This window comes from Ruditapes philippinarum, unplaced genomic scaffold (genome assembly GCF_026571515.1).
Source record: "Ruditapes philippinarum isolate M1 unplaced genomic scaffold, ASM2657151v2 ctg963_1_1_1_1, whole genome shotgun sequence".
In the NCBI taxonomy this organism is placed as follows: Eukaryota; Metazoa; Mollusca; class Bivalvia; order Venerida; family Veneridae; genus Ruditapes; species Ruditapes philippinarum.
In genome coordinates, this window is record NW_026866535.1 from 109,999 (window position 1) to 182,087 (window position 72,089).

General features: G+C 31.3%; 3 protein-coding genes and 1 long non-coding RNA gene across 4 annotated transcripts in view; 1 reads left to right on the top strand and 3 right to left on the bottom strand.

Annotated features, from left to right (window-relative positions):
• The first annotated feature begins 16,415 nt into the window (after positions 1–16,415).
• LOC132732794 (uncharacterized) lies at positions 16,416–33,111 on the top strand. Its single transcript, XM_060719305.1, has 5 exons — positions 16,416–16,724; positions 23,146–23,436; positions 25,179–25,391; positions 30,327–31,292; positions 31,619–33,111. The coding sequence occupies exons 2-5, from the start codon at positions 23,175–23,177 to the stop codon at positions 32,143–32,145; spliced, it is 1,968 nt and encodes a 655-aa protein (XP_060575288.1). The 5' UTR covers positions 16,416–16,724; positions 23,146–23,174; the 3' UTR covers positions 32,146–33,111.
• A 7,775-nt stretch (positions 33,112–40,886) lies between these two features.
• LOC132732791 (uncharacterized) lies at positions 40,887–44,948 on the bottom strand. The gene is made up of 6 exons (XM_060719302.1): positions 44,905–44,948; positions 43,763–43,913; positions 43,490–43,556; positions 43,073–43,231; positions 42,424–42,560; positions 40,887–41,359 (listed from the first exon to the last, which is right to left on the bottom strand). The coding sequence occupies exons 1-6, from the start codon at positions 44,946–44,948 to the stop codon at positions 41,279–41,281; spliced, it is 639 nt and encodes a 212-aa protein (XP_060575285.1). The 3' UTR covers positions 40,887–41,278.
• A 2,236-nt stretch (positions 44,949–47,184) lies between these two features.
• Positions 47,185–50,446, bottom strand: LOC132732797 (uncharacterized). The gene is made up of 3 exons (XR_009626097.1): positions 50,357–50,446; positions 49,736–49,861; positions 47,185–47,300 (listed from the first exon to the last, which is right to left on the bottom strand). It is a non-coding gene; the product is annotated as an uncharacterized LOC132732797 (long non-coding RNA).
• An 11,964-nt stretch (positions 50,447–62,410) lies between these two features.
• Positions 62,411–72,089, bottom strand: part of LOC132732798 (uncharacterized) — a 9,938-nt gene continuing 259 nt past the window's right edge. The window contains exons 2-10 of the mRNA XM_060719306.1: positions 70,816–70,911; positions 69,851–69,976; positions 67,804–67,924; positions 67,008–67,200; positions 65,273–65,423; positions 65,009–65,075; positions 64,606–64,764; positions 63,944–64,080; positions 62,411–62,805 (exon numbers count right to left, since the gene is read on the bottom strand). Of these exons, the coding sequence (XP_060575289.1) occupies positions 62,725–62,805; positions 63,944–64,080; positions 64,606–64,764; positions 65,009–65,075; positions 65,273–65,423; positions 67,008–67,200; positions 67,804–67,924; positions 69,851–69,976; positions 70,816–70,911 (1,131 nt within the window). The 3' untranslated portion in view covers positions 62,411–62,724. The remainder of the gene's footprint in view (positions 62,806–63,943; positions 64,081–64,605; positions 64,765–65,008; positions 65,076–65,272; positions 65,424–67,007; positions 67,201–67,803; positions 67,925–69,850; positions 69,977–70,815; positions 70,912–72,089) is intronic.

Below are 72,089 nucleotides of genomic sequence, written 5' to 3' on the forward strand. Positions count from 1 at the left end.
CTTGATTGAACATAATATTAGTATGGATAATTTTAAATATTGAAAGTTTAGTTATTCCTTGTGTAATTGTCTATTACTTCAGATTAAATAAATCACCAAGAAGTAAAGACTTAGACCTTTTCATTCTAATTAAGAAGACATATAAGCTTGATGTTATATTTACAGCATAATTAAAGGTACATATGTTAATAAACAAAGCACTTTTATTACAATTAAATTATGACTTTTCAGGAGAAGGCCATGATGACAACTTATTAACATATCATAAAGTTGAAAACATTAATTTATGTTTTATTTCACTCAAGTTCCTCATATTTGTTAAAATGATTGTATTATTTTTCACAATTCGACTAACCATTACAAATAAATATGTTCAGTTAGGTGTGAAAATCATACAATTTACAAAAATCAAACTACGAAGTTTCACTACAAACACTAGTTCAGTTCATGTGTTTGTTTGTTTTGTAATAATCTTGGTCAGAATTTAATTTCTTGGTTCTTATGTATAGTCTTAACGACGTGATTCACCATGATGAAGTAATTCTGTGCAGTTTTATTTACACCTCTTTAGGTTTTTTTTTTACAAATTTTTTAATTTACTCTCTCTCAATCGATACATTATTTAAGCAAAACAGCGTTCTTCGGATCAATATATCAATATTGAAGTTTTACTGTTGTATGAGAAGTACTTTCTGATAATTCAAGTCTCATTTGAAATTGCAAAATTTATGTGCATGACAAAAACTCAATTGGGAATAAAGAAGACCGTTTTATTGATAAAAAGACACAATGTCGCTGTCGCTGATAGGGGGCACTTTGACGTCATGTTATCCCTCTCTATTTACAAAATAATGCAATGAAAGTAACACTGATATAATTTTAATTGATCTTAATGTTTGCATAGCTTAAATAATCAAGATCTGAGATGTTTTCAAGTTTCGATCGGAGAGTAGCACGCTACCTTAAGTTCATTTTTTCATTAAATTGATGATTTTAAAACGCGATATCGATGAAATAACGGTGAGGATTAGCTGTAATTGATAGTCGATCAAATTGCACGCGCCGTCTACTAGGCATGCATTTGTCCGTATAGCAATGGGGAAAATTTTAGACTTAATTTTGTGCATTCTTTTTTGTTTTAACAAAATCACATTGTTTTAAATTTTCTAAAAAATAGCTTTTCTGTTGTACATCATGTCACAGAGCATAAATGGATTAAAATAAACGTTTAACTGAAGTGATAGTGCCATGTTTGAACATCATTTTCTTTTTATAATAATTATTATCTAATTTTATCTACCTAATAAATAACCGGCCAATTAGCCAGTCTATAGTCGATCGTTTTGAGAGAGGTAATGACATTTCAGTTTCCAATTATGGTTCCCTTGGCATATCTTGATGATATATATCTATCAATTTATTCATATTTTTAACTATTTCTTATTATTTGATATTACAGACATATTTTTGCTATTTTTAAAATAACAGACAGTTTGTCCTCAAACTCATTCGAACATTATGCAATTCGCACCAATATCTACATGGACATATTCTCGGCACATATTGTCTAGTACTTATTTTTTAAGTTTACCACTCATTTTAATTTTACTTGTTATCCAATTTATTTTGCTTCGACCAGACGTTTCAAACGTTGTCTTAACAGGCAAACATTTCAGAATTTCAGACACATACCATGATATCAAGAACAAGGAAAAAAAATATTAGTGCTTTGGATTTTGAACTGTGATAGAGAACGATTTTCAATTTTGATTTAGTACATCACCTGTGACTGTTTGCATCATTTTGGGGTGTCTTTGATGTGCAGCATCAACATTTAACTTGTTTAACCTAAAATGAATTTGGTATCGTTTTAACTATATTGTAATCGTTTCAGCAATATTTTAACTTTTTAAATTTATATTATAAAATGGCATGACATATAAGGATGAAACGCTATGACTGGCTTATGTGATCAGTGTGTTAGCTATTTTGTGAAAAGATGATATTATTTTGTCGTTTGAGTATGTGAACATGTGCAATTAACATCAAGTCGTGTTCAATTATCATGATGACATGTGCTGACAACATGTTACCTTGTCAAAATATCGTAATGACTTGTGCAAACAACATGTTAACTTGTCAAAGTACAATGATGACTTTTGCAAATGACATGTTAACTTGTTAAAGTAAAATGATGACTTTTGCAAGCGCCATGTTAACTTGTCAAAAGTTCATGATGACTTTTGTAAGCTCCATGTTAACTTGTCAAGGAATTGTGATGACTTGTGCAAATTTCAGGTTATCTTATATTGTGCTGACTTGTAAAAACGTACAATTTACTTGTTAAAGTGTTATAATAACTTGTGCAAACACCATGCTAACACATCATATTATCATGATGACATGTGCAGACAACATGTTAAATTGTGAAAGTATTGTTATGACTTTTACAAACAATATGTTAACTTGTCAACGTATTGTTATGACTTTTGCAAACAATATGTTAACTTGTCAAAGTATCATGATGACTTGTGCAAACGACATGTTAACTTGTCAAAGTATTGTGTTGACATGTACAAAGGACATGATAACTTGTCAACATTTCATGATGACATGTGCAAACAGCATGTAAGCTTGTCAAATCATTGTGATGTTTTGTGCAAACAACACGAAAACTTGTCAAAATATCGTGATGTCATGTGCACACAACATGTTAATTTGTCAAAGTATCATGATAATTTGCGCATAACATTTTAAATTGTCAAAATATCATACACATGCCATCATGATAATTCGACAAGTTAACATGATGTCTGTCTGCACATTCCATCATGGAATTTTAACAAATTAACATATCGTCTGCACATGTCCTCATGATAATTTGACAAGTAAACATTTTGTTTAAACAAGTCAGCATAATCCCTGGACAAGACATAGTGTAAATTGCAACTGTTAAAATGCTTAAACGTTTAGATCATATCATCATTTCAAAAACCAGGCCTCTCAAATGATAATGAATACTGATAGAATGTATATAATTTACCTTTCAAATTGACAAAAAATACTTACATAAATGTACAATGGTTCCAAATTAGACTTATTCATAGGATTTTGGGTACAAATAATCTTTTGTTCAAAATGAAATATGTTAACAGTCCCTTATGTAGCCTTTGCAACCTTCATGATGAAACTATAGAACATATCTTTTGGGAATGCATTTACAAACTTTGTATAGATAAACTAATCATGCCAAACTTGAATAAAGAAACTAATAAATGCTTTTTGGTAACATTAAAGGGAACAATACAATGTTAATAATTTAGTTCTTTTATATGTCAAAATGTATATTTTTAAATGTAAAACTAATAAAACAATGCTATCTTTTGCTGGTGCTTTAAAGTATATTTCATACGTTCTAAAGGTTAATGAAGAAAGAGCTATGCAATGTGGAAATCATGACCAATTTAAAAAAGACTTGTATATTATTTTAAATATATGTCATTAATCATAATTCAATAGAGTCCTATCCATTTTTTTTTGTTTTTGTTCCAATCTCATAACGATCAATGTGAATCATCTAAAATGTTTTTCGTAATTTGATATTAGGAGCGACCTTTGTCTTTTCAGTTTTCATACCAAGCTTTGTTTGAGCATACATGGAAAATGAATAAATGTTTGTAGTATTTTTAAACGTGCCCTGACCGCAAAATATCTGTCTTTATGTTTTTTCGTAAATAATCACCCTTTCCGTCTGTTTATTTATTCTATCGTGAAGCATCATAGCTAACCCCATTATTATCATTTGTTTGTGTATTTCTCATTTATATAGAAAAAAGGAATTATGCTTTTGTTTAAGGCATATTGTAGATGTAGTTACCTTTATATATTCAATTTTTCAAATAGATGTTTTCCGTAATTTAAAAAAAACTCATTCCAAAAGTTAGAAAAAATTATTGCTCACATTAGACAGTCTCGGCGTTCAATATTTCTATTAGCGACATAGCCAATTATTGAAACTTTAAGGTTGGCTTGTTGTCTTCATGTATTTTTGTTGTTATTTTTGAAAAAAACATAAAACCATGAAAAGGGAAAGAAAATGATACAAACATACAGAACTGAAATTTTATTAAAGACTTAAGCATACAGCTCAAACATAGTGGCAAATAAACGTACAAAAAAAATATAATGACAATAAACAGACTGAAATTAAAGCAAGTGTAACCAAACTTACAAATAAGGCTACTTATAGCTTTATTGCCATTTTAAAATTCATACGTACACAAATACTGCCAACGCCTGGCGTAAGGGTTTTTTACGAGGGGTAAAGTGTTACTGTTATTCACAAAGCTATGTGTTATCTGTTTATTACCGGAACAAAATCTGTAATGATAATAAATTAACAACGGAATCTAACAAAAATATAATAATCGAATCAAAAGTAACAATAAATATCCTTATCTGGCAAGTTGTTTGTGTACACGAGTAGCTAGTTTGCTTTTATTTTCTGTGAAAATGTCAAACAATTAAAATTCAGTTTTGTTTTATTAAAAAATCGAAACGCAAACCCTTTTTATATGGTTATTTTATGGATACAGTACAAGTGTTTCTTCAAATATGTCTTCGTAAAGACGAAAGAAGACAGTTGGCTCGGACAAAAGACACATTGTCTGAGGCGAAGCCTTTCAAAGTATTTTTTTTTTTCAATTATGACTGCCTTGAATTTTATTCCCGTGTTCAGCATAACCAATTTCACAACCTAAGCCCATTTACTTTTCCAGTTATTGAAATAATTAAAAAGCATTTCAATTTGAAAAATATTGTTAATTTTGCTGATATTTTAAAAATAATTGTCGTCTTATTAAGAAATAATAAATCCCAATCTGTGATTTAATTGCTCAATAACATCACTGTTTGGAGTTCGGCTGCGGGGAATCATAACTCGAGGGCGTAGCCCGAGTGATATAATGATGCGCATTCGAACGACAAACAGTGATGTTACCAGGCAATAAAATCACCGATTTGAGTATACTATTTCGATTGTAACACGACATCAACAAATAAATGCTGCCCGTCCATTAAAATTAGCTGAATGCGTCTGATATGTGTCCGTACTTATTGTCAGCGCGTAACATTTTAGAGGTTACGTCTCTTGTATAATAATTACGTCACGTGTCTAAAAAAAGAACGTCAAACAGTGATTTTATAGCATAAAAACACATACTTTCGTTCTTCTATGTTCAATAGAGAAACATGCGGTCGTGTTAGAATATTATTTAAATAATAATATAACAGAAAAATAAACGTAATGAAATGGTACACTATGCCTTATAAAGTGCACGGATATTTTGGACTCGGGAAAAGAAAGAAATTGTAGATTCCATTTGTGATTATTATTGGAACATCAGAAATTGCAAATTTTAAAAGTTCGTTAAATGAATAGAAATACACGTACTAAAGGATTATATATAATGGAAATAAAGTGAGGTCATGTGAGCTTCAATTAAGAGATTTATATGTAGCAACAATCAATTTAATGCCTTTCCTTGCTTACTTGGGGAATGCAAAGAAATTTACATTGACTTGAATGTTGCTGAAGAAACAAAAATTAACAATTTTAATAGACATGAAGGCTTTGTTGATAAAATGAATAGTTTTTGCCAACACTTTATATAATGGTATGCACAGCTCATCGCATTGTAAAAACTATTTTTTAAATATTCTTATAGGTTATTTGAAAAGTAAAGTATTGATTTAAAAGTATTGCTCGAATTTGAGAGTATTTGCTTGATTTTTACACAGTAACCAACATACATATCATTTGTTAATCGAAGAAACTTTTTTTTATTTTCGGATTTGTTCTTACCTCGAAGAAGAACAAAACTATATTTATTTATTGATTATTGTAACATAAACGCTAAACGTTGTATTTCAATGATTGATAGTACTAGCTAGTTTGACAAGTATTGTTCCTAAACTGATGTAATATCTCTCTCAAAACTCAAATAGTTTCTGTTGTACCGATTTGACATTTAAACATGTATACAGAGTTTAATATACGCATATCAACAGGTTAACATTGAAATTTGATATGTTTCAGTGTCTCGCTATAGGATAATATTAACTCTTTGTAAAAAAATATCTATAGTGAAACTGTATGATTATTCTGACATACTGACATTGTTTGTATTAGCACTAACATGAACAATTATTTTTTACGAAAATTGAATAGTCTCAATATCTTTTGGTTTTGCTTGGCTGCATATCATATGACTGAGTGTACAAAATAATGAAATAATTGACAAATGAATTTTGGCTTTAAATCCATGTCTTTACAATATATCAATAATGTATTCAATAATGTATTCATTGCGTACCGGTATTGACATAGTGGTGCCATGTTCTTTAGTTAAAAATTGACAACCGTAAAGTTTCCGAATAGATTCTAGTATTTCATTTGCGCGGGTTACATGGATTAAAATCATAAAACAATCGATTTTAAAAAAAATATTTGATATGTGTTTTGGGGAGAACTAGTTTCGACGGTAAGTTTAAAATAATATTTTTAAGTGTTATTATCTTTTGTTTATATTGACTGTCCTTTTATGTTATTAATTAAGGATTGTAATTTAATAATTGTCTTTTCTAGAAACGTCTTAAATTGTCACTATATAATAAAAATCTCCCCAATTCATGATGATTAAGTAAGTCTTATACGGACCAGAGTAACATGTTGATACTGACGAAAAGGATGTTTAAAAAGTATAATTCATGTCATCGAATCTAAAAAAGACTGGTTATCGTTGGTATTTTAACATTGACAATGCAATAATGTTGTTTTTTTAAATTATCGTGTCAAATCTGCTTTTCGTTTCATGTTATTTTTATATATTTCTATGCCCCCGCTAAAAACATTTTCTTAAACATAAATAAAGTTAATATCACATTTTAAAAAGACATTTGGCATGCATCACTTGATATATTAAATAGCGAACCTATTATCATAGAAGTACACTTGTCATCATAATTGAGGTGCGCGAACATAATTGCCATAATTGCATACTTCAATATTCGCTATTCAAACAATTACTTGGTTATGTTAGAAATGAGTTTTTATAAAAAAAAAAGAAATTGGACGAGGTAAATCCGCCTGTACTAGCAAAAGTTATTTAGATTTTTTTTGTATTCATCATGATAGGTTATCTTTTCCTATTCAAGTTTATGCAGGGCGCTCAGTAGGGTTAGTCCAACAAATACATTTTGATATTTTGTGCTATTCTATATAAAGTTAATATCTCCCCTCTGAGATATAAAAGTAAAAGCGATGTTTCGACCAGAAGAAACTAGAACTGCCACTGTCTTGGCGTGAATACTCCCGCATACCACTTTGTCAGAATCAACAGTGGCCATTTAGAGCTCAAGGACAACGTCCCTGCCAAATCTGACATTACTAAGCCAGTGTTATGTATTCTACATGCTTCAAATCTGAAAATGTCAAAATCAATACACTGCGGACAGGCATTCTTAACCTTGACCTTGACCTTTGACACGGTGACCTCAAATCAATAGGGGTCATCTACTTGTTATGACTAATCTCAATGCCAAATATGAAGACTGTAGGTCAAAGGAATGTTAAGTTTTTGGTCGGACAAGCTTTTTGAATGCAAGGCCCCTGTGTCCTTGACATTTGACCTGGTGAACTCAAAATCAATAGGGGTCATTTACTCGCCATGACTTACTTCCATGCAAAATATGAAGACTGTGGGTCAAAGGAATTTTAAGTTATTTGGCGAACTGAATGCCCCTGTGACCAAGACCTTTGATCTGGTGACCTCAAAATCAATAGGGGCCATCTACTAATCATGTCTATTCTTCATGCCAAATATGAGGACTGTGGGTCAAAGAAATCTTAAGTTATTCGGCGGACAATAATAAACCGACGGATGCCCGACAGCCGGACGGCCGGACGGACAGGACAAGCTGATTCCAGTATACCACACCCCTCCCTTACAACTTTGTTGTGCGGGGGTATAACAACAGAATCTAGCTTTTATTCTTACAATCAGAAGGCTTTGAATGACATTAGTCAATTTCTCTTCAAAATGCATGCATCTTTATGATGACCTTTTTAATTGTTTTTGCCTTATGATTCAACGTCATTTTATTCTTTTAAAATAAAATATAATTGTTAAGAATATTAATTATCAAAAATATTATCCATAAGATATTTTGTATTTATATACGCCCTGATCGGGCGGTCGTGCTGACGGGTGGCATCCATTTATGTCCAGAGTATCTCCTACATCTAGAGGGACTTGAATGAAACTTCAAAGAAATGTTTGCCATGATTATATTAAGAAGGCGTGTAGCGCATATGTACCAGGTCTCTAAGTCAAATGTCAAGGTCACTCTTAGTTGTCATTCAAAAATGCTTGTCTCGACCAAAACTTTCACATGCATAAAGGGATTTCAAGTTAACTTGGCACAAGTGTTAATCATTCTGAGACGCAGAGTCGCGCGCTCAATTCAGGTTCCTGCGAGCAAGATCAAGGTTATACATAGAGGTCAAATTTCAGATAAAATATGAAAATGTGTAAAAGAACTATTTATTCATCATTTATTCAGGGATTGTAATACAAATGGGAACTTTCGTGACTACAGGTGTGACACATTTAATAAAGGTAAATAATTGCACGGCCAAGGTCACGAGAGATGATTAAATATTCAAATTTTGTCTAAAGCATATTTCCGACATTACAGAACTGTTCGCCGTCATGAGACGTAAAGTCCTGCACATGAACAATGTATCTAGGTCAAATGTCAAGGCTAAACTTAGATCTTGTCAGGAGCAAATCTTTAACATGCATTTAGAGGTTTGAAAATAACGTGACACACATTTATATAATTGTGATGGTGACTACTGCGCATAACATTCAGGTTCTTGCAACGAAGGTCAAGGTCATACATAGATAGTCCTGCAGTCTTGGTCCTCAGTTCTTATGCCCAACCTAAAATTTGTGACAAGGCCTTATTTTCAAACCTTGTATATCCAGAAAGTTTCCATAAAAGGTTTATCGATAATCCCATACTGATCCTCTATTTAATCCATTACCAAAGACAGAAGATGTAATCAAGTATCAAATATAATTAGGTACACTGAACTAAAATGTATTTGTACCCAACATTTTCGCTTCACTTAATTTTTACCCTCATGTTTGTCGCATTATAGATTACAAGTGTTGGTTTAGACTTACACAGATTTTTTTAAGCAATATTTGTAATTCTAAATGTCATTTTATGCGCATGATACATGTATTACGGGATTGTCAACGTTATTGGTGGTCTTATTGCTCCGAACAAAATTTATGACTCAATAATGGGATTTTAAAAGCATTGTAAATACTTTAAGGGAACTTGCGTGATAAAAAAGAACTTAGATTTCGAGCAACTTTACTAGAAATTGAATGAAAAAAATCTGAGAAACGTAATACGAAATTTAACATTTGGAACTCTTTTAAATTAGTTTAAAATTTGAACGTCAAACCATTTCATTAAACGCTTTTATATTGTTTTACTTATTTAAGATTGAGTCCAAATCAAGTCCAAAATTATCTTTCCCAATGAAAATTCTGCTTATATTCAAGTCTTAATATTACATTTTACAGAAAGTCAAAGTGATTTTCGGTGGTCTTCGGTCGAAAAAAACCACCTTGATTGAACATAATATTAGTATGGATGACTTGAAATATTGTAAGTTTTCAGGAGAAGGCCATGGTGACAACAATTTCATTATTCTTATGCATAGTCTTAACGACACGATTCACCATGATGAAGTAATTCTGTGCAGTTTTCTTTACACCTCTTAAGGTTTTTTTTTTACAAAATTTTTAATTTATTCTCTCTCAATCTATACATTATTTAAGCAAAACAGCGTTCTTCGGATCAATATATCAATATTGAAGTTTTACTGTTGTATCAGAAATACTTTCTGAGTATTCAAGTCATATTTGAAATTGCAAATGTGCATGACAAAAACTCAATTGAGAATAAAGAAGACCGTTTTATTGATAAAAAGACCCAATGTCGCTGGCGCTGATAGGGGGCCCTTTGACGTCATGTTATCACTCTCTATTTACAAAATAATGCAACGAAAGTAAAGCTGATATAATTTTAATTGATCTTAATGTTTGCATACCTTAAATAATCAAGATCCGAGATGTTTTTAAGTTTCGATCGGAAAGTAGCAACTACCTTAAGTTCATTTTTTTTATTCAATTGATGATTATAAAACGCGTTTTATCGATGAAATAACGGTGAGGATCAGCTGTTATTGATAGTCGATCAATTTATTAGACGGCGCGTGCACATGGTCTAGTAGATATGCATTTGTCCGTAAAACAATGGGGAAAATTTTAGACTTGATTTTGTGCATTCTTTTCTGTTTGAACAAAATCACATTGTTTTCAAATTTTCGATAAAAAAAAAACTTTTCTGATGTACATCATGTCACAGAGCTTTAATGGATTAAAATAAACGTTTAACTGAAGTGATAGTGCCATGTTTAAACATCATTTTCTATTTATAATTATCTAATTTTATCTACCTAATAAATAACGTGCCAATGAGCCAGTCTATAGTCGATCGTTCTAAAACTTAACCGTTGAGAGAGGTAATGACATTGCAGTTTCCAATTATGGTACCCCTGGCTTATCTTGATGATATATATCTATCAATGTATTCATATTTTTAACTATTTTTTTTATTAATTGATATTACAGACATATTTTTGCTATTTGCAAAATAACAGACAGTTCGTCTTCAAACTCATTCGAAAATTTTGCAAATCGCACCAATATCTAAATAGACATATTCTTGGCATATATTGTCTTGAACCCCTTTTTTAAGTTTACCACTCATTTTAATTTTACTTGTTATCCAATTTATTTTGCTTCGACCAGACGTTTCAATCGTTGTCGCAACAGGCAAACATTGCAGAATTTCAGACACATACCATGATACCAAGAACATGGGAAAACATTATTAGTGCTTCAGATATTCAACTGTAATAGAGAACGATTTTCAATTCTAATTTAGTACATCACCTGTGACTGTTTACATCATTTTGGGTTTTCTTTGATGTGCAGCATCAACATTAAACTTGTGTCTACCTAAAAGGTATTTGGTATCGTTTTAACTATATTGTAATCGTTTTAGCAATATTTAAACTTTTTAAATTTATATTATAAAATGGCATGACATATAAACATGAAACGCCATGACTAGATTATGTGATCAATGTGTTCGCTATCTTGTGAAACGATATCATTTTGTCGTTTGAGTATGTGAACATGTGCAATTAACATCATGTCGTGTACAATTACAAGATGACATTTGCAGACAACATGTTACCTTGTCAAAATATCGTAATGACTTGTGCACACAACATGTTAACTTGTCAAAGTACAATGATGACTTGTGCAAATGACATGTTATCTTGTCAAAGTATAATGATGACTATTGCAAACGACATGTTTACTTGTCAAAGTATTGTGGTGACATTTGCAAAAAACATGTTAACTTGTCAAAGTTCAATAATGATATGTGCAGACAACATGTTTATATGCCGAATTATTTTGATGGCTTGTGGAAACAGCATTTTTAATTGTCAAAGTATCTTCAAGTTGCTGACTTGTACAAGCGCCATGTTAACTTGTCAAAGAATCGTGATGACTTGTGCAAGCGCCTTGTTAACTTGACAAAGTATCATGATGTCTTGTGCAAGCGTCATGTTAACTTGTCAAGGAATCGTGATGACTTGTGCAAATGACAGGTTATCTTATATTGTGCTGACTTGTAAAAACGTATCATTTACTTGTTAAAGTATTATGATAACTTGTGAATGTGCAAACACCATGCTAACATATCATATTATCATGATGACATGTGCAGAAAACATGTTAACTTGTCAAAGTATTGTTATGACTTTTGCAAACAATATGTTAACTTGTCAAAGTATTGTTATGACTTTTGCAAGCAATATGTTAACTTTTCAAAGTATCATGATGACTTGTGCAAACGACATGTTAACTTGTCAAAGTATTGTGTTGACATGTGCAAAGGACATGATAACTTGTTAACTTTTTATGATGACATGTGTAAACAGCATGTAAACTTGTCAAATTATTGTGATGTCTTGTGCAAACAGCACGAAATCTTGTCAAAGTATGTGCACAACATGTTAACTTGTCAAAGTAACATGATAATTTGCACAAAAAAACATTTTAAATTGTCAAAATATCATGCACATGCCATCATGGTAATTCGACAAGTTACCATGATGTCTGTCTGCACATGTCATCATGGAACTTTGACTAATTAACATATCGTCTGCACATGTTCTCATGATAATTTGACAAGTTAACATGTTGTTTAAACAAGCCAGCATGATCCATTAGCTACCTCATGTTATTAAATTTCTTTTTATCTTGCCTAGAAAGCGTCTTATTATGTTAAATATAAGCGTTGTAATGCTTGTAATTTGTCGACTTGTCTAAACATTGCCTTATTATCCCTTAAATTAGTCTTATCTCTTTATAATGTAATGTTGACTTGTGTTAAATTGTTTAATTATTACTAACAGTAGTGTTATCATGTTAAAAATGTAATTTTGGCTTGTCTGAAATATGTCATATTATGTCAACTAGTCGCGCTATTTGGTCAAATTGTGGAGCTGTTTTTTTTTCAAAACACTGTCTGATCATTTGAAACAGTAGTGTTCTCTTGTCGGAATTTGGTGTTGACTTGTAAAATCACAGCTTTAATTTATCAAACTGCCATGATATGTTGTCAAAATACGGTGTTTAAATGCCTAAACATGGTCTGATTGTGTCAAACAACTGTGTTATTTTGCCAACGTACACTGCTGAATTGTCTTTTTATATCAAATTTTTGAATTATCTTCGCCATTAAAGGGTGATGTTTAGTAAAAATAACACCGTACCATGGCAAAATAGAATGACACTTTGACAAAAAGATAGTAATTTTTGACAAGTCATCACCACATTTCGACAAGATGAAATGACTATTTTACATAATAAGTCGAAGATAGACAAGTTGAATCTGCATTTGGACATAATAGCATGACATTTTGACAAATTAAAATAGCGTTTAAACAGTTCATAACCATAATTTTTAAAGATACCACCATTATTTCACATAATAAGACGGTGTTTAGGCCGGTTAACATAATATTGGATAAAATAGCATGGCGATCTGAGAAAATAAGGCCGAGTTTAGACATGTCAATTCCATCTTTCGACAAGTCAACAATACTGTTTGACATAATAAAATAACGTTCACTCGAACAACAAAATTTATTGGCAAGTCAACATAAGTATTTCAAATAGTAAGTATATTTTAAGACAGGATAATAACAGTTTTAGACAAGACAGCATGATGTTTTGGCACAATAAGACAGAGTAACACCACCTCATGCAAAGCAACAAAACAGTTTGACAAAACAGGACAGCACTCAGACTCAGCCAGGTCAATATAACGGTTGAACAAGATATCACTACTAGCCGACATAATAAGACGTGAGTTTGACAAGTTGACACCAAGTTCCGACAAGATAACACTACAGTTTCACATAATAAGACAATTTCTAGACAAATTACCACCACAGTTGGACAAGACAGCATGCTCTTTCCACATAAAATAAATTCCTTAAGCAACACCGAATTCGAACACAATGACTTGGCAGTATGTCAAAATGTGACTGTGTTTAGATAAGTCAATATCACATTTGGACAAGACAAAACGACTTATTTGGACAAGACAAAACGACAGTATAACATAATACGACAGTGTCATAACATACCAGGATCACATTTGGACAAGATGGAACCAACTTCCGACAAGATAACACTACTTTTTCACCTGATAAGACAATTAAACCCAACATTTAAACAAGTCTTTGTTCAGACATAATGAAATCTTAATTTGAAAAGATTGCGTGCATGTTAGACATATCAAGACTTCCATTCGGCATGTTAACACCGGATTTGAACATGATAACATTACGCTTTGAAATAATAAGACAGTGTTTAGCCAAGTCAGCACAACGTTTTGTCAAGATAAAATATATATTTGACTTAATAAGACTTCGTTAAGACAGGTTCCCATAAAATGTTGGCAAGCCAACACTTCTATTATACATAATAACATGTTTTTAGGGATAAATAAAACGAAATATGGCGTTCCATAATTTTGGGTTCAAGTAATCTTTTGTTCAAAATGAAATATGTTAAAAGTCCCTTATATAGCCTTCGCAACCTTCATGATGAAACTATAGAACATATCTTTTGGGAATTCATTCACAAACTTTGTATAGATAAACTAAACATGCCAAACTTAAATAAAGAAACTAATAAATGCTTTTTGGTTTAATTAAAGGAAACAATGCAATGTAAACAATTTAATTCTTTTATATGTCAAAATGAATATTTTTAAATGTAAAACTAATAAAACAATGCTATAATTTGCTGGTGCTATAAAGTATATTTCATACGTTCTAAAGGTTAATGAAGAAAGAGCTATGCAATGTGGAAATCATGACCAATTTAAAAAAGACTTGTATATTATTTTGAATATATATCAATTATCATAATACAATAGAGTCCTATCCAATTTGTTTTGTTCCAATCTGATAACGATCAATGTGAATCATCAAAATACTTTTTCGTAATTTGATATTAGGAGCGACCTTTGTCTTTTCAGTTTTCATACCTAGCTTATGGAAGAATGAATAAATGTTTGTAGTATTTTTAAACGTGCCCTGGCTGCAAATATTTTCTTTGATGTTTTTGTTGGGTTATATTGTTGTTTCTTTTGAATTTAATCACCCTTTTTTCGTCTGTTTATTTATTTTATCGTCAAGCCTTATAGCTAACCCCATTATTATCATTTGTTTGTGTATTACTCATTAATATAGAAAAAAGTAATAATGCTTTTGTTTAAGGCATATTGTACATGTAGTTACATTTTTCTATTTTCTATGTCTTGAACTAATGACATTTACATATTCAATTTTTCAAATAAATGTTTTCCGTAATTAGAAAAAAATAAAAATAAAATAAAACTCATTAAAAAAGTTTGAAAAAAAACATTGCTCACTTTAGACAGTCTCGGCGTTCAATATATGTATTAGCGACATTGCCAAATATGAAGAGAAAAATGAACACTCAGTTTTGTTTTATTAAAAAATCGAAACGCAAACCCTTTTATATGGTTATGTTATGGATACGGTACAAGTGGTTCTTCAAATATGTCTACGTACAGACGTTAGAAGACAGTTTGCTTGGATAAACGACACATTGTCCGAGGCGAAGCCTTTCCAAGTATTTTTTTCAATTATGACTGCCTTGAATTTTATTTCAGTGTTCAGCATAACCAATTTCACAACCTAAGCACATTTACTTTTCCAGTTATTGAAATAATTTAAAAGCATTTCAATTTGAAAGGTATAATTAAATTTGCTTATATTTTAAAAATAATTGTCGTCTAATATTATTGAAATAATAATATAATAGAAAAATAAACGTAATGAAATGGAACACTATGCTTTATAGAGAGCACGGATATTTTGGACTCGGGAAATGAAAGAAATGGTAGATTCCATTTGTGATTATCATTGGAATATCAGAAAGTGCAAATGTTGAAAGTTCGCCCGCTACATTTACTCAGGTTAAATGAAAAGAAATACACGTACTAAAGGATTCTATATACTGGAAAGTAAGTGAGGTCATGTGAGCTTCAATTAAGAGATTTATATGTAGCAACAAGTGATTTAATGCCTTTACTTGCAACTTGGGGAATGCATAGAAATTTACATTTACTTGAATTTTGCTGAGAAAACGGAAATTAACAGTTTTAATAGACATGAAGGCTTTGTTGATAAAATAAATAGTTTTTGCAAACACTATTATATAATGGTATGCACAGCTAATTGCATTGTAAAAACTCTTTCTTTTTTAAAATTTTCTAATGAGTTATTTTAAATGTAAAGTATCAATTTAAAAAGTAGTGCTCGAATTTGAAAGTATTTGCTTGAATTTTACACAGTTTACCAACATACATATCTTTTTTTAAATCGAAAAAACTTGTTTTATTTTCGGATTTGTTCTTACCTCGAAGAAGAACAAAGCTATATTATTGATTATTGTAACATAAACGCTGAATGTTGTATTTCAATTATTGATAGTACTAGCTAGGTTGACAGGTATTGTATTGATTAAATTTATATTTCATAAAACAAATTGATATACTGTCACCATCAATTGGTTGCTATTTGGAATAACGATATAATCAATTATGTCCTTTTCTTTGATTTCTAGGCGCCGTTCATCTGGAAATTACGTATTTACAACTAAATAAATTGTCTTCATACTAGGTTGAATTATTTGAAGTGTTTGAGATAAATTAATTTGACTATAGAAAATTTCATTATATTTAGGGCATGAATACAGATATTTGATAATGTAAAGGATATATCACATTACCGAGGGCCTACCAGCATATAGTGACTGATCAGTCAGCCACCAACAAACATTTAACAGATCGAAGCATATATTCATGTAAATGTTCTGATGGATACAAACACCGAGCATGACAACAATTGACATCAGTACAGCAATACAAGTGGGACAGAAAGCTAAAAGTATTGTCAAGTACGTTTACCTTTTTTACTAAATATTTCATGTCAGTAAGTAATTTCAGACAGTGAATTTCAAAACTTGTGAAATAAAAATGTGAAAATTACTATAGCATGTCTTTTTTCTTCATGGTTACGCATCTATCATAATAATTACACTATAGATATTTAACAAATTAACGGAAAAATTTGTAGAAAAATGTTAAATTACTTCAGATCTATTTAAACAAATATTTTAGAAAAGACAATTTTGAAAACGTTCATAAAGTTGTTCGTGCCTAATTATTATACAAAAGTACAAGCTGAGAGCAAACTTAACAATAAATTAATTTCATTTAAAAATATATAATTTGCAGTTGATGCTGATAACTGGGATAACATTTTTTTGAAAAAATATTAAACATGCAGTTTGAAATTTTACAAATAACAACAATTGACACGTGTTGCTTGATTTATTTCGGAGACATGTACACAGTGATTGAACTGACGGATCAAATGCTCCCTGTAAACATATGTTCCTGAGTGTCGTGTTCCATTTACAAAAATGCGTAATAAACCAGAGCGGCAATAACAACGGCGAGCTAATTGTTTTTTAAATAACACACACGCCTCTGTCACTCTGAGTTTATATAGAAACATCTCCGATTATAGTTCTAAAATTATTAACAGACACGCAATTAATCGATTTACGCAGATGGAATAGCGTCTGTTTCAATGCCAAAGTATAGCTTATGTAGGTGATAACCCATTAAATTGAAAAGAAACTTTCAAGAGTCAAAATGTATATAATTACAGTGTTACCGTGACAAAGTACCTTCACAGAATTTTGCGAATCAAGATTGAAACAGTAATAAAAGTCGTTCCTTACTTAAGTTTAACTAACCTGCAATATCCAAAATATTAAGAAGCAATTTATGTCACAATGATCTGTTTACTTACGAATGTAAACGGGTAACGGGTTGATATGCCTGTTTAAATGATATACATGTATCAGCTATTGCGAAAGCTTGGCAAGAAATAAGATTTCAGAACATTTTTAGAAGCCGTTTTATATAGTTTATAGGCCTAATAAGTTTCGATGTCCATGCATCTGCGTCAAAATATTGATTGAAGCAAATCAATAAAATGAACTTTAAAAAAATATATAAAGCTTACTTTGTCTTTGATGCCGTTTTATAGCAAAATTAAAAGAACAAATTTGTGGGAGTTTTCAGGAAAATACAACAACATTCGTTATAATTGTTTTCAGACGGTGCATATAAATCCATATACACTTTGTAAACAGTAATTGTACAAGACAAAAAAATTCTTAAAAGCTAAGCAAATATTTTCGAAAACGAAGACCCGCAACAGTTTTGCCAATGCCAGATTGATGGCATATGAAAAGGCATCCTTTGTATTTATTTGACATTGCTACTTGCGACATATTTTGGTAAACAAAGCTAAAGAATGCCTTTCCTGAAGCAGATTTGTTCAGCGCAAACACGGCAGTTTTGCAATATTTCAATGTTTTCATAATACAATGTATAACTAAAACGACTATGAAATTGCCTTTAAAGATTGGGTCGGAGCCTAAAACTTTGTGTGTCTGGTGGAAGTGAATACTTTGAGGAAATTTATATAAAATAAGTTTGATCTATTTAGAATCGATATTTGTACGTGTTTAGGTGCATTCAAACAAGGATTAATAAAAAAAGTTATTGGCCCACTGTACTTTTGATAGTCAGATAACCCACGGGGGAGAATCACGCCTTCGTTGCCCAAACAAACAAAAATGGCGGATGCGGTCGAAAAGTAGGTATTTCACTTTTTTTCTCTGAAGTTGAGGTGTTATAATGTAAAAGTACAAATAATAACCCTCTCCACACTTTATTTCATGATTTTTTGTCCCGCACTTCATCTGAAATGTGTGTCACCAGATTCGAAGCGAGAGAATTTTCCACCGGTTTCATCATAGTAACGTACGACTTCTTCTCTAAAATGCACTGTTTCTTTTACATATATATATTATAATTAAATCCACTGACTTTAAAAAGTTGTAATATGCCGTCATCTAAGCATATTTGCCCATTCTGGCATTTTCCGGAGATGATAACGTATAACGCACACGATATCAGTGATAACGTACGGCGCATTTTTCTACTTGTTGGATGTCCATTTGTCCGGTCAGCTAATAATGAATTAATTGTATGAAGGAAATGGTAGATATCTAAAAAAAACGTTTGTCAGTTCAGAAAAAAATAACAATGCTTCACAATTTGGTATAAATATCTTTCTAGCTGGTGGCGTAATAGATAGGCGTTGTTAATAAACTCACCTTTATCTACGAATTAAAACACACATGTACAGTTCGAAAATATGTTTGTTTAAAATGGAGAATGGAAAGAAAAGCCTCCACTTTCAAGAAACATTGTGTATTGTTGTCTTCAATTTAATTTTCGCAATTATGGTGCTATCCCTTAAACAGAACGAAGAAGCGCATTCAGCAGAGCAGAAATGTTAAAAGGGTACGGACGACTAGACATATTTTCTATTCAAAAGAAAAAGTCTAGAAAAATCATCTCTAACAAATTTAAGGTCATCTTAATGTTTGAACCACGTCAAACATAAACAAAACAAAATGTGATTGCGGCTAGCTGATATTCAAATGAGATGACCCTGTGTTTATTTAATATAGTCGCTCATTGAAAGAAAAATACATAATGGAGAATAATGAATGAGTGTATGTTCTATATTGAATTCATTGAATGAGTGAGAAAATAATGTTATGCGAAAAAACTCAATACATTTACTATATAAGAAATGTCCTGTTTATTTGACGGGCGGAAAATATTAAACACTATCATTTAGCGTAACGTCGGTCCCTATGACGTCAGATATATTTGCACGACATAGCTACACAGTTATTTTGTTGTTTTTATCAATCAAAGGAACGTTATAATTTGATCAACACAATTACATGCAGTTCATGAACCTTCTTATCGTATTCTTGCGTTTTTTTTACAAAAACGCCATAGCAAAAAAAAATCTTATGAACAATCTTTATTTGTCATTTAATAAAAACGCTGTATTTCTGTATATTTATTTTCATAGAATAACAAAATTTGATACTACATCAAAGTCCGTTCACATTAGCCTTCTATTTTTCATAGTGCTTCATAGAACCATGTTCGTAAAAATAGTTATAGTGACGAAATAAAGTGAATATTAGTGAAGTCAAAAAGTTTGACACTAAGTATGTTAGTATTCATCCATGGCTGTTCTACAGAGATAAGAAATATTCTCCTGTCAATATCGCTCCCGTCAAAGTTTCTTATTTCTGTAGAATAACACGGATGAACACTAACGTGTACATAGATATTTGAAATTTTAGATCAAGTTTAACTTTTGATGACAATTTATTTATGCTAGTGTTCATCCCTGCTGTTTCACAGAAATTTGAAACTTTGACGGAAACAATATCGACAGGATAATGTTTCTAATTTCTGGAGAACAGCTTCGAATGAATACTAATATACTTAGTGTCAATCTTTTTTTGGCTTCATAATCACTTACTTTATTACGTTACTTTGCGGTTCGATAAAGTACCAGGACTATGAACGGAATTCGATATAGTACGACTTTTGTTCTTCATTATTTTCAAGAAATACAGTGTTTTCATGGGTACAGCTTAATGCGAAAGTGCCCCCAGGTCGGATATTTCTATCCGATACAAAAACAAAACACATGACAGATATTATTATGCAAACACTAAATAATATATATTTTCTTTAATGGTTTTACACATCCTCTTATGTCTGATAAACATAACTTTTCTATTATATAAGAAATCCATTATAGCAGAAAAAATGCGCCGTACTTTATTACTGATATTTTGTAAGCCATACGTTATAATTTCCAAAACATGGACCGGTATTAAAGCAGTTATTCTAGCCAGAATGGGCATGGATGCTTAGATGAGAACATATTACAACTTTTTAAAGTCATTGGTTTCAATTAATATACATATATGTAAAAGCAACAGTGAATTTTAGAGAAGAAGCCGTACGTTAAACCACGATCAAACTGGTGGAAAATTCTCTCGCTTCGTATCTGGTGACACCCATTTCGGATGACGTACGGAACAAAACATCATGAAATAAAATCATGTGTGCCCAGAAAATTGTGGAGAAGGTTTTTATATGTGCACTAGAACACCACGAACTTCAGAGAAAAAAAGGTAAAACCTACTTTTCGACCACACCCGTCATATTGTTTGTTTGGTTAACGAACGGCGTGATTCTCCCCCGTGTAACAAAACTAATGGTCATACTTTTCAATATTATCGCCCTCTACATCAATACTCTTTGCCCAACTGTGCTCAAACTTGTTCAAGATAGTCAAACATGATTAACCCCTAAATTTGCAAAAAAATTGAAGTCATCATCTTCCCTGCTGATGGCACCCACTTGAATTTCTTCGAAAGGGATGAACCAGGGTGCTCCAACTGCACGCTCTGGTTTTTTATTCTTGATCGAAGTGATGGACCAATGTTTCATCCTTAGTTACGATCCGATGGGAAAAAAATAAAGGTTCACCCTCGAAACAGGAAAAAGTTTGTCGTGAAATCCCAAGCTTTGGCCCCGGGGTTTCTGGTCCGTCGGGTCAACTGTCGGGGGTTCCCAAACCCTGGCGGAAACCTTTGACTGACATTAGGCCCGAAGTGCCAGTACTGAACCTTGCTTATCCCCATTTCCCCCCTAGAAAATGTTTTAAACGGGTTTTAGCCTTGTGTCGCACATGGCCCGATCGTTCAAAAAATTCGGCAGTTTTTAAACCCATGGTTTGGGCCCATTTTGACCTTTTTACGGCCCAGGCCCCTCATCATCTCCAAAGCCCCTCCCTGTCCCTCCAAATTTTAGCAAACCCCTTTTTTTACAAATATTTTGGGATGGGGGCTCCTACCCAAGGGGTATCCCTGAAGTCTTTATGAAAAATTTCTTTGGGGGGGGCAATCCCTTTTTGAACAGAGGTATTTAATGATGGATCTGATTTCACTTTACTTCATTTGGTCTAAATGACACACATTTCTGATTCAAGTGTGTTTTATGTTACTTAATGAGTGTTAAACCGCGTGTAACTCGGTCAGTAATCTTCAATTATCGGCGTATTGTGTGTGAATGTCAGTGTAGTGACTAGAAGCATAAGGGGCCGAGAACTGTTTGATTATACCTGATATTTGCACAATCATCGTGCAGGAACATACTTTATAATTATTAAATTAAGATTGCCTTGTGGTGTAGAGGTAAAAAAACGTGCCTTGTCCGTAAGCAACATTTGGTTCGAATCTCAGGCGTACTGCTGTTCTTGTTACATTATTTAGCAGCAGATAATACAATACTAAAGTAGATCAAATGAAATATTAAATTTAAGTTTGAACTGTTTTTTTACAAATGGGTTTAACATTATAATATTAGCGTTTCCGTTATATAGCGTCGGACAGTTACTGCCACTTTCCCATGCATCATAGGTTAAGTAAAAATATTACATATACTACCAAATTTCTTTTCAAAGGCGTAGACAAACTAATGACAAACGTGTAATTCGCCCAATCCACGCACCTTTACAATTATCAAAATAAACGGGAAGGCTTAACTTTCTATAAGTGTTTAATATGGAATAAGGTAAAGGAACAACATTTTTACTGATACAATTTCACTAATGTATAGGTTACATATAAACCGTAGCAAGTGTATATACAAAATATAATAATTCCGCTAGCGTGGCTCGAACCAGTAACGTGCGCCCGAACGGTAATTTCAAAATTACTCCAAGACGGCATCTACAATATAAAGTGCCAAAATATCTCTATAAGACTTAATACATACCATGCTCTCCCTTATTTTAGGATAAGTCCTTGTTTTGTAACATATACACCGACAAATATGCTAATTAGCAAATTACATTAACTTTCCTTTCGAAAACAAGCTACAGGCAACAAATAATGTCATAAATCAGGTTCCATCGACTTTAACTTTAAAAATTGAACATATTTTTAAAGTAATGTTGCTGATTAATATATTCCATATAATAGTGTATAGTGTGTTCTCGCATAAAATTTTACATCTTGTGATATCTGTTATCATATTGTTTTCAAGTATTATCACTTTAATCATTGTTCTATTTTATTTTTTGTTTTAATAAAAACGTTTAAACAATCAAATAATATTATTGCTAACTGCTTCTAAAGATTAGTAGTGTATATAAAGTGTGAAAAATTTCGTTAGTACGAAAGGATTTCTTTTATAACTTTTAGTTTTTATTCTCCTACCATATCAAATTGGCACCAGGTACAACTTTAAAAATTATAACTGTTAGACTTTAAATAAAAATTCAAGAAATATTAATCTGATCATAAATGAAAAAAAGGAATAATTTTAACTTTTTGATACTTTCAGGGGTTTGATGTAACATCTGCGCAACAATAATGAATTGTATAAACGCATGTTTATTTTGTGGCAACCACAAACGCCAAGATGACCATAAAATGAAAAACATTGTTTCAAAATGTAAAAAAATACATCCATATTTTGGTGAAAATCAAGCATCTTCATTAAGCAGAAGGAAACTAAGTTTAAGATGTCATTCACCGGAACATATGTGTTCCATGCGTTTGGATCATCTTCTTTACTTCATAGCATATCATATTGACAACGACGAGTTCAAACGATTAAAACTGATACTAACAGGTAATATGATTTTTTAAAGATGTTATGATACAATTATTGACTAGTCAGCCATTGAATATGATGTGATATTCACCGGCAAATGACATATTGACTGAGGCGGTTTTTAATCATCATTGCGGTGTAGTCTTAAGTATAATTGTAAATTCATGATATTTTAATCGAGAAATATGTCATAAAGAACAAAAAGCAACAATTATTTATTTAATTAACATGCATTATCAACAGTCTAATGTGTATGATCATTGATCATATAATAAAGTATATTGTACTTACTATGCGCTAAAATCTAAACAAAAATAAGACATTTAGGCACATTTTGAACACGGTCTCCCATATTGGTACATTTTAGGGATATTTTGAAAGCCTCTGTAAGTACGTTTATGCTCAAGTGTTTAAAGTAATTTAAAAAGGGACAGATTAACATTTTAAACGTACATGTATTTCAAACATTTTGTGTAGAAACAATCCTTTTGATGTGATTTGCTAGCTGAATGCTATTCAGAACTGCTCAAAATGGTCAATAAAAAACAATTTTCGATATGTTGATAATGTTTATTTGTTTGTTTCATTTTACGCCTTTTCCCAACAGTATATCAGTCATATTAGCGGGTAGTTTCTTAACCATCGTTCCTGGAGAGTTACACCAGTACTAGACTACCTTTCTTCGCGCTAAACTACCAAAGCATCTCCCGGGGATCGAACCCACGCCAGAGAGGTAACTGGATAAGAAGTTATCGACTCTAGCCCCTCGACCTCGCAGGCGGTATATGTAGCTAATGAAGAGCCTTTCTTATAGCCAAGCTTAAGTTCGAAAATTGTCCATAACTCGTAAACCGTAAGGTAAATGTTGTTACAATTTCGCAAACATGTGACTGAAAAGGCATTTAAGCGGATTAAACCAAGTTAAACTGTAACCATTTTTAAAGTTCCTGATCATATTTATTGGTGTGGGTAATACCTTAAGTACAATACAATTTAATAAGATATCACATAGTGATACGGACCAAATACATGACTGTATATTGTTGTGATCGTGTCATCCTCAAACATCGACCAGACCCTAAGACTCCAACTTCAGTCTGTTCAATCTTTACAGGCTATCTGATTGGGCACTATAATGCCAGGAGGTCCTTTTCACTATGAGGTATTATTCCTTAAAAATAGCACAATCCTTTATAATGTACTTCGTCATAATTTAATTTTAATAAAAGACACGTTTTAGTTTAAGAAAACTTGTTTTCAGTGTAAAAGTGTCTAAACTTATTTATTTTGGATTGCAAAAGTATTGTGTCTAACAAGTTTTAAAAAGCTAAGCTACACAATAATTACAATAAATTCAATTTGTAAATATGTTCCATCAAAATTGAGTGGATCATGCGCCAAAAAATCGCTGGGCTAACTAGAAATACTAAGGGATAATTTTGTTCCAGAACGTTTTAATTTGATTTTCATACAACAGTCACGTGACAGTGTCTTAAATAACATACATATTTAATATTATTACCAAAGCGTATTTTGTACACATTTTTTAATGTTTACATTTTCATCAGATGTAGCTTAATACCTTCATACTTGAAACATCGTATTCAAATACTTAGACTATTTATGCAGACTTTAAATATGATATCAATTCCCTGTCTTGAAAATAAATTAATACTGCATATGTAAGCAGTCTCCTCCATTGTATTTAGTTGTAATATCTTCATATTGAAGAAATTGAAACGTTTTTTCTTTTGTAACAGGTCCCGAAGGAATAAGTGGAAATATTCTGGAGAAATGCAACACGTGTTCTGCTTTGTTTACTGTACTTAAACAAAGCGGGTATATCTCGGGAGATAATGTTTCGATACTGCTTAAAGTTCTCCATATTTTGAGAAAAGAAGAATTAAAGCAACTCATAGAACAATATTGTGTTGATGAAGGAATGGACTTTCACAATTACAAATCTGGCCTAGGTAAGTTCATGTTCAAATTTTAGTGTTTAATTAAGTGTTTGAAATTCTAGAATGTATACGATGCGCGCAACTAAAACGTTTTAAAGTGGATTTGATTCATGATTGACCGTTATTTTAAAGAAAAACAATACATGTAAACGAACCAAAAATGCATTAATTTACTTGTTTATGTTGTTTCAAAGACGCGGCACTTTCTTTGAGTTTTTAATTTGCCAGAATTTCGCATTGAACACGACTTGGATTATGGATACTTCGTCCTATTGCTGAATGTTTTGTTTTTGTTTGGTTTTACGGCACATAAACACAGTTTTAAAAAAAACTATGCTCAAATTTGATTTAAGAAAAAGATAATGAACATTGCTACACAGTCTCTTTGTAACGCTTTGTAAATATAAAACAAATCATTTAAAACATCACTATAAGTACATGTATCATATTACCAAATCCTATACACTATAGTCGGTCACAGTATGCATATGAAAAATCATTGAAAAAAACTGGCAGTTGTTATAAGAAAGCACTGATTTTACTTGTCCGGTAATAGAAACGCAGCTTCCAGTACAAAGATTATTCATTATTTTATTTAAATTGCCCATTTTCAGTAAGAATTTTTTGTATTTCAATTATTTTACTTGGTTTAAAATGATTTACTGAAGCATGAGCATAGTATATTTTTAAGCCTCATGGCGCCGGAACATGAACTGTGATTTTTTTCTTACCTCGGAGTTACAACCCTAATGCAACACAGGGTGTCAAAATCAATAAGCTTGAAGATGCACAGACTTTGGTAATTCGAACCCGCTTAGTCGGCTCTTTCGATCGCGCAGGGGAAAACGATGGCCACATTTCTTATGTCTCAACCCGTAAAGGGAACCCCTCGCTACATTGGGCACTGAAATGTCAAAAAAATGCAAATTTATACTGATTGGGTTGACAATTTCGACCTTCTTGAAATTACTTTCTTATAAACTATGTTTCAAAAATATATAATAATCCTTTAAATCTCATTTGTACGAGGAACATGCACCATTTTTCAGGAATAAGAAATTATAACACATTGTAGCGCAAATGGACGGTTAAACACAAAAGGGCGTATCTACATTTTGAAAAAAAATATACAAATCTTTTTTTCTTGTTTACTTGTATTCTCTTTTCATAACTTTTCAGTATACAGATATACATTTTGTATTAAACATCTTACATAAGAATAAATATGTAATGACCAGCGTATTTGTTATTTTGCTACCTACGCCTCTGCTGCTTGAACGTTAATGTATTGAAACATTTTTGCCATTCTTTATTGGTTAAAATTTATCTAAAAAGGCACCTCGTGATGAATAAAACTGTATGGTATTTTCGTTTTCTAAAATGTGTTGATTTTTTTTTTCGAACGTTTTAGCGGTGCAGAAAAAGGGAGATAGCTCTGTAACTCGTTGGATCAATCCTCATTTTATGACATCCTTTGGACTGTACAGTGATTACAACTTTGTCATACCTGTAGGTGTGTGCGAAAATTCAAATATTTGATTGATTACTTTTTACGTTACATTCTATTAAAAATTCTCCACATATAGAACGTTGTCATAAAATAGTTTGTCATGACCCAAGGTTTTTCGTTTCTTGCAATATTTAAACGCTGATTTTCAATGTCGCCTGTAATCAAATATGATGCGTGTTGCTTACTTCTGCAGTTACTTTTGATATTATCAAGTTCCTTTTCAACATAAGATTTGTATTTTTGTATCAGTATAATAATTGTTTAAGTTTGTTTATACTCGGCGCCGGAAAAATAGTATATCCAAGATGATAGCTTCCTTGCCGGTCCACTTTTGTAGTCACATCGGGAACGTCTATTCGTGCAGAATCTTTGCATGCGTTTTGCGTAAAAAAACTACTATAGCCGCTTCCGATTTAATGAACGCAATTTTTCGCATGTTATCCATAACGTGTAACTGAGGGTTTAAAATTGTTTTCCGTTTTTGTTTTGTTTTTTTTTTTTGTTTTTTTTTTCTGGTACGAATACTCTTGACATTCTCCCTATTACATGTTGTACGACAGTTATTTTCTGATACCCTTGTTGGAAGGAAGTTTTGGTCTTTGGAAAACAAACGTGCATTTTCGCCATTATTGAAAAACAATTGTACGTTTGTAACTTTAGGATTTCTAGAAATTAAAAAGGCAATAAATGACGCAGTTGAGAAAACTTTCTGTTCCAAGGCAGGAACTAGAACACGTTGACTCTGAGCTGGGATCTGCCTCTACAACTAATGGACTAGACTTTTTAGCTCACCTGTCACAAAGTGACAGGGTGAGCTTTTGTGATCGCTTTTCGTCCGTCGTCCGTCCGTCGTCCGTCCGTCGTCCGTAAACTTTTACTTTAAATGACATCTCCTAATAAACCACTAGGCCAATTTCATCCAAACTTCACAGGAATGTTCCTTTGGTGGTCACCTTTAAAAATTGTTTAAAGAATTTAATTCCATGCAGAACTCTGGTTGCCATGGCAACCGAAAGAAAAAACTTTAAATATCTTCTTTTAAAAAACCCTAAGAGCTAGAGCTTAGATATTTGGCATGAAACATCTTCTAGTAAGTGTCTACCAAGTTTGTTCAAATAAAAGCCCTGGGGTCAAAATTGGCCCCGCCCCAGGGGGTCATTGATTTTTCCCTATATGCATATAGTAAAAACTTAAAAAATCTTCTTTTAAAGAACTCACAGAGCTAGAGCTAAGATATTTAGCATGAAACATGTTGTAATAAGTGTCTACCAAGTTTGTTCAAATAAAAGCCCTTGGGTCAAAATTGGCCCCGCCCCAGGGGGTCATTGATTTTCCCTATATGCATATAGTAAAAACTTAAAAAATCTTCTTTTAAAGAACTCAAAGAGCTAGAGCTAAGATATTTAGCATCAAACATGTTCTAATAGGTGTCTACCAAGTTTGTTAAAATAAAAGCCCTTGGGTCAAAATTGGCCCCGCCCCAGGGGGTCATTGATTTTCCCTATATGCATATAGTAAAAAACTTAAAAAATCTTCTTTGAAAAAACCCAAATAGCTAGAGTTTAGATATTAAGCATGTAACATCTTCTAGTAAGTGTCTACAAAGTTTGTTCAAATAAAAGCCCTGGGATCAAAACTGGCCCGCCCCAGGGGTGTCATTGTTTTTAACTATTTGTGTATAGTAAAAACTTTAAAAAAATCTTCTTTTAAAAAGCCCACTGAGCTAGAGCTTAGATGTTTAGCATGAAACATCTTCTTATGGGTGTCTACCAAGTTTGTTCAAATAAAAGCCCTGGGGTCAAAATTGGCCCCGCCCCGGTGGTCATTGATTTTCCCTATATGCATATAGTAAAAACTTTAAAAAAACTTCCTTTTAAGAACTCAAAGAGCTACAGCTAAGATATTTAGCATCAAACATGTTCTAATAGGTGTCTACCAAGTTTGTTCAAATAAAAGCCCTTGGGTCAAAATTGGCCCCGCCCTGGGGGTCATTGATTTTCCTTATATGTGTATAGTAAAAACTTAAAAAATCTTCTTTGAAAAATCCAAATAGCTAGAGTTTAGATATTAAACATGATACTTCTTCTAGTAAGTGTCTTCAAAGTTTGTTCAAATTAAAGCCCTGGGGTCAAAACTGGTCCCGCCCCAGGGGTGTCATTGTATTTAACTACATGTGTATAGTAAAAACTTAAAAAAAATCTTCTTTCAAAAAACCCAATGAGCTAGAGCTTATATGTTCAGCATGAAACATCTTCTTATGGGTGTCTACCAAGTTTGTTCAAATAAAAGCCTTTGGATTAAAATTGGCCCTGCCGGGGGGGGGGTGGGGAGTGGGAAGGTCATTGTTTTTCAATATATGTGTGTAGTAAAAACTTAACATCATGAAACATCTTCTAATAGGTGTCTACCAAGTTTGTTCAAATAAAAGCCCTGGGGTTTAAACTGGCCCCACTCCAGGGGCCTATATACAGGTGAGCGACCTCAGGGCCATCATGGCCCTCTTGTTTTCATAACTATATTTCATGCACGAACTGACATTGACGTAGCTCAGGGGAAATGGTTAGTTACCGATCACTGAGATATGACCTTTTCTCCTGATTGTGGTGTATTCACATTTAACATGCGTGTATATCATTTACGATTTTTGACTATGTGCCACTTAGACGCTTGTTGGCATCATTTGCCTTTGCATTGTTATGTTTACTACTAATAATTTATGACACCTCTTTTGCATGTTAAAAGCCACATTAGTTGATGACATTTTATTTAATGAGCACAATATCAGCTTGACATTTGGCGATATTTGTCTTCATTTTATTAACCCTACCCGACATTGGCTGTGGTCTGTACCTCCTAGGATTTATAGGATGATTCATTTGGATTTCCAGCGCTAGGAGAGATTTTGCTTGTGGACATTTTTTAGTTTTGTTAGAATTATTGACCTTGACTAAGTATAAATTTGCAATTTTTTAACCTGTAGGCCTGAAAGTTTAAAGGAATGTTGGTCAGCATGTGTACCAATTTACCTTGCGTTTTTCTTGTGGATTTATTCAGTATTAGTAAAGTTCTTGCCCTTTACTTAGTAAAAACATTTAAGTTTTCACCTGCAACTCAGAAAATATTTGACCTAGAGTCGTAAGAGTCATAAGATTGACAAAAAGTGAAGTGTAGGGCCACCCGTGCCCGATGGACACATTTCTAGTTTATATTGTTATGCTATATCCTGTTGCAATATGTTGGTGTTCCGGCAAAGATTGACGATTGTGAAACTTAATAAAACATGTTCTTATCGAAAGTGTTTTTAGCGCACAAACTATGAAATGTATAGAATGAAAATGATAGTATTCACAGTCCCATCAAGTTAAACAAAAGGCATTTCCTAAGCAGAAATGTAGATTTTTGTTTCGGTATATCACTTTTATCATTATTTTCTACAGCACAACCATATGTGTCTCACAATCAAAAACTCAATGAGATGTGGAAGAAAACTGGTCGAAATGAAACAATATATGAGGAATGTGAGAAGATATGCAAACTTATTGAAAATATGTCTTACTCCATTTTTCACGTTTGGCCAGCATACGACACAAAGGCAAATGATGATATCGTGTTTGTTGTTCTGACTAAGAGCATTGGGGACAAATTGCAGGTTGAAGAGGAACTTGGAAATATTGGTTATAATATCTTTGTGACAAATGTTGATTCGAACAGCAATGAATCAGAACAAGTTATAAAAAAACAAACTAAACTAAAATCAAATGTGTGTCAATTTCAAATCGAATCTATGAAAAACGTTATCAATAAACATTCTGATCGACTTCTACAAAATCACCAATATCTATCTGCCATTTCCGGCAGTACGGTTAGATCTAAAAACTTTAGTTTAGGAAAATCAAAGCATTGCGTCTCGGTCCAGTCGTGTATCGTCCTATATGTTATAGCAAAAGGTAAAGTTCCATTGCACGAAAATACATTTGAAAGCCAAATTGATGGTATTCCAGTTGATGTCAGAGAGGGGACGTTTGAAACAACAAATTTGCCATCTCAAAAGTATTTCAGACCTGTGAAAATGGGCTGTCAGATTACTTCAAATAAAACATCTCCCTCATATGGAACATTGGGAGGGTTCTATTACCATACAGATCTTGGACTCTGTGGTATCACATGTGCTCATGTTGTTTTAGATGAGGCAGAAATGCATGATCTAAGAGGTGAAAAAAAAATTTGGAACACGGATCCGCCCATGGTTTTTCAGCCAGACATATCAAGACTGAAATATCAACTTGGCCCTGTGAAAGAAGTAGTGTACAAAGCTGGAAATGATAGCTCAAGTGGCATAGATATGGCTATTTTCAAATTAGAAGGCAGGGCTCCCAACTCAGGTCACTTCCCAGCAGGACCAGGTATTGTGCAAACTCTTTACTTGCAATACATGTCCTTATTAAATCTTAAAGAATTTGGTTTGTTTCACTTTATAGTAGGCACATTTGATATCATTTTATATTTAACATGTACTTTTCCAGGTAAAGCACGTTAAATCTATTATAATATGTAAAAACGTTCTTTATATCAATTTAAATTACATACTTATATAACACAATATCCTTTATAATTCAAAATTAGATAAGAGCGGTACAGCATTTACTATCGAGTGTGTACGTTAAAAAATATGATAATTATGTCATTTAATGTTATATATTTGACTAATTGCTTAATGTTGTATTGTCAGGGCTGTGTTTCGAAACTGGACGAACGCTTGGAACATCTGGCTTAAAGCACAATACTCAGGTTTTGAAGTATGGCCGGACGACTGAACTTACTAGAGGATATATTGAGTTTGAAAATGTCACTGTCCGAGCGATAAGATATGAACGCAGGTACACAGTTAACAATTGTGAATATACTTATTTTCTGAAAAATCAGATTCAAATCAGACCTGACATTTCGGACTTTCGGCCGTTCAATGATGATGGTGATTCGGGAGCTTTCGTTTTCGCTAAGGACACCGACAATCAGTTAGCGTGTATCGGAATGTGTGTTGGGAAAATAGATTTAAGTGCTGTTGTAATCCCAATATCTGTTATTAAAGAGGAATTAGGCGTTTCACAGTTGTATGACTTTCGATGGAATCACATAAGTGAAAAGTTGAAGGAAATAGACAGGGAAATGAAGATAAGGAACAATCAACAGAATAAAATGGACAAGAAACTAGACAAGATTCTATCAAAATTATCTTCCAGTTCAAAGAAAAAATGACAACTTCTGTGAAGTGTTACACCAATCAGGAGAAAAGCAGATATGATGTGTTTGTAATAATTCTGATCATAATTGTTGTGATGGTTTAGGAACAGGTCAACAAAAAATAGGATAAATGACAATTTCTGAATTGAAGTTTATTCGAGTAAAACAGTGTCTGTTTAAATAGTTTTAAGTACTAACATTTTGCTTTACTGTAAAGCAAAAAAAATAATATGTAAGAAAAACATTGTTTTACGATAAATCCCTCATATTCTCTGTAAGCAAATATATAAAAGCCATTTCTTTAAACAATGGTGGATATATTCAACATCGTAAAATGATAAATGTCAGCAAGACTAGGAAGGAGAGTCCGATTATTCTCATGCAATCCTTAAATCATATTCAATATTTATTTTTCAAAAAAGGCGGTGTGAAAAAAGATAATCACACTTACAGAGAAGTGTCCTCTGATATATGCATGCAGTTTATGCATGATTACTTTTATCAAAAAGATAAGAGTGCAAGTCTGATCCTTAAGTATTATATAACTGTTACAGTGAATATACATGTATTCCGTTTGTCACATAACATGAACACAGAAATTAATGTGTATATTCAAAAAATAATGAATGAAATGTGGTTACATATCAAGGTCAGGTAACTTCAAGTTATTACAAAAAGATCTAATTTTGTTTACACGACAAAACATTTGGAAATGTATCAATTAATCTCTCTTGATAATGTATGTACAAAACAAACAATAAAAAATGTTAACAACCAAAAACCTTCTTAACCATTGTAAAAATCATTGTCATGTTTGTTTATAGATCTGTAACATCCTTTAACATAATAAAAATTATTTGAAATGAACCCGTTATCATTTAAGTTATTCATATGTTCATGTATGTATTTGTGTACAGTGAGTTGAGTGAAAAAAAAAGTTATTGTGGTTCTAGTTTGGGAAATGAATATCGCAACACAAATCGACAAAACAAGCATTTTAAGCTATATTATTAACATATAGTTTGTTTTTTGTTTGTTTTTTTGTTTTGTTTTTTTTTGTTGTTTTTTTTTGTACAGTAAGCACTCAACGTGAGTCTTCAAACTTTACAGTTACTTTTGTTAAATGTGTGCTATATATATACTACCGTTTCGAAAATATAGTGAACAGTTTATAAGTACCTGAATAATTTAACATTGAAGAATTAGCATGGATCTTTAATCTTGTCTTGTTGTTGTTGTTGTTGTTGTTGTTAGTTTTATTATTATTAATAATAATGTTTTACATGCTTATATGCATTTTTTTATAATAATGATTTTTAACTGATTAAAAGTGCTCCATTTACTCAATGGATTGAGATTGAGTCAAAGACATTTCAGCGTTAATTACACGTTACCTTAAGGTCGATGTGAGGCCATTTTAGCCTTTCACAATTCAATTTTTTCTTGGATATGATAGGCGACGGCGCCGACAAAAAAGTGATCACTTTTTTTAAACAATATTTGTCAAATGAAAACAAGTGTTTGGGGTCTTAATAGGGAATTTTATCACTATTTGAGGCCTCAAAAAGTGAGTGAAACGTTGTCTATGTGAAGTAATGGGCTAATTAATATGATAGGTTTATAGATAACCCTTTTTCTTTTATTTAAGGCAGAATGATAGTCATTTTTAAATGAGTTTTTGTTAAAATGATGATGTTGATATTCTATGATTGCTAAATGCCATGTCTCCTTACTAAAAATTTGTCTATAAAGGGCATCGCAATCAGCGCTCAAAGACTGTTTTTCGTTAAATTTTAGCTCACCTGAGCACAACGTGCTCATGGTGAGATATTGCGATAGGTTTTCTTTACATGTACAGTAAAAACTTAAAAATCTTCACCTCTGAATTGACAATGGCGAGAGGTTAGATATTTGGCAAAAAAACATTGTGTAATTGAACTCTTCCAAGATTGTTCAAATTATAGCCTCGGACTTTGTCCCGGGGCCATAAGTTTTCCTTTTATGTGTGTTGTAAATTCTTAAAAAAAAACTCTCCTCTGAATTTAGAAAGGCTAGAGATGAAGCATTGTTAAGTGGAACTCTACCAATATTGTAAAAATTATTTAGCCGTTGGATCAAAATTGGCCCTTCGTCGGGGTCATAAGTTCTCCAAACATGTATATCGTAAAAAAAATTCTAAAGGTACAATGCTTAGAACTTAGATATTTGGTATATAATATCATCTTAAGGTCCTCTACCATAGTTATTCTAAGTTTACCCCTATTGGATTTTACACAAATAACAGTATGTCTTCAGGTGAGCGCTTTGGTGCCAATGCCCTCCCCTTGTTTCTCTTGTTTTTTGTATATTCTTATATTTCTAACGAAAATGAAAAAGATAGTTTTCAGTGTAAAAACACCTTAAATAAATGAATAAAAAGGCATTAATGTGTATATTTATATTCAAACATGTTTTCAATTAATATTCTGAGATTTTACATTTTATAATAATTATGCTTCATGTTTTTGTAACATTTTGATAATGTGCTATAAATATATTGTTTGTATATATTTTATGTCGTAGATGTTTCTATTGGGTTGTTGATTCATTGATGATGTAACAAAACGAATACAATATGGACAATGAAATATGTTATCATCAATATTTGTTTAGAAACATGACAGTCAAGTTAAATGACAAGTATTACTCTATTATATGTTTCCCACCAGTCATTTAATGGTGAAATATCAGTAGTGATTTGCCTCTTGTATGAGTTCATACTTATTTCAGAGCATATAAGAAGCAAATCAAATATGACTATATAATGTGTCCTGTTCTTTTATGTCACAATACATAGAAATGTAACCCAAGTAGAAGAAAGAAAGTACTGTTACATTACCATTATACTCCTATGTTAAAAGCTTGTTTCTGTATTCGATCATGTACATGTTTATCAATTATGACAGTAACAATAAAACCACGTTCTGTTTATTTTTCATGAAAATGTTTAATGAAGCTAAATACCTTGTGAATAAATTTAAAAATATCTTTACATATTAAGCAACACATTTTAATAACATCATCGGTTAATGGCGATTTGTTACTTGTAACAAACAATTTCTCATTAAAGATACTGAGATTTTACATTTCATTTTATGCTTTATGTAATTGACAAATATATGTTGTATTGTTTTTCCTTTGAATATGGCTTGTTTCTCTAGATGATTTACTGTTGATGTTAGTATTAAACAGTTTTGTTTTTCTTTATAGATAATTAATAGATATACATGATATTATATAAATAACACATGGGTTTGTGGGTAACAGTAAAAATATCATCCCGAGGAAAATACTGTTACCCGAGGCGTAGCCGAGGGTAACAGTATTTTTACGAGGGATGATATTTTTACTGTTACACACAAACCCATGTGTTATTTATTTTATTACCCCCGAACAAAAATACTGTGATGATCTCAAATTGTCAACAAAATCTAAGTGTAACAAAAATAAATAAACCAAGAGTAACAATAACTAATTTTAAACTGTCCTTACCTTTTAAGTTTTAAGTGTACTTTAGGCCTACTTGAGAAGTTCTCTTTTTCTTTCATTCTTTAAGCAAGTGATGGCATCTACAAATCATAAACATACAATAAGCTAGGTTTTATTAGATAACAAAACACTAACCCATTTATAAGGTTATGATCTGTGAAATCTGATCCTTCTGCATCCAGAAAATTCTTCGCATGGTTTTTGACAAAGTGCATTTAGTAAATAACGATGATATCCTACTGATGTCTGTCCACCAACTCTATCTGTAACGTTTCACTGGTTAAAATTGTTAAATTATCCTTTGTTGCATGCTTTAATTGTCTGCATATTCCAGTTTGACACAAACTTATTTACATTACAATTACTTCCGTTTAAAACGGATGTTTCCTGATGACTATTCAACAAAATGATATTTAATACGCGAAAGGGACTCTAGGTTGCAAAGAACTAAATTTTATCAGAGTAATAGTTACTTCGGCGATGCCCTATCGTCAAAAATAAGAATGAATCGAGAAAAAAGTGGCGGCCATTTTATTTCATTTTATTTAGAAAATAGACCACGTGACCAGATTTTATACTGTTAAAAATACTGTTACCTATGTAACAGTACAAAATTCGTAGTCACGTGGTACACTTGCATTAACAGTAAGAATAACTCCCAGAGGCCTATGGGAAATTAGCATTACGAAAATAGTGAGGGGTAATAAAAGAATATGTGTTTCCAAATAATGTAATTTACCAGTCATATTATGAAATACTTTCAACAGTCGGTTGTCCATTGTATAGTTTTTATTATTTGAGCATATAATAGCATGATGCATTGTTTTCCATGTGGTATTTTGAATCATAGCATAAAATCGGCTATTTTTTTATCCTCTTTTGCCCATGTTTAATAACTGGACCAAAACCATGTGTAAATATAGTCACGCGCTCTTGTTATAGCCCAGTTTTACCTATGCGCAATACATACAGGGCCCAGTAAACAAAAACAAAATTACGATTTGGACTTGTTTGCCAAAGAGTCATGCGCTTTTGTTATATTAAAATTATTGATTCGAGGGCATCAATCGCATAAGTCACGGCGAGCAGCATTCAAGTTACCATGCCGGAAATACGGCGTAGGCCCTATAGACATCGCCGTTAATCTTAGTTGTCGCCCTTTCTAAGAAACGGACCGTTGTCAATGTAAACAAACCATCCGAGTAACTTACAAAACAAGATGACACAAAATGAATATGAGAAAATGTTGTTTTATTGACGTTTATATTGATAAATTTTCTTTATATTTCTTTGAGAGAATAATGTTTAGTGCCTGGTTTATTTTATAAACTTGTTTGCTTGAAAAATAAAACGATTCTGATGTCATTGATCTTTTTTCTACCGTCAATCAGAAATAATTCTAGGAATTTCTGAGGGTCATGTTTTGTCTTGTGTAGAGTAATCTAAGACCTTATAACACGGAAAAACGTACGTAAACCCTATATAAAAAATTTTATGAACGTTTTATGAACGTATGTCTGAATGAAAATCGTCAGGGTTTTTCTAAATCTTTCATATTTTTTATAGATGCTTTCCTCCAGATGGGCCCCAAGATATTTCAAGAATATCAAACTTGTAAAATATGTACTTTTTAAGACAAGTCAAGCAATTCAAGATTCATTCACTAATTTGCATTATGTGCAATAATAAGAGGGTATTTTTTCGTTTGCGTGAAATATAGAATATATTTTCACGAAACATGATAAAATGCCACATATTTTCACGAGCCGGTACCATATTTCACGAAAAACGAAAAAATAACCTTTTTATTGAATTTCATTATCAAAGAAAATGGTAACGAATCCCCTTGCTTGCTACCAACTGCAATTGTACAGCGCGCAGTAATTTATGCGTAAGCACGCGCTGTTTGGCGCTACATTGTGACGTCATGTGAACAACTCTTTAAAGGTCTGTACAGCGTTTATTACTGAATTAAAGATATTGGTGTTCGGATTAATTTTCTTAGTTAGACCATTTTCTATCATGCTAGATAATTTTTAAAACAACATTCAAGAAAAAGTTGTTTTGTATTTATCAGATTTTTCAAACAAAACGGCGAAAGAAGTCTCTTAACATAAATATGAGTTTTGACTCCGCCCACTTTCATATTTAAATCTATATTTCATATTTATTTTTAAAATATGAAATATATTTGACTGATATAGCACCATATTTCATGGGTAAAATTAAATAAATAACTCATATTGCTGTATTTCTACTGCGTGTTTAACACAGAAAGAGTCCATAATGCAGTTTATTCGAGATGTGTGATACAGTTAGTGTTTTATTTACATATTTATCTTATATACAATTTATATCTTAATCTTCATAAACTATTAACTCTCAGGTTAACAATATTAGCTTCAAATTCACCCTCTAGTTTTAAATTTATTTTATTTTCATTATTTGCTATTCTGTTTTACATAACCTAACTCTGTGATGTTCGTGTTGTAGTAATGCTGCTTAAGAATTTACTCATCTCTGTGTTATATGATATTTTGAATATTCATTTCAGAAAAGCTCTCTTGTTTTAATAATCAATGAATCAAAGTGATGAACTTCAGGTAAATTCATCTTGTTTTGTAAGTTAAATAACTTCATGACTTACTGTGTCATGCAAGGAATGTAAGGGACCAAAAAGAAAATAAGAAGATATGTATTCCACCCTTTTTTGTATTATTCCCTGGGATTAGTATGTCTATTGCATCAGGTATTGTTTTACTTATTACTTCTTTTTAAAAGTATATTTACACTTTTATTAACTGAATTTCAGAACTGCAGACATATGATGAGATATTAATATGTCAATGTTTATTCAAATGTCTTTAAGTCTATAATTTAAAATGTGCTATTTCTATTTGTATATTGTGCCATTAATGATAAACTATAATATATTTATAAATAACTGAAAATAAACATTCTCTCCTGCTTTGTTCTGTTTTGTTTATATCTTGTTGCCATCGGCCATTTCAACGTTGAAGCATAAATATCTTGATACTACAAAAGACCGGTAGGGCCATTTCAACTTTATGAATTCTCGATTTCATTTTCATTAATTCACAATTTTAACTTCCTAAATTCCCGTTTTCAACAGACGGAATTCACTAATTTACGATTTCAGCTTCATGAATTCCCGATTTCAACTTCACGAATTCACTATTTCAACTGCGCGAATTCACGATTTCAACTTCACGAAATCACGATTTCAACTTCATGAATTTACGTTTTCTTGAAATTGAAATCGTGAATTATTGAAGTTGAATTCGTGGAGTTGAAATCGTGGATTGATGAAGTTGAATTCGAAAATTCATGAAGTAGAAATCAGGAATTCATGAAGTTGAATTTGTCCCAAGCGGCCTTGCATATGACTCAACCTAAATTACTGTCTAATTTGACAAAGAGTAAAGAATAAGAAACTAACCATCGTTATTTACAGTAACCATTAAAACTGCAAGACAAGTTCCTCAAAATAATCGCTTTGTCTTTTTGACTTTAAATTTGATATTTATTAATTTGTTTTATAATAATATATCCATTTATGCATTCATTCATACACAGTTAACATTTTAAAGGCATGCATTTTAATTTTTAATAAGTGAGCACGTACTCTACATATTACACTTGCGGCATCATATATAGATGGTAGCCATGATATTCGTTAATATTCAAAGGACTTGAAATAGTTAAAAAGGTTTCCAAAGAACATTAAACAAATTGTAAACATTAAAACTGATATCCCTTCATTACATCGCTTATTGAAACGAATTACATGCATTATGTATTATGAAATGTAAACAAGTTCTGTATAGTTCTACAAAGTATCTTGAGTTGATGACATCATACTTTATTTTCGTACATGTCAAATGTTTTTAAGGTGTGAACATTTGGAAATATACCTCCTATCATTAGGTCGTTTCCATATAGAATTCAAAATTATAACAAGCAACCCTAAATATGATTTCATTTGTTTATTTGTTTATGACTGAATTCATTGTACAATATGTGCTTTTAAATTAATGAAATTCAATAGTCATTTCCCTTTCATAAAAAGTAAATGCTTCATGTTTACTAATTAATCCTAAGTAATAGGCTGGATAAAAAGTTTTTAACTGTGAATAATATTTAATGATACATTAAAATATCAGAATAAATTGAAAAATGAAAGATACAAAGGTAGAAAGATATAGATGTCGATATGGATTGTTTTGAGTTACTGCTCTTGAAATTGACATAGAAAAAATGAAGACAATAAGAATCCCTAAAGAAAGTCAAAAACGGCAAAATTGAACATGTTGCAGACTCGGTTTAATCGAGCCAGTTCATAGACGATACTGTCAAGTGCAAACTATCATTCAAGCCCACTAGCACCGGCTTAAGCAGAATATAAAATTCTATCATGAAAATGGTGAACATTTGAGTTTCAGAAACATCCGCAAATGTGTTCACACGGCGGTTATCACGGGACCTTCAATGTGACACGTTAGACATTTCCATGAATAGCAGCGTGTGTTCCAAAAATACTAGAAAGCATGTGCACTAAATTAAACGAGAAAGCAATGGGCGGAACTAACCAAAGTGGAATTTGGGGGGACATGGGACCTAGGGAAAGGAGGGGGGGGTAAATTATCTGTTTAGATTTCGTACTCTAATGTTGTAGGATATATATATATTTATATATATTTTCTTTAATTCCTATCGTTCTATTAAGGAATGGCCTTCAATACGAGTATATGACATGTGAATATTTGGCATTTTTCCTATATATTTAGTTGTGTTGATACTTGTAACATATCGATGATTATAGTTTTTTTTAGAGGTCAATGTTATAATTAACTACGTCGTCAATATTAACCGGTAAGAAACAGTATGATAAAGGTTCAATACTTGCCGCTGGCAATCTACAATATATATATTTTGTTTTTTTATCTTATATCCTAGTAATGTCAAATAATCAGCAGATGGTTTTCAAAATGCATGGAAGATAAAAAAAATATCATTATAATTGTACAATCACTTTGATTATTATTTTTAGTCTAAGAAAAAAAAGCTAATGTTTCCGTCTGCTATTGAATGCAGTTCGATGCAGAAGGATTACTTCTAATTTGTATTGTTATTCATTTTATGATTTATGGATACCACGGCTTTGGACTAATAAACAGTTAAAACGAACTTTTTGGTACTTCGATCACTGCTATATGAAATATACATTTGTATTTTCAGTAAATATAACATGATCCATAAGTATCAGGTTCGAAAATTGATGACATCAATCATTTCCAGATTCGTTTCTAATCAGAGAGCTGTTCCCTGCACATAAAATTGTAACATATATTTGTTCATGCCCTTTGCACTGTTTATTTGCAAGATATCTTACTATACAAAATATAGATTGACAAACAAAAAACAGTAAGAAAAATCAAATTTTTGAATGTTATTCACTTTGACTTTCATAATTTCACACTAGAGAAACAAAAATCATGTTTCGAAAACAATTTCAAATTGTAAAAAATATTACACCTAAGTACAATCAGAGAGTAAATGCGCGCTAGACATGTCTACAATAAAAGTGTTTCATCTTGATTTATTTTTGTTGTTTCAAAGTGGACATCACACCAACGTGGTCACTCATGGGAGTTTCACCCTTTTTCGGCACGAAAACTCTCTGAAAAAACCAAATGTTAACAACACGTGTTATAAAATAGAAACACACAATAAAATACTCAGTTTGAATAGAAGGTGTGCACTTGGTTACTTGAAAAAAAAAAACAGAATAAATACATAGTAGCAAATTTCAAATCATTCTCACGTATCTAAATGCAAAAACGCATTTTCAAAAGGCACAACATTTTTTTTTCATCAATCTGATCTTTTCACTTTCCCAAATTCTAATGATTATAAAGTTTCTATGAAATGTAAAACATTTTTAAGTCAATACATTTCTGCAAATTTCTATTACCGAATATGTCAATATTTTGCTTTTACATAGTAAATAAATAAAAACCCTGTAATCAAAATCGGCTTATCTCTAACACCAAAAACAGAGTTTTCACCCTTTTCTTACAATATCATGTGGAAGAGCAAATAGTTAATTATCTTAGGCAAATCTTCCCAATGTATTGGAATACTAGTATGATTTACATATTTTTTGTAAGTTAACTATTTTACAAATGTTTTGTATAAGATTCATTACCAACATTTCCCACTTACTTTAATATCACCATATATATGCTATTTTGCATCGTTTGAAATGCTTTCACAAAAAATCTTTACAGTAAAGTTATATTGCTTGGATAACTATATGGTCGAGTCGCGAAAGTTACACATTTAAGATTCCCATCCCCTGTTATATAACACACATGAATATTGTACGTGAACTGAATGAAAATGTTCCGAAACAAACGATTTATCAATTGTTTTGTGCACATGTCATCCACTTAAAGGCAATTTACTACCATATTTGCATTTTACAAGCATTTCAGAAGTATTCTTTATAAATTTCAAACAATACTTTTATATCAGCTTTTTTTCCATACTCAGTTGCAAACCTGCGTCAATATTAGGTCAGTTCATATAAAATTGTGAGAACGAAAGATAGCCTGCCAGCAAGTAAGAATACTCCGACACTTTAACGAAAACTCTTATTTGGAGGCGTCTTCAGACAAACACTATTTGAAACCATAAACATTGAATGCGTGTACATGACATTTAAAACATAATGGCACTCACCTTTGTGTAATGTATTGAAAGATTCTTTACAAATATATGGTTAAGGATCGATTGATTGGATGCATCGTTAGGATGTATGAACGTGTATCCTTTCACTGGTCTCGTTTTGAAATGTTTCTTAAGCCTTTTGTAGTTATCTGTCAGTAATTGTAAATATTGCTATGTTTTAATTGTTTGATTTAGCAGTGAATATATTTAGTAAGTAAAAAGCAAGGTTTTGATAGCATGGAGTTTAAACATGTATAAAAAGCAATCACAAGCGCTGTAATACATTAAGCAATATTTAGTTTAAACCTTCTGATTTACTTCTATGAACTTGGCCATTTTTCACGTTTGTCCATGATCAGTTTTGAGGATAAAAATGATATTTCTCGGGCAGCATAGAGCCTGGTCAAGCGGTATGCTTACCTTGCTTTAGTCTAATTGCAACGACTTATAAAATTCGGTTCAAGCATGGATTAGGTTAAATAGTTTTCATACATTCGCGACAATTAAAAGGCAGGTTTGTTCATAATGTTTAAAAAATGCATTTATAATCCAAAGTCAAAGCAGGCTAATTGAAATTACTTATTGTAGAAGAAAAGCTTGTACTTAATAAAAAATTCCTTACAAAGGTTTATAAAATCATTAAAAACGTTTGAAGGCTTACTTGGGAGTCGAGAAGTTTGCTTTGATTTAAATTTAGGTCCTGTGTTCATGTCGCCCAAAAGTATAACAGGCTTTATCGCCGCAAAACGTTTGACGAGAGCTTTTACCTCAAATGTATTTATTTCAGAATATGAAGTGAATCCTGCATTAAGAAGATCAGCTGAAATTTATGAGAGTTGTTATAAATAATGTGCTGATGAAAGATAAGATGATAATTATAATTCATTTACAAATTAGTAAGTTATTTTGGTCGAAATAATTTGTACATTTGTTACAGAAATCAGTTTATTATCACATTATTCACTTCAATAATCAAATGAAAATAACAAAACAAAACAACAACAACAACAAAAGAAAACAATAACTTATTTCTGTAAATGTGATAATTCTATTGGAGAAGTAAGTTAAAAGTACTCACGTTCAAAAAACACGTCGGACGTGGCAGGGCTTAAATGGGCGCACACAACAAGTGCAAAATCTTTTATCTGTTAAAATAGCATGAATGTGAACAAGTTTAAGCAAACAGTTTAAAGCAAAAAATAGAAATAGTTTTTTTAAACAGCTGGCAAAATGACACTCTATAGGATAGTACAGTTTTTAGGTACATGTATGTAAATATATTGAATGTCATACTTTTTATGTAGAATGCAATTTGTTGGATATGTCATTTGTAAGTGTACCAAATTTATACCTTTGCTGTAAGATACCCTCTTGAAATAGCTTCTTTTGTTGAAGGATGGAAATCAGTATATGAAACTTTGCGAAGTTTCTTTTTTGACAACAGTAGTAGACCTCCATTATTCATTTGTCTTCCACCAACAACACTCTCTTTGTCTGAGCACCTTGAAAACGTGAAAAAATATATTATTTCAGAATTATATATTAAAAGAAATGTTCTGCTGCATACTGTTAAAATTTCAACAATATTTTCTGCAGTAAATAACAAAACGATTCTATTGCCATTAACAAAGACGAGAAGTAGAACATTTTTCATATGGTGAATGTCAAATCTTAAGGCACAACGACTCAAAAGAAAATAATATCATTTCGCTTAAATTATACCAAAAGTTATTGATAATTAATACATATTGCTTAAGATAAAGAGTTTCGGAAATAAAATCCAATAATTATCTGGATCACTAAAAAAATCAAAGTAAAATCTCTTTAACACACACGCGTGCTTGCACATAAACACACGCATGCGTTCCCTCAAAATATCAATAAATAATCATGTTTGTATTTTAGTCGTAGTAACCTCTAAACCAAAAATTGCATATTGAATGTTGTATGTTAATATTTCATTGCAAGATCGAAGCGGTTATATATATCAAATATAAGGACAACATTAATTGTTCGTGAGTAATACTTAGACAATCGGATGTTTTGGCATATCATTATAATATACATCAAGGTAGCGTCGTTCATTCCATGTATATGCAATCAAATTTTATAAATTATAAGTGAAATGTAGAAGACATACAAGATATCAAACATACAACTCTCGGACTTTTGGTGTACCGTAGACCTATTGTAATTTGTAATAACAGATTGATTTTATTTCTTTTAATATTGGATGCTTTATTAATGCCCTGCTTATGTTAACACTGATGCCATCTTGTTATTATAAAATTAAGGAAAGACCCTAAACTTCCTGACCATGTTATTATTGTTTAATAGTTATTTAATGGTAGGAAGAAGTAGACTTGGATTGAGTATGTTTATGAGAGAGAATAAAAATTCTTTAAGTCAGATTCAATTTAATTCTCAACATTAAAGTTCTTGAATGAAGGACTCTAAAGACATGAAAAACATAAAAAGATTTAGTGTAAATACGAGGAAACTTTTGACAGCTGTGATACACCATTTAATACCCACATTTTAAAGTCACACGTATTTTCAAGTCACAGTGTTGAGAATAACAGCTAACAATTTATTACTTATTTATTAAAGCCTTTCGTTAAAGCGTAATTGATTAGTTAAATTATTAAGCATTAAGTAATTTCAAAAGTGAAACTGTGTTACGTTTAGGAATAAAACAAAATATCTAGATCAACCGAACATTTTAGCGACCAAAGAGGTCTGCAGTTTGAAGTTATTTGTAACTGCAATGATTTAATGGCAATTGTTCACAAGTGATAAAAATCTGGTAAATATCAATGTATCACATGTGTACAGGACAAAGTGATATTAAGTTTTATCACATAAACCGTGGCGCAGGAGTGTAATAAAGCGATTTAATAAAAACGATATGACACTAGTGTAATAACACTTTGACGTGACGTCATTTGCGCTATATAGAAACATAGCGTTAAAAGTGCGCTAATGTTAGCGTTACACTATAGGCGCGTCATTGAAAAATTACTCATTTTAACAGTTTGCTGTTCTTATTTTATATATGTGATAAATAGAATATTATATTCGTGTAGATTCATTACTAAATTTATTGAACTCGTTGAATAAAACAATATTACGCTCGCCAGAGGCTCGCATAATATGATTTTATTCAACTCGTTCAATAAATTTAGTATTAAACTACACTCATTCAATATCCTCTATGTATTATAATTATCAATATTCCAATGTTAACTCAAAAACTGTGACTCCTCCTTGCGTTAACTTTATTATTAGTAACTAAGGAATATTCATTCTCCCAGTAACCTATTATTCATTAACATTGTAGAAAAGAAATGAAGGATGATAGTTATATATATATATATTAATGAATATTGATCTAGTCTTAGATAGCAAACGAAAATATAATGAGAACAATGATGTACGAAATATTAATTACAATGTTTTTAAAGGGATATACAGGCGAAAATTTCATTTCTTTGTTTTGAATTTTCATTCATTTATCTGTAAATGTCCTCAAAATGAATACACTAAGCAGTCACAGGAACAAAACTTTTCTCCTTATAATGAATAAAATGGTGGTTTCCTAACCTGACACACGTGGGTCAGGTTAGAGCATTAAGATGTCATAATAGTTGTCACAGTGATATCTGGGAACGTTGAAGAATATCATCAAATAATTGATTTAGGTTTGTTTCATCATAATATATCCATAATATCTGTTATTGTATCTTCCAGGGTTTGTTCAAGTCACATTACTAATTTTAAACTACTAGTACTCAGCGTTTTAATTTCGTTCAACTTATATAATTACGCTTCAGACCCAAAATATATAGACTTTTTAAAAACATTCATGCTGGGACTTTTACAAATGTCATTTTAGCATGATTTGAGTACATACGATAACTTTGATATTTTTGTCATAAATTTGCCTGAGTATCCCTTTAAAACAATTGAACTTACGCGTCGATATTTAATAAGGACATAGATAAACAATGGAGGCAATCCTGACTATCTAGTTGAAATATTGCAAAAGCAGGTGTCAAACAATTTGCCAATAAGCACCCTGCATTTTGTTTCGTGTCATTAGAATTGCATCCATTGGTTGCAATACATGATGTATAAGCTTTAAGACGAGTGTCGTCACACGGTGGTCCTTAAATGTAATACAAAATGTTCATTTATTTACAAGTGATAAGAATGACAATATATGTACAGTCCTTATGTGTAATACAAAATAATCATTAGGTCGTTATGATAAATGGTAGTAATGAGTTGCATGGCCACTACCACTGGTCAAAATGTTTATTTATTCATAATTGATAATAATGAAAGATTGATCACTAGAAAAAAATCATTTTTAGAATGAAAAGCAAAACATTTAATCAAGATTATAGATTTACATCTACCGACTTGGAAACCGTTCTTTGTAATATAAATCGAAATATTTCGTATGACATTACTATTATTGATGATTAAGAATTAAATTTACAAATTACCTGTTTAATAATTAAATATTGGAGATCATATAATTATTATAATTGTGTGTAAGTACATTTGCATACGATAGCAAAAAGCAATATAACTCGACATTCATATATGACTGCAAACGTTACAGTTTAATACGCTAATTGCATAATTTCTAAACTTCTAAACTATTTCTAGCAGAAGAAATGAACAAAATAATGTGCCACAATACTAGATATCGAAATTAAACGATAACTAAAAATGGCTTATCAATTAACATTGGACTCACGTATGTTTTCCGTTGCCTGTGGCGGGAGATTGTTGACATCATCATGTAATTCGCTAAATGAATGAGGATACTGTTTCTTAACACCATTTACAATATCCTCGACGTCTTGACCAATGAATACCTTAATACAGAGGCATAAAGATTAAACGATTGAAACGATAAAAAGTATACAAATGAGACAGATCCTTTACGGGGCATGTTCAAAACGTTATTTTCGTTAATAAAAACAAATTGTGTTGATATAAAAGGAAAGGGTGTCTAATGCCTTAAAATGACTTTTACTTTTTGTATTTGATTCCCACGAGCCGTGCCCACTGAGATAACCATGATAACGCAATTTATGCTCCTTATTATTCAAAATAATGTTAAGGAAAATAAAACAATCATTTTTGGGTGACCAGTAGTTATTAGTAGCGAATTTTTTTAAAATTTGACGCCCGTTGAAAAACAAGAAATTCACGCGCTCGTTTAATTGTGCAGTCTAATTGGGGATATTCCTTCTGCTTAAAACAAGAAGATAATTAAAGAAGGTCAATAAATTTGCCATTTTGCCACACGTTTTCAGCTTCAAGTGTTTCAAAGTCGGCAAATACAAGGTCACAGACAGGAAGGGGCTAGGTAGAAAGCTGCATATAACCACGACGTAAGACATGTTGTCTCAAGAGCTTAATGAAGACCGAAGTATATGAGGAATGCATTTAATTCTGATAAAATAGTTAAAATTTTTAACAAACAAAAAATCTTTAATATATGTATCTGTATATTTGTTATATTTCAATGTAATAACGGTACACAGTAATTATGAATATTATATACCCCGATTATTTATTACCGCTAGCCTGTGTTCAGTATTGAAAAGTTTATGAATTGATATATATTTTACGTTATTGTTACAGTACATAACGATTTTTTTAAAAGATCGGTCGATAGCATTAATAAATTGATGCTTTAAATTACTATTTTATTTCACATTTTAAATCTATATTCGTAGAGTGCCGTGGTTACTAAAATCACGATAAAGAGCAAAGTTTGGCCGACTCTCGGACCTTTTTACGAAGAATGGATCGACAAGGTGGTAATCAAACTGGTTATGGCTATATAATTAGGAGACATTGAACTATTGACAATGACATAAAGCTGGTTATATTTTTATCTATTTTCGGCGTTAAGAACGCTGTTTATTGTTTTGTGAGCGTGAGCATCGGTTTGTGTACCCCTTGTCATTTGTAATTTCCGGAGAGTTGATATTTGCACACATAGTTAATTGATATTCACTGTATATAAAGAACATATGCCGATATTGGGGCGTCCGTGGCCGAGTGGTAAAGGTCGTTGACTTCAAACCACTTGGCCCTCACCGCTCTGGGTTCGAATCCCGACAGGGACTTTGAATTCTTTCATGTGAGGAAGCTATCCAGCTAGCTTACGGAATGTGACTGGTTCTACTCAGGTGCCCGTATGTACCTAAAATGATGCACGGATGGGCACCTCAGATCTTCCTCCACCAGTAAAGCTGGAACGTCGCCAAATGACTGTGTCCTTGTGACGTAACACCCAAAACAAAACACATTTTCCGATATTTGTCTCTTGTAAAATCGTGTATGTGAACAGTAGGGCAGCAGTCCACGAACTTTTTGAACATACTTTTTTAAATCGAATCAAGAACGTTAAATTAAGAATGTTAAAAAGTATGTACATTCCTATTTGCAATAATTTATTTTGAACAATAAATTTGTAATTACAGATGACCTGAATTATGTCATTTATAAGCTAATTAAGCTTCAACTTAAGGAGGTATTTTGCAATCTTTGGGTTATAGATTGATATCAGTACTACATTCATAGAAATAGAAGAGCAATCTGGATAGCCATTCCACCACAAAAATCTTCATATAAACATCGATAATTACATACATGTATTTGCATTGATTGAAACAAAACATGAATGCATATGGTATATTTGGTATAATTATATGATCTAAATATATCTGCAATCTCATTGGTCCAAACAGTAGTCAACAGAACTTTTTATAAAACCATATTGACTTGGTGAAGTATCATATTCACTGGCTGAATTGGATTTTCCCAGTCTAAAAATAGATTGAGACTCATATTCAATGATCATACACCGTAGATTGTTAAATACGCGTGTTACTTAAAAAATAAATGTTGCTTTTGTTCTTTATGGCATATTTCTCGATTAAAATATCAATACATTGCCATTTTACTTAAAGACTACACCGCAATGTTGAGAATAAACTTGAATTACTTTTGTATCCGCAGCGTTCTCGAAGTCTTTTTTTTTCCCGCGCTTCAACGAGGCGTACATGTATATAAGGTTGTACTTTTTGTGATTTTTTTTATTTGTTAGCCTGTTCATATAATAAAACAAATATTGACTAGTGAGCTAGTCGCCTCGGTCAATATGTCATCTGCCGGTGAATATCACATCATATTCAATGGCTCACTAGTCAATAATTATATAATATAAAAGTATATCATACGTCGTAAATATTATGACCTTAACAACAGAAAGCGTTTAACACAAAATTCAAACCTCTTGCAAACAAATAACATCTGCTTTAGAAGATTTAAGGCCTTTAATTATTCTGTTTTTTCTAGCATCTTTTCCGACATAGCCTTCCACAAGGGACTCGTGCAGCCATGTGTTAAATGTCATAACCTAAAACAAAAATATTGTTTAATTTTATTTACAATATCTCGTATCAGTATGGTCATATTATGATGTGCTGCAAAAGCTAGTTCTATAAAAATATTAAATAGAAATATATATTTTGCTATCACCTGGCATAAATAGAATTGTGAAAAAAGTAATTCAAGGTGCAACATATAATTTATAAACATGTTACAAAACAAACTGACATTTCAACTGTATGTGTCGCTTCAGTATAAATGAACAATGAATCTGAATAATATATAAATATATGTTACATTGACTGCTTGCTATCATACACCAGTAGTATTAACGTCAATGAAATGTTACATCCAAACTTAAGCTGTAGTCGAACACACACTGTTATGGATTTTTATAGCAATGATTATATTATAATCATTGAAAAAAATAAAAATTGCACTTTAATTCACCATTTACCACAATTTAAACATTTTTTTTTTTCAATTTTGCCTTGTTTAGTGTTAAATAATTCACTATACATACATTTAGTGATTTCCGTTTTGATTTTCCATCACAAAGTTGACAGAAGCTAAGTGAATATAGCAAAAACACGATCCACGCCGCCTTTGACAGGGTCATCTGAAAGAGTATGCAATGTATCCACAAAATTAAAAAGAAATTGAATAGGGTGTTACTTAAAAGATGTTAATACTAGATTACATAAGAGTCGCCAGATTTACAGCGGATTAATGCATTTTGTAGTATTTTATAATTAACATCTGCGGAATCCCGCATCCGTATGCGCTTTTCTAGCATATAAGTATACGTGTATTTCAAGCTTAACGCGGTTTGTTGTTATCCGTAAAACGAACTTATTACTGTACCTATATGATAATTAATTAACCGGGCCCTCATTGCAGTGAGCTATTTTTATAGAAAGAAATTATCTAGCCATAATTTTCCAGTGTTAGTGCGATCTCATTTGACAGTTATATATTGCTAATTTAATAAAGCGGGCCCTCATTGCAGTGAGCTATTTTAATTGGCGGCTTGATTTACGCAAATAAAACATCAAAGTGCAACAATGGCATAAGCTATGTTTATAATATCCGTTAATATAATTTTCTTCTATATTAATATATTCTTGCCTGCGCAGGACTTATGCAAGAAAATAATTTCAATACTAACTATTACCAATAAAAAAAAATGTAACAACAGAATAGTTAACTATACAAATATTTTTAATAAATTAGACATTAATAAAGTGGATCGGTCTACATGGGGAACATATTCCATATACATATTTCAGAAGTTGATTAAATCGATAGAGACATACTATTGGATGTTAATATGAATATAATATGATAATTGTTAAATATGTGGACAAGAGTTCTAATTGATGTGGTATGAACATTTTTATATTTAATTTATAGGTTAATCAAAGATTCTATTGGCTTAATCTATTAGCTTCTATACATAATATTTAATTTGTGTTATCAGATCAGCATATATTTCTGTAATAATTCTTACATAGTTTGTTGCCTCATTTGACACTCAATATTATAACATGGAATAAAAATAAATAGAAAGTAACTTTTTTTTATCTTACTACTGATCTACTATTACCGACAAATTCACTCGAAATTAATTTATTATATGTTTATAAATCGCGAAAACAATTTAATAAGAAAAAGTATAATATAAGAAAAATATTAAAAATACAAGAAAAATGTAACAGTTTTTTCAACACAATTTTCTATAATAATTCTTACATGGTCTGTCGCCTTGTATAACACTAAATGTTTTAACATAGACTAAAAATAAATAATTGATCTTCCATTATCGACTCATTCACTTTGTTTCACTTCATTAGTTTAATTTCTTATAATTATTTATACGTCTCAATAAAAATTCAAGAAAATGTAACAATTTGTTTCGTGAATTTGTTTCTAATAAGATTTTTTAAATGATTATGTTTCTTCTAAAAAAGTAAAATGACTTACATTTTACTTCGGTGTCAAACTGGTAATTTACAAAGCTGGCGTTCGTAAAAGTACTGTCTTTTTCCACTTGTTTGTTTTAACACAATATTGTTAAAAACAGAAAAATTGTTATTGACATCGCAAATTTAATTAACTTTTACCTAAAATGAACCTAATTGTCGTGATAACGAAGATGTCCCCTGGCTGTATATATACAAGTTTCATTTTGAAAAAGTAAAAATTGCACCGCAAAGTACATACATGTAGATGCCCTATAAGATAATATATCGTGATATAACAATATTTATTCTTCTCTTTTTACATCATTATTTGTCATATGGGAGGTAATTTTACAGACAATATTTTTATTTGTGTTAATTGCTTATTAAGAGTTATTCATCTTGTATAATAAATGATGTTCTATGTATTTTATCTATGAATTAACGTATCATAGGAGATTATGCTTTATATTTTACATTGGCGATTGCAGTATGCATTGATATTATTTAATCAGGTCTGATGTGTTGTAGATGTAAAATATTTATGTTTATCTTAAACTTAATGATATTTTTATATTTTCGGTTTTATTACGAAATAATTATACACTATTTGTGGTATATATGGTTTTCAAAAATTGAACAATTTAATTAGAATTTAATATATAAACATTGCTCACATTATTTGCTGGCGATTTCCTATGTGTTATATTTCGCCAAAATTGAAATCATATTAAAATATAGCGCCCTATAGCTGCACTTAATTATGCTCATTTTGCTTTTTCCTGTCTCAAAATTTATATAAAAGGAGTAATGCCCGGTGAAAATATTTCTTTTCAGTGTGAAATTGTGAACGATATGAATATAATCGGTTACACGATTGGAATATTAGATACACATTGCGTATATATTACATTAAAGGTTATGTAACTCAATTTGTTATGGTTTTATATCATAAATATGATGTTCAAATGAAGATTTATCAATATTGGATGTTCCAAAAAGCATTATTTGCAAAGATAATACCGAATTAACATTTAGTGTAAATAAAGGGGGATAATTAGAAATGTATTTTCGATAGAGTCTGAACCAATTTTTTCAATAAGAAATGAATGCTTATATAAAAGCGTATAAACATTTGCAGTAAATTTTAACATATTCTTTGACTTTTGAAAATTGTTTAAGACGAATTACTATAAAACTATATAACATTTCACTTATAATGCAAGTGTTGTTACATTCTAAATTAGAACATACACGATCTTTAATATGTCTATATCGTTGTTAGCGACGATATAATAGAACGATCGTGGTATTAGACATTGTTTGTACCCAAGATGTTGTAATTATACCTAAAACGGTGTTATTGATTTCACAAGTAAAGAGAGCGGTTAAATAAGGAACAAAGTAATCCACTCGCGAAACATTCTATGAAGCTAAAGATTTTATCCTAGGAAAAACAAACATATTTGAGGTGTTACACTATTGGTATGATTGGCGTCCGCGCCGAAGCGCGGCGCCCCTTTATGGAATGAAATCAGATTTTGTGAAAGGGCGACAGCAACTTCTCGAGCCTTTTAGTCGGTCATGATAAAGCCGATCATTCCGAGCGGTATGAGGGTGCTTGATTATTAATTAAAAATGAAATGTCGCGATATGAACAATGAATAGCGAACTGGAGAATTTCGCAATGCAAACATTTTCAAATGAAATAACCTTTTCCGTCAATAATTAGCGCTCTTCGGCGATTTTTATTTATCATTTTGTAGCACACAGTAGGTAATTATGGTATGTTATGTCATTGTTTTACATGAAATAGAATGATGAGTGGATGACCTAAACATTCCGAAAATCTATTTATAGAGGGATGTACTCCTATAGGTAATCCCCGGTCACTCCCGGTCCATTTTGACCAGGATTTACTAGTGATATCACACGTTTACCGGGTTTGGAGTAGATTTTGATATCGTTACAGAACAGAACAAATATTTTACAGATAAATAAGTTTTTTTCCAAAATGAATGTTTGTCACTTAGTTTGGTTACAATTATTAATAAACACAAATCAACTCTCAAATTTACTGATTATTATTATACATAAACATACAATTCGAAAAAAAAAAACCCAACAACAACAATTAGCAATAACATGGTTCATTTAATCTATATGAGATAAAAACAATAAATATGTACATTAATTGAGAAAAAGGGTACATTTTTATGATATTAATATGACTATCAACTTTCAAACATTTTATTTAATTCCCATTTGTTATTCGTGTTTAGCAAATATGCCGAGGAATTATTCAAAGTTACAAATTAGATTTTATGAATTATTCAATTGATTGATAATTTAAAAAAATGATAAACAAAAGTACAAATGTACATGTACATGGTTTAAGAATAAGCAATATTATATATTGAAAGATTAACCATAATTTACTGACTTTTTCCAGTTAAGTTTTGACTTATAATCGTCGGTCAATATGACAATTGAATTCTTAAAATTTATTTTACAACTTTAGTAAAAAAAAGAGTAGTATTAAAATAGCAGATAAAACACAAAAAGAGAGGAAAACAATATTCATAAAATCTGCATTTTTTATATTAAAATAGATGTAACAATTATTGTATAATAAACAATTATGCTCAACATGATCAACATGGTAATATAACCAGTGTTATATTGTTACTAAGTGTGAACAGATATCTTAAGAGGGGCTTTCTCTAATAGCGATAACATAATAATTACACAAGTGTGGTGTTGATCATGCGTTACACATATGGATTATAAATGATTGTATACATGTATATCCGTTGCTATCAATAATCACGATCATAAAGATATAACAAGTAATATTCTAAATCTCTAGCATGCCAAACAAAGTTCATAATGAACAATGTATTTCGTCATTCATTCATAAGACTTTATTAGTGATATACACCAATTCACCATTGAAAAGATTATATAGAGGATATTTGTTTAGTTCAGTGTAAGATCGGAATATATTTCACCGAGTGAGCACCAAAATGTATATTTCACGAGTGGCGCAGCCACGAGTGAAATATGAACTTTTGGTGTTCACAAGGTGAAATATATTTCGATCTTACACTAAACTAAACAAATTTTCTTTTTATTACATGCAAAGAAACGTTTTAAAAAGACATTAAGCCTAATACTGAATGAAAAGCGCGCCAAATAATAATAAAACGTGACGTCATTTACGACGTCACGTCATTAAGTTGGTACCCAGTACTGTGCACGCTGGTATTTCACTGAAACAACGTAAGGGGCTTAAGATCAAAACAGTGAAATTATCAAAGTGGTAATTTCACTGTTTCAAACAGTGAAATTACCAGTTTTATATCACTGATATATTTCTATAAACCACCGAAAAGCATGTAATAAAAGAGTATCTTGTCATCATGTGTCTACTAGTTCATCTTCACCTGCTGCATTTCTTGCTTGGACGCCCTTTGATGCTTTGCATCAATGCTTTTCTTGTTTCTTAATGTAATGTAAATCTTTCTAGAAAATGACATCGAAAAAAAACACTTAATTACTCGTAAATACAATTTGTGGCCATATATATCTCAATGTGATGTGTTTTCCTGTTTAATATGCCGACCAATATGACCATACTCAAACTGTCTCTCGATTTAGGACTAATGCTAAAGATTGTATACACGTTTAGTAACAAGTTTGTATGAGAATTTGTCTAGTAGCATTGGTTAAACATTATCATGACAACTGTTCATACTGGGCTACACAATTTGCATCGTTTCTATTAATATGCTCGTAAAATGATGGACGATCTTCAAATGCGTATATGGACAACAATATAAGTTAATAAGGTAAAGGGACTTTTATTATATGTATAATATATATAATGTTTTACATGACAATAAATGATTATTACACTAAGAAAAGAAAACCTACCTATATCACCTAGCATTTGCACATGACCTGAATCTTCAAATAACCTTATTAAGGTTTTCTTTACATTTAGTCTATAGTCCTAAATTAAATTCAAATTTATAAAACAAAACAAAATTTCGTCTGCATTTACTGGAAAGAAGACTCGTATTGCAGCTTTTCTTGACAGACCTAAGAATCAAAAAGGTACCAACATTGTGTCTTTATTTAAAGTAACGATTTGCATAGAAAAGCAATAACAAACCCAAGGACAACTATGAATAGTTGAAATGACTACATAATAGGCACGAACTGAATCGTGAGATAGTTTCAGTGATTCCTTCAAGCCTTCTGATGCAGAAAAATTGAGAATAGATTTTAGAAAGAATGAATCTTTAAAAAAAGGTACCTCATTGAAATTGTCAGGCATGGTTAAGATGGTTAAGAAGAGACAAAGAATTCCGCAGTCAACTTTGAGTAGAAATAGTCAGAGTAAGAGTTGGAAAATAAATAATTCTTCTTTCTAATACTTTTTAAAATCATTTTTGGGGAAAAACTTTCCCAGAACACATGCTTAAATATCTTGAGAAACAGATGTACCACGGTGCAAATATGGGAAATTTTCGTCTTGTCCTTTTGCAGATGTATTTCAGTGTCTGCATTGAATATAGTTCCAAAATAAAATCCTAAATTCTTGAATTTCCTTTATAGGTTACGAGGAATGGTTCCAAAATAGTGTTTCAGCTCAGATGATGTGGGAGCATTTTTGGGAATAAATTTTTCATAGTGATAGCCACAATTTATTTTAGATTGCATAAAAGCTATGTTGTTTTCTTTTTGCGATAATTAAGCTGTTTGTATTGTAATGAACACAGGTAAAGCTTATTGTTGCATTTTACAGCAATGTCCCAGAAAAAAACATTTTATTTTATAAATGTATGAGTTTCAATTAAAAGCATTACATCTTAGTAGTGCACGAAATCGTATGTCTGATTGTTTAAGCAGTTGACAATTGGATAGTTTTCATGTTTCTTAGGTTTTATAATATGCTGTGTCATATGTCTCAAATAACAGATGTTATTGTCACTGAGGATCATTTTAAGATGGTTCATAATTAATTACTTCTTGTTTCTGATTTAGAGATTTAGACTTTGAGGCAGGAAAAACATTCTTTTTTCATCAGCATTTGTCGAAGGGACAAATGAAAATCTGAAAATACAACAGTAATGTTTCCTGATGTTTTGCAATTACTTCAAATTACGTTCTTTATCAGTCTCCGCTTCAACGTTGCAGTTACACATACAATTTCTCACTTGAATATTTGTATCAGTTGATAACTTACTTTATTATATTTCAGGGGTTAACACATCTATATTACATTTGTTACCTGGTAAAAGTATTGATCATATAAATGTTTATTGGTGAATTTATAAGTTAGGATAAGTAACGTTTGCATGCTAGATCTGTAAATCGTGCATAAAATATCACTTTAGACATTTGATGAAAACATGCATATAGATTGTTCAGATCAAGATAAAGCGGTTAACGTGTGCTTACTTTTTATTTGTTTTCTTTTGAAATATCAAAAAATCAAATATAAGTCCTATACAATACGTCAGATATTGTTAAAGGTAGATATTTCAGCGTAGCATGTATGAAATATTTTGGACATAACAATTTAGTACACTTCAATTGGCCTAAGACCATTTGATTTAATTTGCTGTAGGGAACGAATCAGCCAAATTGAAAGACTTAGATTAAAAGAAGCAGAGTAATGTCCCGTGTACGCTTCTGAATAAATGGCGGGTTTAAATGATTAAAACAAAATCTTATATTTTCAATATTAAAAGACGGGTCGTATATTACATAAGACTATTTATTTATCGGTTTCAAAAGCAATTACGTCATTGTATTGGAAATATTGGAGCAAATCCAGATAATTTTAATCTTGGGCAAAGAAGCTGAAAATCCTTAATTTTTTGTTATTTGTAACAAAACACATGGGCATATGTTCAGGTAAAGAATTCTTAAATAAACTGTTCACTACTGCTCTTGAAATTTTAAACAATCGATAAAAAATACTATGTTTCATGCTTTAATCGTCTGTCTCGTAAATATTTCCCATGTATATCCCCATGAGGTACTTTCCGACGAAAGTGGATGTTTACTTTTTGAATATTCAACCAAAAGATATTAATGATGCGAAAACTCTATAGGTTGCACGCTGCTAAATTATCTAACTAGTGATGTAGGGAACTTCAAAAAGATATAATCTGAAGAAGTGCCGATTTCCTTGTAATATCTTTGAACGATATTGACCAATTTGCTGTACAATGCCTCAGTATGAATGTAAATCAATATTATGTTGGTCCTACTTTTATCCTAGTAAAGAATTATAAATTATTGTTTATTTTTATACTATGGTAATTTCTTTGTCTTTCAAATATACTAATATATATTCATATATATTCATTTCAACTTGTTCTGGATATCGGCAACAAGATCGGACATCGATCAACAGCGCCGGATAATTTGGACATTCAATTGTCTCTTCGGACGCCAGAATAATCGCCGACTGATAAAATTGTATTTATACTGCATATACATTTTGTATCTTTCTCCGGACATCGGAGATATTACCAGAATAAGTTTTGAAATTATATTAATGAAATATTAATGCCTGAACTTTGAATTCATTTATTATTATTTTTATTATTCATATATGCATCATCTCGACCATCATTATCATAGCGGCGTCTATCACAACATCAACAAAAATTATTTTTAATAAATGGTGCCGCTATGACTATTTTGAGATCCAATCCAAGGTTTTGACCCTTGTTTGATGGAATAATAGTAGGCATCTCGGATAATTGAAGACCCTATATTTCAAACCTCGGGAGGACCTAAAATTAACAATGAAGTTGATTGGTTTATACTCATATGTAAGACTGATATACATTTGACTTCCAGCGTCCAGCCTGCTTAATTGCTGATTCAGACATGCATTTATTGAACATGTATGTGGCTCCACCAATTCTAAATGATTGTGATTTAAAAATGTTTAGAGGTTGTCCCAAATATTATAGAGATTTGCGTAAAACATGCTAAAACTGGTATTGGGTTAATGGCTTTCCATTCGCATGACATAGATATTGACCTTGAACGGCAAGTTTATTTGTCTTTGATAATTTTCTAAAGTACGTTTGAGCAACACGGCGTCTTCACTTTCAAAATTTACCCGTATAGTTTGACCATTACCCATCTGATCTGTTTAAGATGATTTTATGTGTATTTGAACAAATGAATCATTTGACTAAATTTCGTTGCAGAAAAATGCAGTTTCGCTCACGCGCATTAACCCAAAAATGCGAGTAAAAAAGCTGTTTTGAAGAGTAATGCTTCATAATCGGACATTCATATAAACACCAAGCTATGTATAATTTGCTTAAGAAGGTGCAGAGTGATTGGCCTGCGAGAGTCTGTCGACGTTGCTTTGTAATCTGTTCATTCATATGAAAAATTTAGTATTGTTTTGAAAATTATTCATTTTGTTTACATAGCTAATGGCAGCGATGTGACAGTTTACCGTTTTATATGCATATCCGCCATGTGACATAAACGCTTTATATTCTGCGATTTCATTTAGACTGGGTGGCCAAACGTTCGGATAGAGCATTGAACTTCTAAATTTCCAAAATGATTCTAATCCCGGCATGTAACATTTGTTTGTATTCTCACCTAAAGACATGTTTACCAGTCGAATGATTTCATGTTGATAAATTGCTGAAAATCAAATGGGATAGAGAGAGGGGTTTTGCTAGCATTTACAGGCAAGCAATTCTGCAGTCTACGGAATTGTAATCTACTTATTGCGTCACATATATCATTTTTCCTCGACACGATGTGAATTGCTTTTATTTGTATATTGTTATAATAAAGCAATAACAAAACAAGCAGAATCATGACTTTCAGATTTCGCGATGTAAGAGTCTGCACAAGACTCATGTTGTCACAATTGATGACAATCTGTTTCCTCTTTAAGCTTTGCTTTGATCTCCATGTGTAAAAGGCCAATAGAATAGGGACTAGTTCAAGAAGAGTAACATCGGCCATTTAAAAATTATCCATTCCCCGTTCATGTAAGCACCAAAGCCTAAATGCCTGTTACCAGCAGCATCTGAATAAAGGTCAAGATCATGATTTGACGACCAGTATTGATCACTGAATATTGACACACCATTAAAATGATCAAGAAATTGCAGCCAAGTTCTAATATCTTCCTTGTGATCTTTATTCAAGCAAATATAATGGTAAGATCTCTTGGCCTGACACTGTGCAGGTTAATCTACAGTTAAAAGTACGACCTGCTGGTATTGTTTTTGTGAAAAAATTAAAATGCCAAGAATTGATTACGGTTCTCTTAATCTAATTTTAGGTTTACCAAGGCATCCAATAGCAATGATTTTGCTTTATTTATTTTGTCAAAGGGAACTTTTATTTTCATATTTAAAGAATCAATATCTATGCCTAAAATGTGATAATTGTATTAGGGCCATCTGATTTATCTTCATTTATAGGCATATTCATATCTTTACAGATGTACTCAAAATCCGATCAATAAAATCGTTGACACAAGTTCCATTATAAGGATTTGACAAATGAGTTATTAGGGGCATTCCACCTGTACTTTTGGGAACTAACCCAATTGGATTGATACGTTAGTTTGCAAATGGTTTGATTGTAAAGGCACCTAAAAAGCGTCCTAATTGTACTTCCTTTTCAAGATTTTCTGCTAAAATTTCCGGGTATTTAATCGCAGACTGCAGATTTTTTGCCGTAAATTCGCAGTGGGGACCACTGTATTACAGCCTAAATCCCTCCCTGATTCCATGTAATACTAGTATAACATTTGCATTCTCCTTATTATAACCTTTGTGCCACATTTCTAGACGCAAAGTATCTATTGGGGTGTTGCCTAGGTCCCAAAAGGTGCTCTAGGAGTTTCAAATTGGGGGAAGTGCTCAAACCTGGGAGGTCTGAAATGATTTTGGCTGAAATTACTATTAGATCTATAAGCATTTACAAATCCTGGTGTAGGTGATCTGCAAAGCAAAGCAGAATGCGGCCCGGTACATTTTTTACATTTGTGCAAGTATTGACAACCCGGTTTTGAACAAAACCCTTTACCGTTGAACTCATAGCAGTGATTTTGTTTGTTTGATTGATTTGAGCTTAGATTCGTCATAGTTACCAACCATATCTCAGCATCAATATTTGACCATTTTGTATTTGGATATTGTGACATTTTATGTTGAAATATTTGTCATATTTTATCCAGCCAATCGGATTTAGTTTTGACGAGGATCGTATTGTGTTTTTGCAACACTTCTATGGCTAATTCGGGGTGTTTTGCAATCAAAATACGCATATATATTAAAAGGCATCAGTCAATTGACAAAACAATTATCGACTTGAATTTGTCACGTTTTGTATGTTCGTTATCATGTTTTCACCTCAACATTACATAATTTTTTAGGTGTTCACGTTTTTGCCTGTTCATGTTTTGGTGCTGTCGTCCTAGTTAGTATATTCGCGATTTTGTCTTCGTCCCTTCTTATTTCGACTATTCGCGTCTCAATTTTTTTCATCCATAGACGTAATTTTCTTTATAAATTTTGTATCTTATTGTAATTGAATGAATAAATAGCTTGTTTAAATCCTAAGACTTCGTTAAAGAATGACCTACACTATATGATAGATAAATATTTAACATCTGTCTAATGTGTTTAGTTACGTTGATAGATTTAAAGATCCTGTATGTTGTAATTGAGGTTCTATACCACACGTAAGTGTAATTATATAGTATCTATGTAATTATGCTTATAAAACAATTTTCAAACATTGAAGAATTTGTGTATTAGTACTTCAAATATTTGTACATATTATATGTACTCATTAAAATAATCATTCATTTCTTATTGGAAAATTTGAACTAGACTTTATAGAAAATATAAAAATTGATTACCTCCCTTTATTTACATGAAATATTAAATTCGGTAATAACTTTATAATGTATGCTTTTTGGAACTTTCAAAATTGATGAATCAAAATCTGAGGATCTTATTTATGATATGAAACTATAAATAATGTGTTTGGCGAAGTTCAATACTTGCTTTAGGCAATATTCTGTTTCTTTTTATCTTTTCAGCCTAATAACGTCAAACAGTCAACAGAAGGTTTTGAAATTTTACCAATGTTTATCTGATCAATTATGAATTACGTGATGTTTGTGAAATTTCTTGTAGTTATCAAAATCATATCATTATAATACAATCACGTTGTTTATTGTTACTGGAAAGATTCTTCAAACCAGCGTTTTCGTCTTTAATTGAATGCAGTTTGTTGCAAAACGAATATGTTCCATTTGTTTTAAAATATTGTTATTCTTAACATGATTTATGGATAGCTGAGTTGTGTGCTAGCAAATAGTTTGTACGCAACTTTTGGTTCGTCGACAGCTGCTTTATGAAATATACGTTTGTATCCAAGTAAAATATCATTAATCATTAATTTAAATGTTTTCCACAAATTATCGGTCTGAAAAATTGATGATATTCATCATTTTCATATTTCGATGTTATAAACTTTAAAAATTTAGGCATGCACAAAAAGAAGATAAAGGAACAAACGTGAACACCGGGTCAAGTTTTAACTGTATTTATTACTCTACTAGTTTCGATTGGACAAAATAAATTAAAGAAAACATTACTTGATACACTCTGATTTTGATAAACATAAAGAACACATATGTGTACGCTCTTTTTACTATTCTTTGGAAGATATCTTAAAATATTGAATGTAAAATAAATAACAAATTAATTATAGTAAAAGAAATGAATGTTATACATTTTGCTCCAAAGACTAATTTCACATAAGAGAAACTTATGACATGTAATACACTCAGACAGTGAATGCGTGCTAGACAAGCAAATATTGTTATTTCTTTCATCTTGATTTATTTTTGTTGTTTCAAGGTGGACATCACACCAACGTGGTCACTCATAGGAGTTTCGCCCTTTTTTGGAACGAAAGCTCTCTGAAAAATACCAAATGTTAACAACACGTGTTATATAATAGAAACACACAATAAAATACTAGTAATCAGTTGGAATAGAAAGTGTGCACTTGGTTTTTTGAAAATATCATTAAGTGAGCTAAATATTATTATTATTATTATTATTATTATTATTATTATTATTATTATTATTATCATTATTATTATTATTATTTAGCATGAGCTAAATGGTGGCAAATTTCAGATCAAGTATCTAAAGGCAAAAAACGCATTTACAAAGGACGCAACTCTTCAACATTTAATTTTCATCAATCTGATCTTTACACTTTCCTAAATTTCTAATAATTACCAAGTGCCTGTTAAACATGAAGCATTTTTCAGTCTGCAAATGTCGATACCAAATATGCCAATATTTTGCTTTACTCATATACAAATAAAACCATGTAAGCATGTGAAAACTTCCTTTTGCAACTCAGTAATACCCTCAACGTCAACTTGTTACTATCAAAATCGGCTTATCTTATCATTAACACCAAAAACACCAAGTTTTCACCCTATTCTTACATTATCATGTGGAAAAGCAAGTAATAAAGCAACTTAGGCAAATCTTCTCAATGTACTATAAGACTAGTATGATTCACATATTGTAAGTTTACTATTTTATACATATTATTAGATTCATAAACAACATTTCCCTCTTGTTTTAATATCACCATATGCATGCTATTTTGCATGTTATGAAATGTGTTCACAAAATTTCTCTACACTAAAATTATATTGCTTGGATAACTTTATGGTCAATTCGCAAAAGTTACATATTTAAGATGTCTCTGTTATATAACACACATGAATATTGTACGTGAACTAAATGAAATTTTCCGAAACAAACGATTAGAAATGGTTCTGTACCTAATTTACTACCATATTTGCTTTATTCAAGCATTTTAGAAGTATTCTTTATAAATTTCAAACAATTCTTTAACATCCGTCTGTCAGTATATGGTCAGTTAATGAACAGTTTATGCGAAAACGAAAGATAGCCTGCCAGCAAGCAAGAATACTCCGACACTTAAACGAATACTCTTATTTGAAGGAACACTATTTGAAACCATAAACATTGAATGCGTGTACATGACATTTTACAAATAATGGCACTCACCTTAGTTTTAAGAATTGAAAGATTCTTAACAAATATATGGTCAAGGATCGATTGATTGGATGCATCGATAGGATGTTTGAATGTGTATTCTTTCACTGGTCTCGTTTTGAACTGTTTCTGAAGTCTTTTGTAGTTATCTGTCAGTAATTGTAAATATTTCTATGTTTTAATTGTTTGATTTAGCATTGAATATATTTATTAATTAAAAAGCAAGATATTAATAGATGGATTTTAAACATGTATAAACAGCAATCACAAGCGCTGTAATGCCGAATCAATGTTCAGTTCAAACTTTATGGTTTTCTTCGATGAACTTTGCCATTTTTCACGTTTGTCCATGATCAGTTTTGAGGATAAAAATGATATTTCACGGAAAGCATAGAGTCTGGCAAAGCGGAGCGGATATGTATGCTAACGTGGCTCAAGACTAGTGGCAACTACTTATAACATTCGCTTCAAGAATGGATTAGGTTAAAGATTTTTCATACACTCGCGACAATTAAACAGAATATTTGTTCATAATGTTTAAAAAGAACATTCATAACCCAAAGTCAATGTTTGCTCATTGCAATTATTTATTGTAGAAGAAAAGCTTAAGCTTGTACTTAATAAAAGTTCCTAACAAATGTTAATTAAATCATTAAAAATTTTGGCAGGCTTACTTGGGAGGCGAGCAGTTTGTTTTGATTTAAATGCAGGTCCTGTGTTCATGTCGCCCAACAGTATAACAGGCTTAATCGCCGCAAAACGTTTGACGAGAGCTTTTACCTCAAATGTATTCATTTCAGAATATGAAGTGAATCCTGCATTAAGGAGATCAGCTGAAATTTATGAGAGTTATTATAAATAATGTGAGATGAATATTATAATTCATTTACAAATTAGTAAGTTATTTTAGTCGAAATAATCTGTACATTTGTTACAGAAATTAGTTTGTTATCACTTTATTCACTTCAATAATCAAATAAAATAACAAAACGAAACAACAACAACAACAAAAGAAAACAATAATTTATTTTTGTAAACGTGATAATTCTATTGGAGAAATACGTTAAAAATACTCACGTTCAAAAAACACGTCGGACGTGGCAGGGCTTAAATGGGCGCACACAACTGGTGCAAAATCTTTTATCTGTTAAAATAGCATGAAATTCAATGTGAAAAAGTTTAAGCAAACAATTCAAAGCCAAAAATATAAATAGTTTTTTAAACCACTGGCATAATGACACTCTATAGGATAGTACATGTATGTAAATATATTGAATGTCATACTTTTTATGTAAAATGCAATATGTTGGAATGTAATTTGTAAGTGTACCAAATTTATACCTCAGCTGTAAGATACCCTCTTGAAATAGACTCTTTTGTTGAAGGATAGAGATCAGTATATGAAACTTTGCGAAGTTTCTTTTTTGACAACAGTAGTAGACCACCATTATTCATTTGTCTTCCACCAAGAACACTTTCTTTGTCTGAGCACCTTGAAAACGTGAAAAAAATATATTAATTCAGAATTATATTATAGAAAGGTTCTGCCTGCATACTGATTGCATTTGATTTTACAATTTCAACAATGTTTTCTGCAGTAAATAACAAAACGATTCCATTACCATTACGGGAAATAAAACATTTTTCATAAGGTGAAGGTCAAATCTTAAGGCAAAACGGCTCAAAGGAAATATCCAAACGCTAAAATGATATCAAAAGTTATTGATAAATAATATTAATTGTCATGAAACATACATGATTGCTTAAGATAAAGAGTTTAGGTAATAAAATGCAATAATAATCTAGATATGAAAACCTATATCACAAAATAAATAAAAGTAAAATCTCTTCAACACACACGCGTGCTTTGACATAAACACACGCATACGTTCACTCAAAATATCAATAAATAATCATGCTTGTATTTTACTCGTTGTAACCTCTAAACCAAAAGTTGCATATTCAATGTTGTTGTCAATATTTCGTTGCAACGTCAAGATCGAAGCGGTCAAATATATCAAATATAAGGACAGCATTAATTGTTCGTGAGTTATGCTTAGACAATCGGATGTTTTGGCATATCATTATAATAAACATCAAGGTAGCGTCGTTCATTCCATCTATATGCAATCAAATTTTATAAATTATAAGTGAAATGTAGAAGACATACAAGATATCAAACATACAACTCTCGGACTTTTGGTATACCGTAGACCAATTGTAAAATGTAATTAAGATAATGAAATAACAGATGTCTTGTTTATGTTAACACTGATGCCATCTTGTTATAATAAAATTAAGGAAAAACTCTTAACTTCTTGACCAGTTTATAATTGTTATATGTTCATGATAGATAATGAAGTTTCTTTAAGTCAGATTCAATTTAACTCTCAATATCTAAGTTCTTGAATGAAGGACCCTAAAGACATAAAAACCAAAACAATATGTAGTGTAAATACGAGGCGGCAACTTTTGACACCTGTGATACAACATTGAATACCCGCATTTTCAAGTCACTCGTAATTTCAAGTCACAGTGTTGAGAATAATAACTTACAATGTATTACTTATCAATTCAAGCATACCGTTAAAGCGTAATTGATAAGATAAAATAGCAAGCATTAAGTCATTTCAAAAGTGAAACTGTAAGATGTTTAGGAATAAAACAAAATGGCTAGATCAACCGAACATTTTTAACGATTAAAGGGGTTCGCATTTTGATGTTTTTTTGTAACCTTAATGATTTAAGGTCAATTTTTCGCAATGATAAAAATCTGGTTTATATCAATGTATCAAATGTGTACAGGACAAGGTGATATTAAGTTGCATTATAATTATCAATATTCCGATGTAAACTTAAAAACTGTGACTCCTATTTGGGTTAACTTTATTATTAGTAACTAAGGAATATTTATTCTCGTAGTAACCTATTATTCATGAACCTTGCAGAAAAGAAATGAAGGATGATAGTTATATATATTAATGAAGATTGATCTAGTCTTTAGATAGCAAACAAAAAATAATGAAAACAATGATGTACGGAAAATTATTTACAATTTTTAAAAAAATGAACTTACGCTTCGATATTTAATAAGGACATCGATAAACAATTGATGCAATCCTGACTATCTAGTTGAAATAAAGCAAAGGCAGGTGTCAAGCAATTTGCCAATAAACACCCTGCATTTTGTTTCGTGTCATTAGTATTGCATCCATTGGTTGCAATACATGTTGTATAAGCGTTAAGACGAGTGTCGTCACACGGTGGTTCTTAAATGTAATACAAAAGGTTCATTTATTTATAAGTGATAAAAATGACATTATATATGTATGGTCCTTATGTGAAATTCAAAATAATCATTTGGTCGTTATGATAACTGGTAGTAATGAATTGAATGGCCACTACCACTGGTCAAAATGTTTATTTATTCATATCTGATAATAATGAAAGATAGATCACTAGACAAAATCATTTTTAGAATGAAATGCAAAACATTTAATCAAGATTATGGATTTACATCTACCGACTTGGAAACCGTTCTTTGTAATAAAAATCAAAATATTTCGCATTACATGACAATTATTGATGATTAAGAATTAAATATACAAATTACCTGTTTACTAATTTAATATTGGAGATCATATAATTATTATAATTGTGTGTAAGTATACGATAGCAAAAAGCAATACAACTCGACATTCTTATATGATTGCAAACGTTTAATACGCTAATTGCATCATTTCTAAACTTGAAGGTACTATTTCTAGCAGAAGAAATGAACAAAATAATGTACCACAATACTAAATATTAAAATTAAACGATAATTAAAGACTGGCTTATAAACATACTATTTCAATTAACATTGGACTTACGTGTGTTTTCCGTTGCCTGTGGCGGGAGATTGCTGACATCGTCATGTAATTCGCTAAATGAATGAGGATATTCTTTCTTAACACCGTTTACAATATCTTCGACGTCTTGTCCGATGAATGCCTTAATACAGAGGCATAAAGATTAAACGATTGAAACGAAAAATATTATACAAATGAGACAGATCATTTCAGGGCATGTTCAAAACGTTATTTACTTTTATAAAAACAAATTGTGTTGATATGAAAGGAAAGGGTGTCTAATGCCTGAACATGAGTTTTACTTTTTTGTATTTGTTTCCCTTCAAGCGCCGTGTCCATTAAAATAACCATGGTAACGCAATTTCTGCTTTTTTCTATTCACAATAATGTTAAAGAAAATAAAACGGTCATTTTAGGGTGACCAGTAGTTGTCAGTAGCGAAAATTTGAAAATATGACGCCCGTTGAAAAACAAGAAATTCGCGCGATCGTTTAATTTTGCAACCTAATTGCGGATATTCCTTCAGCTAAATACAAGAAGATAGAGTTAACGAAGGTCAATAAATTTGCCATTTTGTCACTCGTTTTAAGCTGGCGCAAGTGTTTCCAAGTCGGCTAATACAAGGTCACAGACAGGAAGGGGCTAGGGAGAAAGCGGCATATAATTACGACGTAAGTAACGTTGTCTCAAAAGCTAAATAAAGACCGAAGAATATGAGGAATGCATTAAATTCTGATTAAAGAGTTGAATTTTTTAACAAACAAAAAATCTTTAATTTATTTTTCTGCATACCTGTATATTACTTTTATTTCAATGTAATAACGATACACAGTAATTATTAATATTATATACCCGATTATGTATTACCGCTAGTCTGTTTTCAGTATTGAAAAGTTTATGAATTAATATATATTTCACTTTATTGTTACAGTACATAACAAAATTTCTAAAAGATAGGTCGATGACATTAATAAATTGATGCTTTAAATCACTATTTTATGTCACATTTTAAATCTATGTTCGTAGAGTGCCGTGGTTACTTAAATAACGATAAAGAGCAAAGTTTGGCCGACTCTCAGACGTTTTTACGGAGAATGTATCGACAAGGTGATCATCATAACCACAAACTGGTTATGTCTACATGATTAGGAGACATTGAACTATTGACAAGGACAAAAAGCTGGTGACATTTTTGTCTATTTTCGGCGTTACGAACGACGTTTGTTGTATTGTGAGCGTGAGCATCGGTTTGAGTACCCCTTGTCATTTGTAATTTCCAGAGAATTGATATTTGCATACATAGTTTATTGATTTTTTCACTGTATATAAAGAACATATTCCGATATTGGGGCGTCCGTGACCGAGTGGTTAAGGTCGTTGACTTCAAACCACTTGCCCCTCACCGCTGTGGGTTCGAATCCCGACAGGGCCTTTGAATTCTTTCGTGTGAGGAAGCTATCCAGCTACGTCGGTGGTTCTGCCAATCTGCCCGTTCGTGTCTAAAATAATGCACGGAAGGGCACATGAGGTCTTCCTCCACCAGTAAAGCTGGAACTTCGCCAAATGACTTATACTGTGTCGGTGTGACGTAAAACCCAAAACAAAACACATATTCCGATATTTGTCTTTTGTAAAATCGTGTATGTGAATGATAGGGCAGCAGTCCACATACCTTTTAAATCGAAACAAGAACGTTATATTAAGAATGTTAAAAGAGTATGTATATCCCTACTTGCTATATTCTATTTTGAACAATAAATTTGTAATTACAGATGATCTGAATCATGTCATTAGTTAATTAAGCTTCAACTTTTAAGGAGATATTTTGCAATTTTTGAGTTATCGATTAATATCCGTACCGCATTCATAAAAAAAGCAGAGCAATCTCGATGGCCATTCCACCATGAAAATCTTCATATAAACATCGATAGTTACATACATGTATTTGCATTGATTTAAACAAAACATGAAAACATACATATGGTATATTTGGTTACATAAAAGTATAAGATACTTCGTAAATTGTATGACCTTAAAAAACAGAAAGCGTTTAACACAAACTTCAAACCTCTTGCAAACAAATAACATCTGCTTTGGAAGATTTAAGGCCTTTGATTATTCTGTCTTTTCTAGCATCTTTTCCGACATAGGCTTCCACAAGGGACTCGTGCAGCCATGTGTTGAATGTCAAAACCTAAAACAAAAATTTTGTAAAATTTTATTTACAATATCTCGTATCAGTATGGTCGTATTATGACGTGCCACAAAAGCTAGTTCTATAAATGTAAAAAATATATAGTTTGCTATCACCAGGCATAAAAAGAGTTGTGAAAAAAGTAATTCAACATTCCACATAATTATAATTTATTAACATGTTACAAAACATACTGACATTTCAACGGTATTTGTCGCTTCAGTATAACTGAACAATGTATCTGGATAATATGGAAATCACTGTTAAACTGATTGCTTGCTATCATACACTAGTAGTTTTAAAGGAACTTCACTGAGGTTTATAAGCCTAAAACATGAAAATTTAATTTTTCACATAGATAAACATGAGCACTCAAAACACAAATATTTATAAAATATAACCAAGAAACATAGAAGAAATACATTGAAAATCATATGCTTGTGCTATTCTCAGTCCGATTTGAGTGAAAACCGTAATAAACGCTTTTCAATTTTGGGTCATTTTTCACTATTATAATAACTATTCTGGAAAAACGGAGCAAGTAATTATGATCTGAAAGTTTGCACATAAGTTATTAGTATAGATCTACATCAAATGGAGTAATAATCTCAAAAAAATATTTCCAGTCCCGTCATATCAAAAAAACCTCAGTGGAGTCCCTTTAATGCCAATGAAATGTTACATTCAAACTTAAGTTGTAGTCGAACACTGTTAAGGGTTTGTATAGCAATTATAATCACTGGAAACATACGAATTGCACTTTAATTCACAATTTAACACAATTTAAACAATTATTCCAGATATGCCTTATTAAGTGTTAAATAAATCACTATACATACATTTAGTGATTTCCGTTTTGATTTTCCATAACAAAATTGACAGAAGCTAAGTGAATATAACAAAAACACGATCCACGCAGCCTTTGGAAGGGTCATCTGAAATAGTATATAATTTATCCACAAAATTAAAAAGAAATTAAAAAGGGTGTTACTTAAAAGATGTTAATATCAGATTCCATAAGAGTCGCTAGATTAACAGCGGGTTAATGCACTTTTTAGTGCATTGACATCTGCGGAATCCCGCGCCCGTGTGCGCTTTTCTCGCATAAAAGTATATATGTTTTTTCAAGAATAACGCTGTTCGTTTTTTATACGTAAAAAGAAATTATTTTGTTATACCTATATGATAATTAATTAACCGGGCCCTCATTGCAGTGAGCTATTTTACTTGGCGCCCTGATTTACACAAATTAAACAAGATGCAAAAACGTCATGACCAATGTTTATTTTATCCGTTAATATAATTTTCTCCTCTGTTCATATATTCTTGCCTGCGCAGGATTTAAGCAAGAAAAATAATTTCAATACTAGCTACCAATAAAAAGAGAGAAAATGAAAATTGTAACAACAGAATAATTAACTATACAACTATTTTCAACAAATAAGTCATTAACAGAGTGGATCGGTATTCAATGGGCACATATTCCACCATATAAGTATTTCAAAAGTTTATTAAATCAATAAAAGCATATCATTTAGATGTTTATATGAATTTAATATTTTTTGTTAAATATGTGGACAAAAGTTCTAAGTGATTTGGTATGAACATTTTAATGAGTAAATTATAGGTAACTCCTGAGCAACCTTTTAGGCACTATACATAAAATTAAATTTGTTTTATCAGATCAGATATCTTATACGTACCATCAACATATATTTCTATAATAATTCTTACATGGTTTGTTGCCTCGTATGACACTTAATATTATAACATAGACTAAAAATAAATAGAACATAACTTTTTATCTTACTACTGATCTGCTATTATCGACAATTTCACTCTAGTTTAATTCAATAAATTTTATAAATCTCAAAAACAATTTAAGAAAATGTAACAATTTGCTTCGTAAATTTATTTTTAATAAGATTGTTTGAATGATTATGTTTCTTCCTAAAAACGTGTTTATTAACTTACATTTTACTTAAATGAAAAATATAAAATATAAGAAAGATATAAGAAATGCAAGAAAAATGTAACAGTTTTATCAACATTTCTATAATAATTCTTACATGGCCTGTTTGCCTTGTATGACACTTAATATTATAACATAGAC

What these genes read in the sequence shown, in the direction of transcription:
- LOC132732791 (XM_060719302.1), bottom strand. Translation starts at nt 44,948, where the DNA reads ATGTGGGTATTAAATGGTGTATCACAGCTGTCAAAAGTTTCCTC. An exon ending in GTCCGACGTGTTTTTTGAAC is followed by an intron (nt 43,232 to 43,489) that starts GTGAGTACTTTT and finishes CATAAATTTCAG; the next exon opens with CTGATCTTCTTAATGCAGGA. An exon ending in GCAAACTTCTCGACTCCCAA is followed by an intron (nt 42,561 to 43,072) that starts GTAAGCCTTCAA and finishes AATTACTGACAG; the next exon opens with ATAACTACAAAAGGCTTAAG.
- LOC132732794 (XM_060719305.1), top strand. Translation starts at nt 23,175, where the DNA reads ATGAATTGTATAAACGCATGTTTATTTTGTGGCAACCACAAACGCCAA. An exon ending in CAATTACAAATCTGGCCTAG is followed by an intron (nt 25,392 to 30,326) that starts GTAAGTTCATGT and finishes TATTTTCTACAG; the next exon opens with CACAACCATATGTGTCTCAC. An exon ending in TCACTTCCCAGCAGGACCAG is followed by an intron (nt 31,293 to 31,618) that starts GTATTGTGCAAA and finishes TTGTATTGTCAG; the next exon opens with GGCTGTGTTTCGAAACTGGA.